Source organism: Chelon labrosus (genome assembly GCF_963514085.1).
Source record: "Chelon labrosus genome assembly, chromosome: 10".
Taxonomy (NCBI): Eukaryota; Metazoa; Chordata; class Actinopteri; order Mugiliformes; family Mugilidae; genus Chelon; species Chelon labrosus.
This window is the reverse complement of record NC_140360.1, coordinates 25,960,480-26,032,568: the sequence shown is the minus strand read 5'-3', so window position 1 is coordinate 26,032,568 and position 72,089 is coordinate 25,960,480. Positions and strand designations below refer to the sequence as shown.

Genomic DNA, 72,089 nt, shown 5'->3' with positions numbered 1-72,089 from the left:
GGTTAATTCTGTCAAAATCAAACAGCAAATGTACTGTTGTACTGTTTCAGTAAAATGCTTTGATTTATAATGGATTGATGGATGATATGCAATCACATGTATTTTCTGTGTGTTCTTCCTGCACAGGTCAAGCAAGTAATTCGTACAAGCTGCCCTACAGTTTCAGTGGAACAGCGCACGTCGTATTTAATAGAGCTTTCTACTTCAACCGTGCCTTTAGCAGAGATGTCATAGATTTGTTACTGCCTGGACTACACTACATGATGCATTGCTGGAGGAGTAAGCTCCCAAGAAACAGACTGAAGTAGGACTTATACTTTGATTTTACTTTGATTTAACTACAAAAACCAGCAGGACAAGAGCTTACAAGAGAAATCTGAAAAAAGAAAAGCAGACAGAAATGTGTTCACGTTTGGAAAAGTCCAGAACCCCATGGGCCATATGAAAGAATGTAGATATACTGTGTCCAGAGGTATTATTTTCTCTGTATTGTTTCAAACATGCCCATAATGAAGTCCAGATGGAGTCACACCGGTTTAGTGAAACAGTTAAAAACATAACTTGCCCAAACTGCCTTGTGAAAGAACATGGACAACTTCAGATCATATGGGCCAATGGCTGATGCACCTAAAAACAATTCATTATGCTACTGTAAGAAATATAATGACAATTGTAGCATCTAATATCAGTATTAATTCCTTTATTTAGAGTTTGTAAAAAAAACATCCATACTTTTTTATGGTCCAAGCCTGTACTGTATACTTTTTACTGCATGTCTGCTAAGTGTAAACCTTTGATACAGGTGGTAAGTTCATTCATTTAGAACACAAGTGCATGTTTCATAGTACCATGCTTATTGTAAAAAAAACAAGACAACGTTTTTTGTTTTTTTTTCTTTTTCTTTTGACACATGGTTGCTAATGGACTGGAGTGGAGAAGTGACTCACACACAAGCACACACACATGCACAAACTTGTAAAGGAAAAATAAGTTAAAAATAACAGTTTCATACAAAATAACAAGTACAAGATGACGACATATTAATTACAAATGTATGAATTACAGAAGTTTTCTAGGTCCCCTGGAGAAAACATCAAAAGTTATATAACCATCACATTTATGTGGTGGCGGTGTGTGTGTGGTAAGTGACCACCCAGTAGGACGCAGAAGAAAGACACCCATTCACTTCCACTGCACACTCAAAAAGACCCACAAAGCAGTGTGTGTGTGGGTGTGTGTGTGCAGGTGTTTTCATTAAGCAATCTTGTTTGGGGCGATGAGATGATATCTACAGGTAAAAGGCAAAACAAGAAGCGTTACATACTGTATGTGCATCTAAGTATTACTTTTAGTTTCCAGTCTCGTGATCAGTGAGTAGGTTTGGTCCTGGTCCCTGGTAGAGGCTGAACCAAGGCTCTGCTAGATGGAGTCTTCTTGTTTGTTGGCTGGGTTCCAGTTCTCATAAGTGTCAGATACCTGAAAATAAGACATGAAAAACATCAATGCTCGAATATAACAGAAACCAGAGTGACACAACAGATATTCTGAAGCAAAGAAATTAGTTTTATCAAATTTATATCAAGGAGGTCTTCTTTGCAGAAAATAGAAAGATAAACACCAGAGGAAGAACAACTGATTGAATTCACAGTTACTCAACAGAGGAGCACATAGTAACGTCAAATTGCAGCTGATGTTACCACTTGAACATTTTGTCTACATGATTTCCCATATTGTGACCATAGCACTTCAAAGATATGCTGCCCTCTTCACAATAAATCAACAGATGCATGTTGCACTGTCAGGAGACAAGGTTAAAGTTGGTATCAGATAGTTGCACATTATTTTAGTGCATTTATTTTAAATAGGTGGCATCAGGGCTCAACCACTGACAGCTAATTCTGATCCACTACAAACTCATGCTATTCACAGAGGTGTACACCATCATCTCTTCACACAGCTAAAAAGATCTCATAGTAATATAAAATAAAAGACACCACGCAGCAATCACTGAAAGCTATGAGTGTGTACACTCACCGTCAAATATACGTTGCCTTGATTGTCCCTGGTGCTCAAACTAGAGTTCCTCCTTCTTTTCCAAATGTAAAGGAGAGGCAAAAAAACAGCAGCCAAGAAGGCAGAAGTCAGACATATAACCACAGGCAGGGTGTAAACAGGATAGTGAAGATCATAACCGAGTGCTGGAAATGAAGAAAAAGTGAGAGAGAGGGTTATAGGATTATTCAAGTGTACGCACACAAAAACCGTTGTGTTTGTTAAAGTGGGTGAAGCTGTGAAAACACATATTGAATCCATACTGAAATGGAGAAAGCTGATGAGAGAAACTCTTTACTGCCAAACATTCATTAAAGTGATAAATTCCCTTTTGTTGACTTTACAAATAAATTATTTTGAGATGTATATAAAGTCATGGTATCCATGAATTTTTGTATATATATTATTCATATCATTCATATTTTGTATATCCTATTAGATGTGAACATTTTTGAAGGCGTCCATAGAGGCTCTCTCACATTCCACAAATCAAAAAACAGCAAAAGAGAAGTTGTTCATAAGGACCTAATAAAAATCACTTCACAGTTCCTTTGTACAACAGAAATATTAAATGTGGACTATTAAATACTGGATATGTGTCTTTGAGTAAATGGTTTGATAACAGATCATCAGATAAATCTATTTTCTTTGACTTAAACGTGGCTGCAGCATGAATATGTCAGTTCAAATGAGTCAGTGCCATTCAGTCATGCTAACTATTACATTCCTAAAAGAACAGTAGATGAAGAGGGGTGGTAGCAATCTTCCATTCTGATTTATTTATTAATCCTAAACCTAAACAAAGCTTTAACTCATTCGAAAGCCTTGCTCTTAGTTTCTCACGTCCACATTGGAAAACACAATTAAGAACATTTGTTTTTGTTAAAGATGAGGCTGAGCAGAAAGATGTTGATTAGCTACAAGACAAACACTACATCAGGACCTGTAACTGAAAGCTGGTCCGTGGTTTTCAGGAAAACTGTGGGTGATGTTGTAAAAGGTTGGTGGGTCCAGCTTGATTCGGAAGTGGTTGAAACTGTGAAAACACATTAATTCCATACTGAAACTGGGAAAGCTGATGAGAGAAATGAGCTTCTGCAGTAGATATCCCAACACATTATTACCAGAAAATAACAAAATACATTTTATGACAGTGTGGAATCTATATAAGCTATTTTATTTATTTACATTTTTATTATACATATTGTATCAAATGTGAAGGTTTTTGGAGGCTTGAACCCCAGACCCCTTTTGTGTTAGTAAACATTATGACATTTTTAGTGGGCGCGGCTTAGCTGGAGGCAAAACAACCAACAGGAATACGCTAGCTAACACTGACTAGCAGCTTCTGCTGGCTTGTTTTTGACAGTGGTGGAAGAAAATGCCAGGTTTTTTTTTATCTGAATATCTATTCATTCGCCAGGATTGAAAGTGTTACTTGAAAAAGTTAACACTAATAGAATGGGCCACTCCTCAGATTCTGGCACCCTGCAAAACGGCATTTTGATAACGATAGCCACTGTGGTTTTTGCCTCCAGCTTAGTACTGTGACTGTGTGTAGTCCGTAAAAGGGTGTACAAGGGCTCTGTCTGCTCCCATATTCTATACATGAAAAAACAACAAACGATTTGTTCATAAGAACCTAATACAAATCAATTCAAATTCCTTAGGAGAGTTAAAGAAAATAAATATTAAATGTGGATTATTAAATATTAGATCTCTCTTGTTTGAATTTCTTTTAATAAATGGATTGATAACTGATCTTCAGATTCATCTATTTTTTTTTTTTGACCTAAACATGGCTGATGATGAATATATCTGTTCAAATAAATCAACACTATTCAGTCATACTCAGATTTCTTGATGTGCAGGCCAAAGAGGAGTGGTAGCAAACTTCCACTGTGTTTAATTTATTAGTCCTAAACCTTAAACTCATTTGAAAGCCTTACTCTTAGTGTCTCCTTTATAAGCTTTTGTTTTACTTAAGGGTAAGGTTAGCGGACAGCAGTACTGGCTTTAGTCGGCCCCCTTAAGTATGTCTCTTGCACACAGATGCATACACACACAGTCTCGACTTGTGACACTCACCATCTATGACGCTGACCTCAAAATCCCGGAAAGAATCTGGAGACAAAGGTGTGCCTAAACCACACCTATACCTTCCTGCGTCGGACTTGGTCAGCTGTGTGATGGTCACAAACAGAGCTGTGGAATTTTGCGCAGATCCTTTTTCATATTCACTGATATATCTGCCGTTCTGAGCTCTGACATCGGTTGTCTCAATGAGAAGGTTTCCTTCTTCACACTTTCTCTTACAGAAGAACTTTGTACTTTTAGACATACTAAAGTGACAAAACACTCTCAGATTTTTTCCTTCAACTCCTCTGTGGATGGCAATTTCTTCATTGACATGGCCAGAGTTTTCATTTTGCAGTGCTGTTGAAAAGATGCACAATTAATAGCAAACAATTTTTGGTCAAGTCAAGAATCGTTCTTCACAGAAATGTATTAATACAAGTCCAAGGAGCCCCCCTGGAAATTGTCAATTTTCAGCATGTTACATTATTATGATATTACAGCGGAGAAAGGATTTAACTTTAATCCTCTGTCAGAGACCTACTTCCCGCACAGTTATATTCCACTATAAGTACCCATAAAAGTCCTGAATTCAGAATCCTACTGCTGTAAATGTCTAGCAGATTGTATTTCTTTTAATGCATCTTCTTGAGCATCTTCTTCTTTATTCAGAGGCTCCTAACTTAGGGGTCAGACTTTCTAAAGGAAAGCGTCAGAGGTGGCATAGAATAATTTATGGGAAATAATATTAACAATGTTCTGTTTTTCAGATTATGAAATTTGATCTGTCTTTTGGGAAACACTGCAATTGCAAGCAAGGCTTCTTCAGTTCTAAACAGACTGGTGGGGGTCTCAGACTTTTTATGTTTTTGTTTGTTTACCCCATTCCTGACAACCCCCATAACTTACACCCAAAACCATCATGTGAAATGTTAGTTTAAATAGGTGTGAATGGGCCTTCAGAGATCTTAAGACTGCGTTGCAAGTGGTTCATAGGATCTGAAAAGTAACCAGTAACAATGGCTTGCAGTTTCCCAAGACCAGTTGTCCTTGTTTCAGCATTTTTTTTGGATAGGTTCCTCTTTCGCCTTTGTTTTGCCTATTCTATTTGTTTTTTTACCATCCTGAAGTGACCCAGCTCAACGGCTTTTGTCGCAGTGGTCTGACTGCACGGATCTCGGGGAATATTGGCTTTTGTATGTAGTGTCTCAGGCCAGCAGATGTTCTCTAATTACTGAAGAATTGCATGCCAACCTACATCTACACAAGAACAAAATGTAGCATATATGTAGAAACACAACTACATTACAGAATATAAACATTTCAAAGATTCAGAACTGGGTGGGACCATGGTTTTGTACCACAGGAAGTGCACAATGAAAATACATATCAATAGACATATATATCAGCTTTTATGAATAAACTCACCATCAGTGACTCTGACATCAAAGTCCACATATGTAGCTGGACTCAAAGGACTGCCCAAACCACACCTGTACCGCCCTGAGTCAGACTTGGTCAGGTGTGTGATGGTCACAGTCAGAAACACCCTTCCTGATGTTCCATGTTTGTATTTGAGGCTGGATCTGTCGCTCACACTGCTGTTCTCATTTGTTTCAATCAGAATGTCTCCTTCTTTACATTCATTCCTACAGAAGAATTTCCTGCTTCCAGAGGGGGACAAGTAGCATATAACTGAAGCAGTTTTTCCTTCAGCCCAAGAAAACATGTTTATGTTTGCACTGACGAGCCAGGTGTCTCCATCCCAGAGTGCTGCTGAAGAGATAAACAGTGACAAATGCTGTTTTGTGGCAAGCCACTAATTAATTAATAAGTGAACCACTCCAGCTCCTCATTTAAATAAGCTAGCGCACAATTGTCCAAGATGATATAGACTTAACTGTAAGTGATCAACCAAGAACTCAAACATATCAGTAAATACACACAGTGGAACTGTGAAAGCAATATGAGCTGCAGGATTAAACAGTCAGGAAATATCCTCACCTGAGAGCAAGCAGAAGAGCAGAACATGGTGGATATTCATTCTGTATTTGATCCAGATGGAGAGTCAATCAACTGTCCGCTTCACTGGTTCTGGTCAGATAGAGAGGGCGTTGTTTCAGTTTAACATTTCCTGCTTCAACCTTCTTATCTTCCCCTTTCTCTAAATGCTGTGTGAATGTGTGCTGCCCAGCTAAAACCACAATATGTTGAAGATCATTTTATTCAGTAAGAAATATAACTGGAAATGATGTCAAATCATTAACAAAAGCAGCAATATATGTTGAAGTGCATTGTCCAGTTTTAATTAATAATTTAATTAAACAGTTGACCAGTCTTTGACCGCTTTCAAATGCTGACATCGAAAACAGAAACATTTGCATGTGACATATGAGAAATATATTCTATATCTGTGTGTTTCTACAAGTATCTGTCCCGTTTCTGTACTTTACCTTAAACTACTCATTTAAGAAACAGTGTTCCACTTACTAAATGAGCATGTTGCACTTAAAAAATAAATAAACAAAGGAACATATGATGGATCCAGTGTCAGTAAACAACACTGTACACTCCTTAACTTAAGACTAAACTCACTTTATTTGCTTTAGGAAATTGTATGTTCAGTCCTCGTGGATAGTTCATTGCAGCATCACTGCTATCTTGCAGTAAAAGTCTGAGTCAGTATGGGAAATATGTTCGAAAGCATCATCTGAATATGGGAAGTGGGGCGTGTTTATGAAGGTAACTGCATACTCGAATTTGAAAAGCCTCAGAGGATGGAGGCAGCAGAGTGTGAGAAGAGGAGGCTGACCACTTAGTTCAACCTGGATTGACACGTAGCGCTGGTAGCAGGGACTGGGACAATAATTCAGGCCGGGAATTTGATACCATCCCAGGCCACCACAACCCGATTAACGCAAAACACCAAGAGTGGTTTAGGTTGGGTGCCTACTGATGTGACAGTGTAAAACAATAAAACAAAGGCTCCACATGCTCCCACACACAGCTTTTTCTGTTTCTTTCCCCTACAAAATAAATATTTCTATTGTGCTGCAATAACCTGTACTCAAATCACATAAACTGAAATTAAAAAAAATAAATGAACATTATTTCTATTCTATTTCATCTATTACTACACTGTTAAATGTGTAGTCTGCACATTTAAAAGTAACTTATAAGAACCAGTAATTGATTCACACCACTCGTACACCAGCAGGTGGCGCATTTCGTCACTGCTCTCTGCCCTCCTATCAGTGATATCCTCTTTGTCCATTTCTATCAGAATCTCTTTCTCTGTTGCCATCAAAAGAAATGCTTCAGGTTCTCTTGACTGAGGGAGGTTCTTAGGCGGTTCTTCACCAACTTCAGGGTGGAAAAGGTCCTCTCACAGGCAACCTGAGTGATTGATAGTGTGAGGAGACACCCACAACTACCAATCAGGTGCAAAGCTAACAAAATAAAGGAGCGATCTGCATTTTTTTTTTCTTTCTAGTTACAAAATATTGTTAAAACTTCATTTATTTACACATTTACCAGATATAGATTTTAACACATGAATTTATAGTCACCAACTATATAAGGGAATATCTAATTGATATTACCCCCTTTTTGTTTTCCACTGGGCTACACAGTCAAATGGATTCTCATGGCTTTCTCTGTCCTTGTCTTTCCCTGTATCTCTCTCTCTCTCCCTCTCTCTCACACACACTCAGTACATCTGGTTCCTCTGCAGAATGAAATTAACACTTTAAATAATCTATACTTGAAGTAAGTGAGGCACAGTTTATGGCCTGCATGTTTGGTTTGTACTTAAATTGTACCTGAAGGTTCCTGCTCTGAATCTTCACTGCTGCTGTCCACCACTGCCATGACAGCAGGAGCTCTTGCAGCACAAGTCCTGCTGACTGTGCTGCCACTGCTCCTTTCTCCCCCTTTGTAAAGAAAATCCAAAAGCCATCCATAACTTCCCAGCTATTCAAATTCAATAATTGACAATTTTTATATGCACTGGCTATTTTCATATAACAACAAATGTTCTTAATCTCAATGGGATTTTACCTGGTTAAATAAAAGTTAAATGAAATAATATAATACAAGGATTTCAATAGTCATATAATTTATTATCTTCTGTCTATGTTAGTTAACCATATTCTAAAATTTGCAATATCCTTTGTTACAACTTACAACATTTGTTTTATGAAGTTAGTTTTAGCCCATCAGCTAACCTCCCCATTAAGATAGTCGTGCTGGATGGTCTGTTGTCACCACTAGTGTTTAATGTCTTACCTGCTCCCTTACTGACAAACATGTCAGTTATTTTACAGCACTTTGCTGCATCAGTGACCAGTGCTTTTATCTTTTTAATTCTCTCCCTCTCTGCTCCACCTTTCTAGCCTGGCGTAGCCATACTCAATTCTAGTCAGAATGTGAGTCTGGTACCGCTCCATAGGGCTGTGATTATGGGTCGTGTTTCAACCGAACCAGGAAAGAAAATGCCTCTGCACTCAATTGGATAGACCTATAACCAATCAGAGCAACGGAGTGTGCGACGCATGTTGTGTCCCATCTTCTTAGCGACCATCGGAGCCAGCTTGTTTGACTGTCCGTTAAATAAAGTTTGAAAAAAAAAAAAAAAAAACATCGGAGCCAGCCGATAAATTAAACTTTTGCCGAATCCCGTACGAAGGACGGCAAAAACATCTTTCCGATTAACAAATGCCTTGATCGCATTTATCTGTTCCTCTTTTAAAATTAATGCGCTGTCGATAGAACAGACTCGATGGCAGAATCTACACATCTCAGTTCTCCAGCGGCAGCCATCTTTGTTGTAAACAAATTCAACCCAAGCGCTCTTTGGTGACGTGGTTACGTTACTGTTGATCATCTGTCCATCATCGTATAAAGCCCACCCTGAGAAACTGATTGGTCCGAACAGTTTCTGTTCGAGCATAGTTGCACCAGAGCCCGTCTACGGAGAGCCTTCCCACTCTCTATTAAGTCCCATTGTAACGAATTTTGGTTGCAGTTCCACCAGATTTCCACTGGGGGCGATCGCCATGAGTGCAACATGAATGGGACTCTATGGAGCTAAACGGCTAAATGTGTCTCTTTCACCGATTGTCGTTGAGAAATCTCAGATTTGATTGTAGGTTTTGCAAGTTCAACATGGGTTATAGGTCAAAAGTTGAATGAACGAGAACTTATGTCCTTTCGTTTTCTTACAGGTTGAGTTGTTGTTGCCCATAACACGCTAGCATTGTGCTAATGAACGCTGATTGGTCAGTGAAGGACTGATTACGACCAGATCCCGCTTGACGGCATCGTGGCATCCGAAGCGGGACCAGAATGTTAAGACGGACTTTTTCGCCCAAGTTTTTTTTTTTCGGCCCGGTCTTTTAAAACAACGAAACAGAAACTCTTCTAGCACGATTATTTACCCATGTCAGCTGTGTTGTTCATGCCTCGAGAGAAAAGAAAGTGCAGAGCGCGAAAGCACCAAAGCAGTGACTGAAGGATTGCCGTAAAGCAGTATCTGGTCGTACGATGTGTATGACGTCATTGACATTTTAAAATACTTTTTAAAGCAAAATAAGTGACTCTAAAAAATCTAACACCCAGCAGTGTGTAATTTCTTTGCATCTCCTTTCAAATTCAATATTCAAATTACTGCACAAAAAATTATATCCTGAGAAAAGTGGATTTTGAGGGGTACTGCTCCATAGACCGCCATTCATTCTGCACTCGTCCTGAGAGCGCCCTCATGTGGAATCAGAGTGGAACTGCAACAGTTCAGAACCCGGAAGTTCAGTGAGAGTGGAACTTCTCCCCATATTAGACGTTCTCTGGTTGCACCTTAACGGAGCAAAACCAGACCGAACTTCCAGACCAAAAAATGTTGTGGGCGGGACTAAGTTCGGACGGCACCCAGGCTACCACCTTTCCTCTTGGCCTGTCGACCTTGCTCCATTTTGCATTTAGACCTAGGCTACAGGTGCGAGCGGGAGGAGGGGGGCGGGGGCGCAACTTGGTGTGTGTATGTCTGCAGTGCTGTGACCTGACGGAGAACCTCACAAAAAGAGAGGAGGGGGTGTGTTTGTGCAGTTTGTGCCCAACGTTGCTGCTCAGTGTGCGTGAGCTTCAGCGGGGCAGATGCCCTAATGAGCCGCGCGACAGATTGTTTATTTAAAAATCAAGCGCAACCTGACCTGATCGTCGGCAGTCGCCGATGGCCAGTCCGCCACTGGCTGGTAGCCAGAGCTTGTGTTGGAGAACATGCTGTCACAGTCTCTGCTGGAAAGAAGACGAGTCTGATGGAGCCACAAAAAAGGTTGTGTAAGATTGACAAATACCTAAAACTGATGTTGCAATCAGAACCAAGTGAATACCTCAGCCTCCCTTTCCAAGCCTATAGGAGGACCTACAGCAGTTGACCCTCCAGCATAAAAACATGAAAAGACCTCTCTGTGTTTGAATTGTCTCTTCTGAGCTACTGACGGAGCAACATGACAGACACTGTGGAACAGGGCCTGCTCACTATGTACACATAAAGGGTTCATTCGAAACTAACATGCTGTAGCCGAACAAGCAGCTTGACAAAATAAAAGTGCTCAGGTTTATACCAGAAAACCTTCTTTATTAGCTGTAAATATTAATACTGCAGGCTATTTATCTCCCTTCTAATGAGCTTCTGCAGAAACAGACAAGTGTTAACTCCTTGAAGCGTTATCTATCATAAAAAGGAATGAGTGTTCAAATGTGTCACTTGATTTTTCACTCCAAGCCAGTCTGTATGTTCCTGTTTTGAGTTGAGATGGTCTAATAAAGCATGTGTTTTTGTTGACAGGAAGTTTAGCTGTGTTAGCAAAAAAAAAGTGCCAAAAGAAGTACCTAAAACAGTTCCTCAAATGTCCAAGTCAAACCTCACAGACCTCTGTGTTAGAAGAATGTCTTTATTTGTCATTGTGGTACAAATAATAATAATAATAATAATAAATTTTATTTATAAAGCACTTTACATCAAATATCTCAAAGAAACTATAATTAGTTATAATTTCTTTATAAAGGTCTAGGTGGCTGGTACATGTCTAAGGAACATCTACATGAATGCCAGGTCCAAAAGCTTCCCAGCAGAACATTGGATTGTCACAAGATGGTCAATGTTATTTATTTCTCCTGTCAGTGGTCATAATGTTGTGGATGATCAGTGTATATGACAAAGGAAACTGTGAGATACTCACAGCTGCGAAACAGAAATCACATAATTTCAGTCACTCCTGCTTCAAGAATTGAATCAGTGCAGTTATAAAAATAGTTTATTGCGTCAGTCATGTGTAAAAAAAAAAAAGGTGTGGTAAAAATATTAATAAATAACTGATGTAAAATATTGTCAGCTAATGGTGAATTATGGTGAATTATAAATGAAGCTGCTGCCTCTGTCTCCTGTTGGACCGTGTAGTAGTAAGTTTGTTGTGAAATGGAGAAAAACGAATGTGGCAGGTTGAGTGCTGCTCCAGTTTTGCCTGGCGTTCACCTGGCGAGGGCTCTGTCCGGCATGCTCCGGTTGTACTGTGACCTGTAAGCGGGGTTGGCCGTGCTGTTTGTGTGCAGCTTTGTGGAGATTTTTAGGAGTGTTGCATCTGCTCTCTGCCCTCACCATGAGATGGTGACTGTTCATGTTTGCAAAAGTCCAGAACCCCATGGGCCGTATGAAAGAATGACATGAGAGATGTACTGTAGGTGCACACGTCTTAATCTGTCTCAACACTATAACCATTTCCTATCATATCGCCAATCATGGGAAGCACTAAAACCATTTTATAAAATCTTCTGCTCTGGAGCACTTTTGTACATCATCCAAATATCTTTATTTTCTTCATGATAACTGTCTTTGATTCAAGAAATTCATGGGATATAAAGAAATAATGTGAAAAATTAGCCTGGAAGCCAGAACAGCTTCCCTACCCATGATTTATTTCATGGCGGAAAGTTGGTCTGGAACCCCTCTGTTGGGAACTGATTATGATTCTGCAAAGATCTCCTGGGGCAGTCAAACCGCTTTGGTGGGCTTTATGTGGTAATGAGCAGAAAAGTAGCAGTGGCATAGTTGTACATGTCATCTGAGTGCCATGGAGTTGAATTTGGGTTCGGGTAAGACTATCCAATTGTGTCCAGAGGTATTATTTTCTCTGTGTTTTTTCAAACATGCCCATAATTACCGTACATCCTCTAATATTGGCCTGTATTCCATTAGCGGCCGGGTCTCCAACATTGGCCGGTCTCGCTGTCAGCGGAGGTAAATAAAGGCCGGTCTCTAATAGTGGCCGGGGCTAGAACCATCTCGGCGGGTCAGGGTTTCGGCGGCACGGTGTGGGAGGATCCCCTCAGCGGGACCTCTCCGCATTTCTTCCGTGGCGGTGCGCCGCGACCGGCTCTGGGTCGGTGGCTCGCCGGCTCCGGCCGCGAGCTTTACAGCGACCCCCCGCATCTCACCTCGCCGCTTCCCTGGGGTCGTGGAATCAGTGCTCACTGCGCCCTCTCTCCCTGCGGGGAGGGACGGCGCGACTGCCGACCGGCGGCGGACTGTCCTCAGTGCGCCCCGACCGCGTCGCGCCGCTCATTTGTTGTTAATGTTCTGTATGCATACCAGGTTATGGTAACTGTACGTTTTCAATAAATGAACCTAGTATGTTATAGGTTCAAATAGACACAAAATCTTGTTTTTATTCACTCTACTGGTAGTTCGTTTTGCTCAAATAGAAATTGAGGCCTGCCTCTAATTCTGGCCTCCTTCCAATAAAGGCCTGGACCGCAATGCGCTTGAGTAAAATAAAGGCCCGGGCCTGTATTAGAGGATTTACGGTAAGTCCAGATGGAGTCACACCGGTTTAGTGAAACAGTTAATAAAATAACTTGTCCAAACTGCCTGGTGAAAGAACATGGACAACTTCAGATCATGTGGGCCAGTGGCTTATGCATCCAAAAAATTCATTACACTGCTGTAAGAAATATAATGACAAGGGAAACCAGACTTGTTTCTGGTATACATTAAGTATACATTGTATTCCTTAAGTGTAGCATCTAATATTGGTATTAATTCCTTTATTTAGATTTTGTAATAAACCATACACTTTTTTATGGTCCAAGTCTGTACTGTACACTTTTCACTATATAATAATAATAATAATAATAATAATAATAATAATGCATTTTATTTAAAGGCGCCTTTCTTGGCACTCAAGGACACCGTACATACATTCATACACCGCACATACATTCATAAAGAAGAAACAGCAGAAGAATAAAATATATATATATATTAAAAAAAAATTAAAAAAAAGTCTGCTATATATATATGTCTGCTAAGTGTACTTTCTATCATAAACCTTTGATACAGGTGGTAAGTTCATTCATTTAGAACTTTCATTTAGTGCATGTTTCATAGTACCATGCTTGTTGTAAAAAAAATCCCAAGACAATGTTTTCTTTGTTTTTTTGACTGCACAAACAAAAGTTAGCTTCTTTTATTTTATTAATTTATAATACAACCTTAATAAAAAGATGAAAGTGAACAATGTTTCAGTCTTTTGTTTTCTCTTTCTTCTTGGTCTATGTATCCATGCCATGTTCCAACCTGTTGTGGACATTATTTATAGGATCTGATTTAGCCTCACATAGATCCAAATAGGGTGATGTGTCATGGATTTTCAAGGTGGGGTTGGACCGAAATGCTGGACAATAGGTGAGGAGGCAGGAGTAGGGAAAAACTGAATTTAATTAAACAAAAAGGAAACACAAAGCACTGCTAAGATGGCAGGAGAACCAAAAACAAAAATCAAAACTTTCAAAAAGACAAAAACGTAACATCACAGGACTAGAGACAGAAAACACTGGGAACACAGAGAAATAGTGGAAAACAGTATGACGCAACAAGAAACCAAGAGGAAGGCAGGGCTATATATATATATATATATATAGCCTATATACAGGGCAGGGGTCGCGTTAACCGAATATTTTCCGTCATTGACCGTTTTTTTTTTTTAAATATGACGGAAAAATCTGAAGGCCGTCCGTCATTTTGACAGATTGCAATTCACACGCCTGACCACTTGGTGGCGAGTGGCCTTATTAATTGTCTCTTGTCTCTCATCGAAGTTTGCGTTCCAAACATCGCGGAACTTTGGTCGGTGCACGATTTCCTGGTACACCGATTACACTGATGCACACGTCAGAGCTCGGCTAACCATAGTGTGGTGCGTGCACCCCTGGAGGTGCGTGAACTGCCTCTAGGGGGTGGGCGAGATGCAAAATGCAATGGCGGAGAAGAAGTTATCTTCTTCTATGCACCGTATATGCGCAACTAACTGAGCCAGCTGCGCTGCACTTGAAAATCGCCAGATGGATCTTTTTTTTTATCTGTTCCTGAGCCTATCGTCTTTGTTATTTATGTTGTGGGTCGTGTGTAACTTTATTACAATTTAATTCAAATTACTGGCGTTCTAATTTTATTTCCATAACAGCTGTGTTATGATGACGCGGTTGTGTTAGCTCCACGGTATCCTGCAATTTTTGTTTAATGCGGCTGAAAATGTTATCCATATTTCCTCATATTTCCTTCCTTCTGCCTCTGAGTCTGAGCCTGTCATCCGTCCCCTTTGCTCTTAAAAGTGGAAGCATGTGCATAACTTTGTTTCATTATAATGAAAATGTTACATGTGTTTCAGTTTAATTCAAACGCGAGAGCGTGTTGTTGTGATCGTGATTATTTTGTTATATGTGTGTTCTGGTAACTTGAGCATGATTAAACATGCTGTCTCTAATATGGATATAAAAAAGCTTGTTGCGTTTTTTTTTTTTTTTTTTTTTTTTAAAGTGAGGGGGATTGGGGGTGCGTCAGCGCGGTGGTGATATAGAAGGAGGCGGCCAAAAAAGTTTGGGAACTGCTGCCATAGACCATATACAATATATATGTACAGTATAGCCTATGTCTATGTCTATGCAGCTAACAGCTACCAAAATGGAATTTGCATACCACCGAAGCACTTCAACCCTACCCGCTACCGTGATCACGCAATGGTCACGCAATGGCCACGCAGTTGCTTGGACGCAGTCGTGAGACCGTGTCGAAATGCAATTCAATGCCACACCGGTAGAGGGCGCTATGATTTTTTGTGACCGACCGACCGAGACTCTTGTGACGTATCTCGCCTCGTATAGTTATTTACCTTCCGGCTTTTGTCGTAGTCACCGCCAGACGCTCTTCCATGTTGTCCATTCTCAAAGACCAACCAAACTGAAGACTTTTTAAAAATGGCGGTGTTTATGAGTGGAAACCGGAAAAGCGGTCTCCAGCGGATGTAGTTAGCGGACCAATCACAGCCAATGCCGCTGCGTTGCTGCTGCGTTGCTGCTGCGTTGCTGTTGCGTTGCTGTTGCGTTGCCTCGACGCGCGTCGAGGATTTTTGGGAGGTGCACGTCTGGCCCTTGCATAGGACGTACGGGGGTCCGCAAGGACGTAATAGGTCCGTACGCCCCCTCGCGCTGTGTCAACGCGGAAGCATAACTTGGGCTTAAGAGCTGTTTACGCTAGCAGTCACGTACGGACAAGACGTGTGGGCAGCCGAAACTTTTTTTTTTTTTTTTTTTTTTTTGGTTACCATTTAAAGTAAATACAGTTCTGAAAAAAGTACTTAAAGTTAATGAAACTTTAATGAAAAGGAAATGCTATTGAATATGTCTTATCATTTTTAAAAATTAAAAATTAAAGTGACGGGTAAAAATAGATTATGACGGAATTTTTATGACCTTGTCAGTCAAAATGACCGACAACGAAAAAGTCTAGCGCAACCTCTGATACAGGGGGAAGAGAGGGGTGACGAGACACAGGTGAAACAAATCAAGACATAACACAAGGAGAAACCAATGACCCAATCAAAAGAAAAAAACAAAGGGATTGACACATAACAAGAAATCAAGAACTTAACAAAATAAAACAGGAAACTGAAAAACATGAAACATGAACAAAACTCAAAACATGAACACAGGAATCAAATTACCCAGAACCATGAGGTGATGGACATGATAACGTCAGTGTGAAATCTAAATGATTTCTAACAACAAACTATTATCAAAGTGAACGAGAACAAAGGCAGTTCATATCTGCTTCGTGGACTACTTTATGCGCTCTTTGCAGCTTGTGACACATGGTTGCTAATGGACTCTCCAGAGAAGTTTCTCACACACAAGCACACACATGCACAAACTTGTAAGGGAAAAATAAGAGCAAAATAACAGTTTAATACAAAATAACAAGTTCAAGGTGAATGAATGATTGTGTGTTTGGTAAGTGACCACCCAGCAGGTTGCAGAAGAAAGACGGCCATTCACTTCTACTGCACACTCAAGAAGACCCACAAAGCAGTATGTGTTTTCGGCTATGAGCAATGAGAAACAATCTTGTTTGGGGCTATGAGATGATATCTACAGGTAAAAGGCAAAATGAGAAGCGTTACATATGTGCAATTAAGTATTACTTTTAGTTTCCTGTCTTTGTGATCAGTGAGTAGATTTGGTCCTAGTCCCTGGTAGAGGCTGAATTGAGGCTCTGGTAGATGGAGTCTTCTTGTTTGTTGGCTGGGTTTAAGGTCTCATAAGTGTCAGATACCTGAAAATAAGACATGAACAATATCAATGCTCGAATACAACAGAAGCAAAAGTGACACAACAGATATTCTCAGAAAAAGAAACACATTTTCTTCAGAAGATAATTTTTTATCAAGGATCTCTTCTTTGCAAAAAATAGGGAGATGCCACAAGATAAACACCAGAGGAAGACCAACTGATTTAATTCACAGTTACTCAACAGAGGAGCACATAGTAATGTCAAATTACAGCTGATGTTACCACTTGAGCATTTTGTCTACATGATTTCCCATGTTGTGACCACAATTCTGGGAGTTCCAGGTGAAGGCAGCATAACTTCAACCACATTTTATTTGCAGTAACAGCCTATTTACAACAGAAGCCAGAATGACACAGGATATTCCAAAATAACACCTTCACAACATATTCTCTTCACAGTAAATCAACAGATGTGCATATTGCACCATCGGGAGACAAGATTAAAGCTGCTATCAGATAGTTGCGCATTATTTTGGTGTTTTGAATTTATTTTAAATAACTCTGATCCAGTACAAACTCATACTGTTCACCCAGGTGTATCCAAATGACATCATTATACACAATTTTGCTATCTGTAACTGTTTCTGTGGCTGAACTGGATCTCAGCCATAGACTGTATAAAGAGTACAGTCAATGATCTCAGCTCAATCCACCCTGTAGTCATTGAGATATATTCTCAGGGACCCAAGTAGTGGACTGACAGACTGACATTGCCATACATAGAGTCACAGACTAAATACTGAACGTAAAGGTTTGGACACCACGCAGCCATCACTGAAAGCTACGAGTGTGGAGACTCACCGTCACACATATGTTGTCTTGATTTACTCTACTGCTCAAACTAGAGTTCCTCCTTCTTTTCCAAATGTAAAGGAGAGGCAAAAAAAACAGCAGCCACCAAGAAGGCAGAAGTCAGACATATAACCACAGGCAGGATGTAAACAGGATGGTGAAGATCATAACTGGGTGCTGGAAATGAAGAAAAAGTGAGAGAGAGGGTTATTCAAGTGTACACACACAGTAGAAACATTGTCAAACATTGGAAAACAAAACATATTCTCAAAATACATTCTGAATTTATTACTCTCCAACTGTATTCATTCAAGTGGAAACAGAACTTTTTTCTTTTTTTTAGGGCTGTGTTGCTATGTGTAATTTTACAGTCCTAAGAACATTACTTTTAGTCTCTTAAATCAAATAGGAAAACACAAAAACCTTTGTTTTTGTTAAAGATGATGCTGAGCAGCTTCTATCTGCCTACGACATACCATTATCCAGTTTAAAGTTACTCATCGTTTACATTGGTCAAAAGCAAAGTTGGCTAGAATTGCACCAGATATTGACCCAGAGTGTGATCGGTGTAATACAGAGCCAGGCACTCTGTCACATATGTTCTGGAGCTGTCCTAAACTGTCTGAGTTTTGGGAGTTGATTTTTGCTTTTCTTTCTAGAGCATTGCATACTCATATTGACCCATCACCGATCATTGCCATTTTTGGAGTAGTACCACAAGAACTTGGCATAGGCAAACGGGATAAAACAGTGATAGCATTTGTAACTCTCTTGGCCAGACGCATTATTTTATTGAAATGGAAGGATAAGTCTCCACCTGTATTTAAACACTGGATTAACGATGTTATGCACTATTTAACACTTGAGCAAATTCGTTATAATTTGCAGGGTAATAACACTAAATTCAGTAATATCTGGCAACCTGTTCTTACATTGATTGAACAAATGGACTCTAATGACATTGTATGATGTGATTGTTGTTTTCCTCCCCCCTTTTTGTTTTTTTTGTTATCTACATAATATGCCAATATGTATGTTGTGACTTGATGCATCTTCTTCCGTATGCTGTGATTTTGATGCATCCCTCCCCCCTTTTTTTTTTTTTTTTTTTTTTTTTTTTCCTTTATACTAGTGGTGCGATGTGGGTGGGTGGGTTCTGGGTTGTTATGCGTTTGTTATTTGTTGTATGTTAAAATACAATAAAAAGACTTTGATAAAAAAAAAAAAAAGATGATGCTGAGCAGAAAGATGTTGATTAGCTGCAAGACAAAAACTACAGCCGGACTTGTAACTGAAAGCTGGTCTGTGGTTTTAAGGAAAACTGATGAGAGAAATGCCAAGCATTCTTCTTTACTGCCAAGCATTCATTAAAATAGTAAGTTCCCTTTTGTTGACTTTACAAATACATTTTTTTAAGATGTATAAAAAGTCATGGTATGCATTGAATTGAAATACTCTATATTATTTTTATCATTCATGTTTTGTATTATGTATATTGTATTGGATGTGAACATTTTTGAAGGTGTCCATAGAGGCTCTCTCACATTTCACAAATCAAAAAACAGCAAAAGAGAAGTTGTTCATAAGAACCTAATACAAATCACGTCACAGTTCCTTTGTACAACAGAAATATTAAATGTGGGGAAGAGGGGAAGGGAGGGAGAATAGGGAGAAAAAGTTTGCTTTGTTGCATGTAATAGCGACCTACTGTTTTATTTGCTGTAATTTGCAAACAAAAAACTAATAAATACATTTGAGAAAAACAAAGAAATATTAAATGTGGACTATTAAATACTGGATACGTGTCTTTGAGTAAATGGTTTGATAACAGATCATCAGATAAATCTATTTTCTTTGACTTAAACGTGGCTGCAGCATGAATATGTCAGTTCAAATGAGTCAGTGCCATTCAGTCATGCTAACTATCACATTCCTAAAAGAACAGTAGATGAAGAGGGGTGGTAGTAATCTTCCATTCTGATTTATTTATTAATCCTAAACCTAAACAAAGCTTTAACTCATTCAAGAGCCTTGCTCTTAGTTTCTCATGTCCACATTGGAAAACACAATTAAGAACATTTGTTTTTGTTAAAGATGAGGCTGAGCAGAAAGATGTTGATGAGCTGCAAGACAAACACTACATCAGGACCTGTACCTGAAAGCTGGTCCGTGGTTTTAAGGAAAACTGTGGGTGATGTTGTAAAAGGTTGGTGGGTCCAGCTTGGTTTGGAAGTGGTCGAAACTGTGAAAACACATTAATTCCATACTGAAATTTGGAAAGCTGATGAGAGAAATGAGCTTCTGCAGTAGATATCCCAACACATTATTACCAGAAAATAACAAAATACATTTTATGACAGTTTATAAAGTCATGACATCCATGGAATTTATATAACTCATTTTATTTATTTATGTTTTTAATATACATATTGTACTGAATGTGAACATTTTTGAAGGCTTGAACCCCATTTTGTGTTAGTAAACATGATGTTTTTTAGCGGCCGGGGCTTAGCTGGAGGCAAAACAACTCACAGGAATACGTTAGGTAACACTGACTAGCAGCTTCTGCTGGCTTGTTTTTGACAGTGGTGCAATAAAACGGGAGTTCTTTAGCTGAATATGTCATTCAGTCCCGAGGACTGAGAGTGTTATTTGACAAAGTTAACATTGACATGGAAGGGGCGAGATTGGCCGACCCGTACGCAATAACACAATGGACGGAGGACCTGACAGGATCACCTTCTGTGCAACGGTCGGACACTTGATAGAGAAACCAAACGTGTAGACTAAAGGAGGATATATAAATCCTTACATGCCTATAATATAATGACCTGAGTGGTCATGAACAAGACTTAACCTATCCCAGCTGTTACCCAGGCTATGAAGTAAATTAAGCTTGTTATCTGCTCCTCAGATTCTGGCACCCTGCAAAACAGCATTTTGACAACGGTAGCCGCTGTGGTTTTTGCCTCCAGCTAAGTACTGTGACTGTGCGTAGTCCGTAAATTGATCTATAAAGGCTCTGTCTGCTCCCATATTCTATACATGAAAAAACAACAAACAAATTGTTCATAAGAACCTAATACAAATCAATTCAAATTTCTTAGGAGAGTTAAAGAAAATAAATATTAAATGTGGATTATTAAATATTAGATCTCTCTCGTTTGAATTTCTTTTAATAAATGGATTGATAACTGATCTTCAGATTCATCTAGTTTTTTTTACCTAAACATGGCTGATGATGAATATGTCTGTTCAAATAAGTCAACACTATTCAGTCATACTTGAAGTGCAGGCCAAAGAGGAGTGGTAGCAACTTCTACTCTGTTTTATTTATTAGTCCTAAACCTTCAACTCATTTTCTTAAGGGTGAGGTTAGCGGAGAGATCTTTATTCCATGCAAGATGAACACTACAGCAGGGCCACTAACTTTTGTGTAATTTGCAGTCGTTCGGGAGGTAATTAGATCAGCGTATATCCATATAGTCGGAGTGACTGGGGCACCGAAACACAGCCTCTAAATAACGCATTATCTGCCGCGTTCATTTCACCAATATTTTGTTATCGTACGCTAGTGCTATTCCCCGTTAAGTCCCGAGTGGTTAACAGTAGTAGTAGAACAGTAGTTCCCCTTTAAGTATGTCTCTTGCACACAGATGCATACACACACAGATGGATGTCTCGACTTGTGACACTTACCATCTATGACGCTGACCTCAAAATCCTGGAAGGAATCTGGAGACGAAGGTGTGCCTAAACCACACCTATACCTTCCTGCGTCGGACTTGGTCAGCTGTGTGATGGTCACAAACAGAGCTGTGGAATCTTGCGCAGATCCTTTTTCATATTCACTGATATATCTCCCGTTCTGAGCTCTGACATCGGTTGTCTCAATGAGAAGGTTTCCTTCTTCACACTTTCTCTTACAGAAGAACTTTGTACTTTTAGACATACTAAAGTGACAAAACACTATCAGATCTTTTCCTTCAGCTCCTCTGTGGATGTGAATTTCTTCATTGACATGGCCAGAGTTTTCATTCTGTAGTGCTGTTGAAATTAATAGCAAACATTTTCAGTCTAGTCAAGAATTATTCTTCATAGAAATGCAAAAAGTCAAAAGTCAGTAGTAATGGCTCCTATGATTAAATTTTTTTTTTAAAGTTTTGCGTGGGACCATGGTTTTGTACCACAGAAAGAGCACAATGAAAATACATTCCAATAGACATATATATCAGCTTTTATGAATAAACTCACCATCAGTGACTCTGACATCAAAGTCCACATATGTAGCTGGACTCAAAGGACTGCCCAAACCACACCTGTACCGCCCTGAGTCAGACTTGGTCAGGTGTGTGATGCTCACAGTCAGAAACACCCTTCCTGATGTTCCTTGTTCATATTTGAGGCTGGATCTGTCGCTCCCACTGCTGTTCTCATTTGTTTCAATCAGAACGTCTCCTTCTTTACATTCATTCCTACAGAAGAATTTCCTGTTTCCAGAGGGGGACATGTAGCATATAACTGAAGCAGTTTTTTCTTCAGCCCAAGAAAACATGTTTATGTTTGCACTGACGAGCCAGGTGTCTCCATCCCAGGGTGCTGCTGAAGAGATAAACAGTGATAAATGCTGTTTTGTGGCAAGCCACAAATTAAGTGAACCACTCCAGCTCCTCATTTGCTAGCGTACAATTGTCCAAGATGATATAGACTTGACTGTAAGTGATCAACCGAGATCTCAAACATATCAGTAAATACACACAGTGGAACTCTGAAAGCAATATGAGCTGCAGGATTAAACAGTCAGGAAATATCCTCACCTGATAGCAAGCAGAAGAGCAGAACATGGTGGATATTCATTCTGTATTTGATCCAGATGGAGAGTCAATCAACTGTCCGCTTCACTGGTTCTGGTCAGATAGAGAGGGTGTTGTTTCAGTTTAACATTTCCTGCTTCAACCTTCTTATCTTCCCCTTTCTCTAAATACTGTGTGAATGTGTGCTGCCCAGCTAAAACCACAATATGTTGATGATAATTTTATTCAGTGAGAAATATATCTGGAAATGATGTCAAATCATTAACAAAAGCAGCAATATATGATGAAGTGCATTGTCCACTTGTAATTCAATTATACAGTTCAACCAGAAAGTTAAAGTGAGACACTGAAAGAGCTCGGTTCGTCTTTGACCACTCTCACATGCTGACATCGAAAACAGAAACATTTGCATGTGACATATGAGAAATATATTCTATATCTGTGTGTTTCTACAAGCATCTGTCCTGTTTCTGTACTTTACCTTAAACTACTCACTTAAGAAACAGTGTTCCACTTACTAAATGAGCATATTGCACTTAAAAAATAAATAAATAAAGGAACATGACGGACCCAGTGTCAGTAAACAACAACACTGTACACTCCTTAACTTAATAATAAACTCACTTTATTTGCTTTAGGAAATTGTGTGTTCAGTCCCTGTGGGTAGTTCATTGCAGCATCACTGCTATCTTGCAGTAAAAGTCTGAGTCAGTATGGGCAATATGTTCGAAAGCATCATCTGAATATGGGAAGTGGGGCGTGTTTATGAAGGTAACTACATACTTGAATTTGAAAAGCCTCAGAGGATGGAGGCAGCAGAGTGTGAGAAGAGGAGGCTGACCACTTAGTTCAACCTGGATTGACACGTAGCACTGGTAGCCAGAGCTTGCGTTTGAGAACATGCTGTCACAGTCTATGCTGGAAAGAAGACGAGTCTGATGGAGCCACAAAAAAAGGTTCAGTGTGTAGGATTGACAAATACCTAAGACTGATGCAATCAGAACCAAGTGAATACCTCAGCCTCTCTTTCCAAGCCTATGGGAGGACCTGCAGCACTTGACCCTCCAGCATAAAAACATGAAACCATCTCTCGATGTTTGAGTTATCTCCTCTGAGCTACTGACGGAGCAACATGACAGACTCTGTGGAACAGGGCCTGCTCACTATGTAAGGGTTCATTCGAAACTAACATGCTGTAGCTGAAGAAGCAGCTTGAAATAATAGCTCTTAGGTTTATACCAGAAAACCTTCTTTATTAGCTGTAAATATTAATACTGCAGGGTATTTATCTCCCTTTTCAAACCTAATGAGCTTCTGCAGCAACAGACAAATGTTAACTCCTTAAGATGTTGACTTTCATAAAAAACAATGAGTGTTCAAATGTGTCACTTTTCACACCACGCCAGTCTGTATGTTCCTGTCGAGATGGTCTAATAAAGTATGTGTTTTTGTTGGTGGGAGGTTTAGCTGTGTTGGCTATTTTAGACCAAGCAGCAACAATGCAGAAGTGCCAAAAACAATTTCTCAAATGTTCAAGTCAAATCTCACAGACCTCTGTGTTATAATTTATTTATAATGGTCTAGGTGGCTGGTACATGTCTAAGTAACATCTACATGAATGCCAGGTCCAAAAGCTTCCCAGCAGAACATTGAATTGTCACAAGATGATCAATGTTATTTCTTTCTCCTGTCAGTGGTCATAATGTTGTGGATGATCGGTGTATGTGACAAAGGAAACTGTCAGATATTCACAGCTGCAAAGCAGAAATCAGATAATTTCACTCGTGCTTCAAGAATTGAATCAATGCAGTTATAAAAATAGTTTATTGCGTCAATCATGTGTAAAAAAAAAAGTTGATGTAAAATATTGTCAGCTAATGGTGAATTATGGTGAATTATAAATGAAGCTGCTGCCTCTGTCTCCTGTTGGACCGTGTAGTAGTAAGTTTGTTGTGAAATGGAGAAAAACGAATGTGGCAGGTTGAGTGCTGCTCCACCTCCACCCTCCATTAGTATCACCTGGGCCTGATAGCTCAGTGGTGCCACCTGCTTAACTGGTCATACTTTCAGTGGTGTGCACACTTTTGCCTGGCGTTCACCTGGCGAGGGCTCTGTCCGACATGCTCCGATTGTACTGTGACCTGTAAGCGGGGTTGGCTGTGCTGTTTGTGTGCAGCTTTGTGGCGATTTTGAGGAGTGTGGCGTCTGCTCTCTGCCCTCACCATGAGACGGTGACTGTTTTGGGCTGTGTGTTGAGCTCTCTTCGCTCGGGTAGGCTTGCTCTTTTATTATTAACTTCTGCTAGATTCATTAGCCTTATGTGTAGCCTGCTGTAGCTGTTGATGCAACAGCTCGTGTCCTTTCTCCTCCTCCTGCGCTCTGTGTGAGGTTTTACTGCGCAGCCCGGTGACGTGTGCCGCCAGCTGGACATTTCTTAAATGTACAACCTATCAGCCTGAGTGTCCCTCCACAAGCAGTATTGTAATTTTGTTTTTTTCTTTTCCAGGACAGGAGCTGGTGCATTGGTGGGATAGACATCCCCGGTGGTGGTTCCCCTCTCACTTCCTTAATTTCTCTTTTCCCTTCCATTTGGCCACACACAGTTGTTTCTAAAAGTCTTTAATTTGACTAAAAGTGGGAACTGAAGTCTACGGAACTATTTCTATTTTTTTAATGTTCTCTAACAGTGAGGTTGAGTGATTTGTAACACGTGTCTTTGTATACGACTGTCCTAATATGTATTGGGCTGAATTTGAATTTAAAGCAGATTCTGCAGATGTGTCACAAAAACAAAACTACACTACCATTCAAATTTTTATAAACAGAAGAAAAGTTGTCACAATGACTCTCTGAGGTCTGCACTTGCTCTATTAATGCCTGACTATCCTTAAAAGGTAATCTCGAACTGTGTATGTGTTGTTTGCAACAATAAAGTTGTTGGGAATGACCTGTGAACTCATTATGAAATGATAAAGCCAAGAAGAGTTTTAGATTTAGCTGATAATTGTTTTCACCACGACTCCTTTCGGATTGTAGCATTGAAGTTCTATAAAAGCAGCATGTCGACTGGAAAAACCACACACACACACTTATGGGTGTGCAGTTTGATTGATTTGAACTGAACGATCCTCAGATACCAGTCTCATCAAACCTTAGCAGGCCTGAACATAATGTCAGTGAATCTGCAAGTTATTTCTTCAACTATTTGACTAACTGTCTTGTCCACGAAATTTCAGAATCTGCAAAAAGTGACCATAATTTTCCCAGACACCAAAGTGAAGTCGTCGTTTCCTTGTTTTATTTGACCAGTTCACTCCTATTCAATATAAACACTGCTTGGCCAAATAAAAAGGTCACACACCCTAATGTTTCACCTTCAACTTTGATTACAGCACGTATTCACCTGGCATCTTGGAATATGCCCGTGCCGTCAGGGAAGAAACACTCCATTGATGGAATAACCTGGTCAGGCTTGTACAGTAGGCACTAGGCATGATGGGTGCATCACTTCATCTGCCTCTCTTCTTACCCTGATGCCCCCATCACTCTGGAACAGGGTAAATCTGGACTCATCAGACCACATGACCTTCTTCCATTGCTCCAGAGTCCAATCTTTATGTTCCCTAGGAAATTGAAGCCTTTATGTCCGGTTAGCCTCACTGATTAATGGTTTTCTTAAGGCTGCACAGCTGTCCAGTCCCAATCCCTTGAGTTTCCTTCACACTGTACATGTGGAAATGCTCTTACTTTCACTAATAAACACAGCCCTGAGTTCTTCTGTTGTTTTTCTTCACTTTGATTTCACCAAATGTTTAAGTGATCGTCGATCAGTATCAATCAGGATTTTTTTCTGACCACATTTCATCCTCAAAGACGATGGTTCCCCACTGTCCTTCCAGTTTTTAATAATACGTTGGACAGTTCTTAACCCTCATTTAGTAGTTTCTTCAATCTCCTTAGATGTTTTCTCTGCTTGATGCATGCCAATGATTTGACCCTTCTCAAGCAGACTAACATCTTTTCCACGACAACAGGATGTGTCTTTAGACATGGTTGTTTAAGAAATGAGAAGCTACTCATTGCATCAGTTGGGGTTAAATAAGTTGTTGTCAGCTGAAAGATAATCACCCATGCAGTAATTATCCAATAGGGGGCTCCTACCTATTTGCTTAGTTAAATCCAGGAGGCGACTTTTTTTTTTTTTTTTGGCCAGGCAGTGTATATGACAAATGAACTGTCAGATATTTACAGCTGAGAAGCAGAAAATAATTTCATATACTCAAATAATTGAAACAGTTCAGTTGTAAAAATAGTTTCTTGCCCTGATCAAACATGCATGGAAGTAACGTGTCTTGGCTCACATACATACTGCACAAGTCTAAGGTATGAACGTTTGGCATGATTTCAGTCAGACTGAGAGCTATGGTGTAAACCTTTGATGACCAATTAAATAGTAAAATATCAGCTCCCGTTATCTCTGCCATTGTCACTAAATGATCCAAAACTTAAACTGAAATACCTAAATACAATTTATCTTCCCATACAGCCTAAAAAGATTGTATTATCACTAAGGAATACTACTTAAATGTCACTCGTCAGACATAAATCGCGACGGGGAGGGAGGGGTGTAGAGATGTGTTGTCATGTTTGGAGGAGGGAGATGTTCAGTTAAAAAAGTGAGGCATCAGAAGTTCCTGCTTTCAGTGAAGAAAGAAGGGAGTAAACCATCAGTGCCTCAACATGAAAGTCCAACACACTTTGATCTGCATCTTCTTCTTTTGTGAGTGCAATCGCTTTTTCTCTAGTTTGAAATGTTCGACCCGATCCTCAGGGTCAGGTATGAGTCACTTTAATATAGATGTTTTCATTTAATAAAGCCTGTATTTAAAAGGAAGCTTCACATTTGCTGAACTTATTGAAATGCTGGACACAGACTGTGGACTTTTTCTAAGACACTGCAATAGCTTTAATTTATGACAGGAGGGATCTTGCCGCCATTAAGAAACGGGGTGATCAGAATCTATTAAAGTGAACAAGACAGTGAAACATGGGCTTCTGTTCTTTCTGCTTCACAAACGTTGAGGAACTTTTGCAGCAGATTTCATAAAAAGAGGTTATATCCTACAAACTAATATAAACCAGCCAGTTAAAGTCAGCATCAGCTTTTTGAAACGTAAACAAATGAGTGAAAAATTGACATGTTGGCTTCTTCACCCTGTTGGAGCTCAAAAGTAGAGAATGATATGGGATGAATTAAAACTGATTACCTTTTAATCAAAGATAACTAACAAATAGCTAACAAATACTACAGAAACCACTGCATGGCATGACTGCTTATTCTGATAAAGGGAAGACGAGAGAAACAGAAGATGATGTTGAAAGTCACCCTGAGCTCATAGCGGCTTGTGTCACAAGTCTGTTTCATTGCAGCATTCTCAGTGACCTTGCTGCTGTCACTATTTTATGGTCAAACTTTCATTTCATATTGTCTTGATGATTTACAGTTTTTCTACCACTGTGGACACAAATATTCTATTTTAAACGTATGTGATGTGTGGAAACGTGAAGCAGACCAAGTTGTGATCAGACTGCAGCATCTTACAGCAAGAACAAACAGTAACTATTGATGGTTCATCTTTTCAACAGCACTGCAGGATGGAAACGCCGATCCTGGCGAGAACATTTTCTATGAAGTAATGGGAGCAAATATCACAATTGAATGCCGGATCCCACGCTCTAACACATGGAAGGTCTTCTGCAGGGACACATGTACCACAGGCACTCTAATTAAAACTGATGACAGAGCTCAGAGTGGCAGATACAGCATTAAATATAATGATGGCTTATTTCCTGTTTTGGATGTGAGCATCACAGAGCTGACCAAGTCTGACACAGGACGATACAGATGTGGTTTGGGCAGACGTTTGTCATCAGTGTCATTTAGAATCATAGTTGCAGATGGTGAGTTTGTATCAAATCTGTGGAAATATGTCTGTGTTTTTATGTCTCAGAAAGAAAAGTTTCAGTATGCACTGCATGAGGCTTTAACAAAGCTTTCACACTCTGATGAATGCTCATTTCATTTGGATACATTGACTTTATTAGTGACACATGTTTGAATATTAGTGGAGCCCACGCATACACTACGTACTTTATGTTACAAGTCATATTTATATGATTAAGAACTGGATTTCAATTTGAAGTTAACGTATTCTCTTAAAGCATTACAGTTTGACCATGTGCTTTTGAAGCAATATAGTGTATATTGTGTTTTTCTTTGTGCTCACCTGTCATCACACTTAATCAAAAACTTTGGTAAAAACTGGTAAAAGCAACATTGTGCCACTGAACCTTTACTTCAGTTTGGATGTGAATACACTCAAATTAAAGCTGGGAATCTTCACTTTAAGACAATATTCATATGTCAAATTCAAATAATAAGAATAAGAAAAATAAATCTCTGTTGAATTATGTCTTCCAGACTTGGATTTGGGCAGCTCCGAGTGTAACTGTGGATCAGAAGTAAAACTGTAATTACTGTGATCAGAACTGCTGATTGTACTATCTTTTCACAGCACTGCTGGATGAAAACTATGATCCTTCTCAGAAACCTTTCTTTACAAAGCCTGGAAGCTCTCTCACGGTTGGGTGCTCCTTTTCTGTGCCTGGAACAAAAAAGTCCTTCTGCAGGGGGGACTGTAAAGAAGGCGAGATTCTTGATGAAACAGACGGTACCAGCGCTGAAAGAGACAGATACAGCATTGGATATGAAGAAGTACCTCCAAGTGGAGGAGTTCTGTATGTGACTCTTAAAGATCTGACCACGTCTGACTCAGGATGGTACAGATGTTATCTGGACAGAGACCTTAGAATCAGTTCATACAGGGAATTTGAGGTGATTGTCTCAGATGGTGAGTTCTTGCTGAAGCTGAACAAGACACCTGCTGTTATTTAATCTAACAATCACGTTGCTTTCATTTATTAGTTGTATTTTTAACTCCAACAGTGAAACACACACCATAGTTAACTTGAACATTAATGTCAAACACAAACATCTTTTCACAATCAAAAAAAGAAATCAGTTTCTATTAGACAGCATATAAGTTAAAGAGTCATTCATTCATTTCTCTCATTGGGAGTTTTCAGTCTGTGTTTGCTGTTCACAGCTTCAGCCACTTCTAAACCAAATGTGACTGAAAACATTGATCAGTCTGAACAATTTCACCCTGGCGGAACAACAAGCAGAGGTATGTTTGTGATAAATGAACACAAAAAAGTATTTATTTCACAGTGGTTATCTTCAGTAATGATGAACAGTGATTAAACCATTGCTTGTGGTGTCTTGTGAAATGATTTGTTTCACACTGCCAGCCAATCAGAAATGAGTGTTTTCCACTGACGTGTTATCAAGCTAATAAAGTAAGTCAAACTCAAACGGAGTCTCCAGTCAGAAAATAAAATTGTACACTGTACAGTTTAATGTATATAAACCGAATGCATACCCTCACATAACAAACAGGACCTTCTTCTCAACCTTCTACAGGTATTATGCTGTACGTGGGTCCGTCTTTGGTTGTCACAGTCATTGTAATGTCAGTGGTTGTGTTCATCATCTACAGGAGGAAATCTTCTAAATCTAAAGGTGAGACAACAGGAAACACACATGTGCCCACACAGCTTCCGTAATGAAGCTTCCCCTTTTTCAGAAAAATGCAACAAAGGTTTGAAATTGAAGTAGTAAGTCTAAGAAGAACAGAGATAAAAAACTAAAAGTAATATTTGGAAAAGTCGGAGTGAAGGTTACACAATTTAGAAGAAATGTAGTGCTGGTCAGTTAAACTGTCCATTTATAACTGGGAGTAAGAGGAGAATCATTCAGTGGGAAAATCATACAGACAAGTGACATCTGTTTGCTGGGGTCTTCAAACTGGACCCCCTCAGGACAAATGGAGACAGCTGCACAGTCAATATCTGGATATTGACTCTGGTTTTCCACAGAGATACATAAATGTCTATTTTTGAACACAATTGAGTTTCACCTATTGAGAGAAAACCAGAGCAATGTAGCTGAGACACTGAACATACTCTGGTCATTAATACATAGTAATAATTTTGGAACTATGATTTCAATGATGGGGCTTTAGGGAACGATTATAACGCTCTGGATTCAGTAAGTTGAACCTTGTTTTCTTTGGCCAACATTTGTTTACATACTGACAAACTAACAGAAAAGTACTAAATTAGGAGCTCCTGTTTGCAGTGCAAGCATAAATGTACGGACAGTGGTCACTGGACTTTTAAAAAATCTGGTTAATGAAATCTGCATCAAAAATGCAAACTGTTCTTCCACCTCACATGTAAAGGCTTAAACGTGTTTTTCAGATCCTCCTGGGGAAAGAGACTATGCTGCTGTCACGGAGGTGAGCCTGAGGAACCTCAGACATATCATATGTGCTGTTGAAACCAACTTATACCAAAACAAAAGAAATCCTTCTTCTTCTTCTCCCGTAGACCAACGCAGTATACGAGGATATTGGCCACAACCAACAGAGCAGAGCACCTGCTGTGGAAATCGATTCACTTTACACTTGTGCCATATTCAACAAAGCAACTGGAGTTGAAACCGATGATGATGACTACAGCTGTTTCACTCAGCACAACGTAAGGAATAACAACTACAGGAATTCAGTTTTGGGGCTCAGAAAAAGCTTTATGCTGCATAGAAACGCTGTTTTTGTTAATGTTTTAATGGCTTTGCTAATCATAAGGGTTCACTCAGCTGATATTAGTCATTAAGTGATGTAGTTCTAGCTATAAAATAAATCAGGCCTGTGTGCTCCTCTTTATACGTTTTAATCCAGACTCTTTATACTCTCTCTTACTCTTTATATACCCTAAACCGTGTGTGTCCATGTTGATGATGTGACACACTAGGGGCCTGTTCAGACCTTGCGTTAAGATCCGATCTGGGCGATCCGATCACGTAAAAGACAGGTGAGAACACCTCCAGGATCTCTGTGTGATCCGATCTCTGACCACATCTGGAGGTGGTCTGGGTTGCATGCGTCCACATGTGTCTGCATACCTGAGTCACATTAAAGATGCCTTTCCAAACCAGCTGGAGATAAGTGGATGTGGGTTATAAAGGCCTCCAACACTGAGTCTGCATTAGCTTAGGACTGTTGGAGATTGTAAATTACATTACCTTCGTCAAACCTTTGCGACATTTTCCTCAGCTGAATTGAAGCGTGAGGTGCTAATGTTTCAAAGACAGAGTTAAACGTAGCCTTCAAACTGCTCTGAATACTGTGTTTTTCAACTTTTCAAATGTGCTGTTTCAGGTACAGCACATCCATTGAGTGCAAGCAGTGCAACTGCTCAGGTGCTTCTTTTCTTTTCTCAGGATGAAAATGACTTCGGGGAAGTTGCCTACTCTGAGGTGAATTTTTCCAACAGGAACATTGGTTTTCCCAACAGAGCTCCCAGCGGTAACTCCAGTGATGTTATCTACTCTGTACCTCGGGTAGATTCAAGCTCTGATGGCAGGTGATCAGCTGTATTATGGCCAGCAGTGCGCCTTTGTAGACCTTTTGACCAATTTCATTATCACTGCAAATCTTTCAGATCCTTCTCATAGACTCTCATGCTGTGGTAGTTCTTTTAACTGCTGACGCTGCAATGCAATGTGACTGGGTTCTTGTCCTAAATTGCCTCTGTCATACGTAGCCTGGGGCATCCATTTAACAAGCGATCAAGAGCTTTCTGTGAAACACATGAGTCAGGAACTTCTAAATATACCAGTCATGCTTTCTGTGCAGAGAGAACACGACAGCAACATGACTTCACAATAAGTATAACTGGTCAGTTTACTGCTTTGAAAGAAAGAGGCACAGCAAAGTTTCATTCTACAGTAAGTTTCAGGCCATTTAACAAGTGAACTGTGTGATTACACTTGAATTCATTGCACATCTTCAATCCCACCTAAAATAAAATGAGTTCAGTTCACCTAAGATGAACTGAATCAGATGACTGAGTGAAGTCAGTTTATTTTAAAGTGTTACTGGTTCCATAGGTATCAGAGCAACATTGCCCTCTCCAACAAAGGACCGGTGTTGCCAGTGTGTGCAGCCAAAGGTGTTGCTGTTCAGCAGCCGTTACCGCCACTTGCTGGACAATGAGAAGGGTTTTGTAATGGTTAAACCGTCTAGCCAGAGGCCTCCATTGGTGTAGATTGCCCATATTCACACACAGAATAATAAACACGATGTAATGTGTTTGTACTGTATTCCAGTTCCTTCCACACAGCTAACAAAAGTGCTCAACTCTTAGGAGCAAGTGTCATGCTTCCAGGTGTTTGCCGTAAATCCCATAACTGTCTGCATAGAGCTATTCCTCAGTACATAATGTAAATTCTAAAGGCTATACCCTCTTGCTGTGCTGTACGTTATCTGAAGTGTATCTTTATATGAACTCATTTTCTTTATTACTCACGCAGGAGTCAACTTTATTTTGTCTGATCGTATTTAAAGACATTAGTATTCATTTAAACATGCGTCCTCCCTTAAAACCTAACGAAACCAGTAAAAGACAACGTGTAAGATGAAGAAGTGTGGACATACAGATTAACTAACATGAATTATTAAACAGTATCAGAGCGGGGATGCAGCTTTTGTTACTGAAAGTGTGTGCTTTATTTGGAGAAGTGGGCAAAAACTGAGTGAAGTGAAGAAAGACTGCCACGCGTTAGTGTCTTCATCTTTCTTGCTGTATTTCTGTCACTTTATGTATGTTGTATATTCGCTTGTGTAACAGTTTCTTAAATTTAGAGGATTCTGTATGCCAGTCCATGTTTGAATCTCTCCATCTGTCTAATATATGGTTTTCTGTGGTTACACGTGTACAGTATGAGTCACTCTGAAACTAACTTTCTATGCAAAAAGGATGAGTTGTGTGTCATCATTATATATCCAATTCATTCAAAGTCTTTGGATATCTATAAAACAGAGTTTAACAAGGTGTATGGGACTACAACAAGTCCAGATTTTATTTCTGGTTACAATGACCTAGATGACTGAGAAAGACAGAAATAGATTAGAAATAGAAACAGATAGAGGTAGTAAGTAACCGATCTCAAACAAATGTCTTTAGGTCTAACTGTGGGCAGTGACAGAAAGGAAAACTGCTTCACAAAAATTTCACAGAAAAAATAAAGATAAAAAATCAATAGAGCCAAGCTTTCAAAAAACGTTGAATGGGTAACAAATCGTTTATATCCCATATTTGTCATGGCATGGACATTAGTATGTTTTCTGTACCCTGTTTGGTTTGTCTTGTGTTTCCTCATTTCCTCATTTTGTAAGCTCCATCGTGGGACTGTTTCTCCTTGTGTGTTCCTCCTTCATAGTTTCACCTGTGTCGTGTTTACCCCTCAGCTCATTGGTGTATATGCAGTCCTGTCTTTCTCTTAGTCCAGTTTCAAGTCAGTTCTTTTGTTTCCGCCATCTGCCTCAGCTTGTGTCCTGTGTGTCCTCACCGCTCAACACAACAATAACAGATCAGCTGGCACACTTTAGGGTCCTCACTCAGCTGATGTGTGAAATGTGGTGGTGATCCTAGGTCGTGGTACTATTTCCGTTTTCAAGTGTTCAACCCAAACAAACTAAACGTAGGCAGTGTGAACTGGAGAAATCTATCATAGGGTATGCAGAAGAATCCGAAGGGCGTTGTAGGGTATAGTTGATACATTATAAGGGTTTAAGGGAATTCATTCCAGTATATGCCAAAAGGTAGCCACATGGGGAGACCCTTTCTCATTTTATTTTTAGACGGCCTCAAAGAGTTTGACAGTCCTGCAGCGTACCTCCGTTCATTGGTTTAATTGAGCCCATGCTTGGGCCACAAGCGTCACCTGGAGGGTCGAATCAGTTTTACACATGTGGGCCATGCGGGACTGCAACTAAAGACACCAGAGATATTATCATTATCCATAAGGCATTCAGTTACAATACAGCTTCCCACCACTTAGTGGCGGCAGTAAGTCAGTCAGCTCCAGTGAGCAGAAGAAGACCATCTATATGTTAATTAGCCTGACTTGAGCCTTTAAATTTTCTTGTAGCAGCTTCATTTGTTCCATGAATTATTAGTCTGTTCGGCATCTTGTAGTACGTGCAGGTTTACATACACATGATAAATAAATGTTTTTGTGATGATCACACTGTATCATGTGATTTATTTGACAAGCTTGTTAAATTGTAAGTGGATTTGATTTAGTTACTGAATACAAAGAGTGAGATCATTAAACCAATACAGTGTTAATATCTGAATGGACGCTGGGCCACTATGTACTAGAAAAGTTGGGCCTCAACATCAAAAATGTTAAGAACCCCTGCATTAACAGACCACTAAATGTCTGAATTAAATATACAATATATAAAATCTGTTCAGATGACAATATCTGATATCTATCTTCTTTTTATTCTTCCTGTGAATGTAATTAAATTTCCCTGTCATGCTCGGTGGTCACGTGTCTGTGTGTGGTGCAAACACTGGTTCGTGAGGTGCGGTCCCATCTGAGGAGATTTCCAAGCAGGCAGGGTGAAGTGCTGTTCAGAGGGAGGCCTGCAGGAGGCGATATTAACACATCTTTTGGTGTGTTTGCTACTCTGTGTTTCAAAACTGATTTTCTGGGGGTCTGCGATTCGTGTGCTAGGTTTCTTCGATAATCAGTTGTCATTTTCTGTCAGTCAGTGTTTAGCTCACATTAGTCCACTAACAAGAGGAGATGACTGTTGCATGCTGAGTTTGTTTGAATTATTTTATGTGATTCCTGACAGTGTTTCCTCCATGTGATCATATTGATATGTCATCAGTGCATACCTCTCCAGTGATCAGGTATTGATAAGTTACTGTTTGAATTGATTAGCTGAAAAAATAAAAAAATAAAATCATCTGTAATTTACATGCGGGGCCACGCATGAGTGTAAAGGTTTTGTGTCTTGATTTCTAGTTTCACCACAACTAGAGAAACTTTAGCATACAACGTTACTGTGACTTTCTATGCTTTGTATTCTGAGGAGAAGGGTGGTGGTGGTTTGTCTGCCGTGGTGGATGTGTTGTTTCCTCCCATGGATCACTACTTGGAGCACAACTTTGTTCCAGACAGAAATGTGACTGATTATATTAATTAATGTCTTCAATTTGCCCTCATCAGCTCGGGGTCTTAACTTGTCAGACTTCAGTTTGCAACCACAAAGTTCCCTCCAGCCTCAGCCGTACTTTGTGTTTTTAAATGTGATAAACATCCCCGCTGAACAGAAGCATTTTTTAAATTTATTTTTCTGAGCATGTTTGCACGCAAAACCTTAGTGTTTAGCTTGAGGTTCCACTTAGCTTAAGTGCAGTCTCACAGAGCTGCTAGCATGGCTAGAGACTAATCTTAATCTTGTTCTGTGCGAGATGTTACTGTAAAGCCATCTACATTCACTGACGCTGTACTCATGTTATTCTATTCTATTCTTATGCTATTCCAGTCTATATACTTGACTGTAGATATCTTTTTCTATGGAGATTCCAGCTGTGTACATCATTACACACTATATACAATACAAATCAGACTCAACATGAGCAGACAAATAATCTGATGAAAACACAATTAAGATCAATAGGAGTAGAACTAAATGTAATAATGCTAAGAGGCTGTTTACAGGCTTAAAAGTACGATGGCTTGTTCGATAAACTACGATTTATGTGGTATTTCACAGCTAAACTGCTTGCTTTTGCTGATTGTTAGGAACTTTTTAATTTTTACATTTATCTGAGCTTTCAGGAAAACTCAGAAGTAGATTTGATATGACTAGAAATCAGCAGAAGACACATGGTGAGACTGAACAGGTCTGAGTTACATTCTTCTTCTTCTTTTTCCTTTGTAATGAGTTTATAAAGTACTTGCATAACAACTGTAGGGTAGTCTACACCTTTAAATTGTCTCGTTAGGGCACCACCTCCTGTTATCGTAGGAAGAACACGGTTTAAATCAGTTTATCAGTCTCAGTTAAATAATTTGCATATCTGAAGGAGTGAATCCTTTACTACAATTTGTACCAGTCATTCTCTGCCGTAAAATAACATCACAAACAACTTCTTAAGTGTGAACAAATATTTATTTAATAAAGTGACAACTATGAATAAATGTGGGACTAATAGAATATAGGAGTGTAATCAAATGAACGAATATAATAAGGTATGAAATAATTTCTGGAGCGATGGTGAGAGATGGAGATGTTTTAAGTCCTAAACTAAAGGGAATGGATTTGATATCTAATCTAATCAATCTTCTCTAAATATGTTAGTAGGGAGTTTCAAAGTAGTGACACCAACTCTTTGTCTTCAGCGGTAGGAACGATTCAAGCCTACTTTTCCGTAGAGTCTTCTCGGCGTCGGTGATGGCGGAGCGTCGGTGTGACGAGATGGTGACGAAGCGGCACAGCTGATGCAGGTCTCTCTTGGACCGGTAGATAGGACTCGTTGCTTGGTCTGCAACTCCAACACCCAGCTTTGCTTGAGAGCGTTAGGTGTTCAGTCAAAGGCAGTAGATGACACTTGGCAATGTCTTTGTGTTTGAAGAAAGAAACTGTATCGTCACGTCTTCTTGATGTCGTTGCTATGGCAACAGCTTTTTGATTTCTTGATCCGTCGAAGAGATTGGGTCTTTCTCTGATATCCCAGCTGACTAAGCTGGCTAACTTATAAACGATGTTGGTTAGTACTTCGGTTCGTAGAGTATAAAATGAATAAAACTAGAAAAATATTGAAGTCACTATAAAAATCGTACGTCGGGAAAAACATCCGACGAGAAACAAACAGAGCTTGAAAAGGACCGTATTGTCAATATTCAAGTTGTTCTTAAAGTTACTTAGTACAAACGTGACTAAGTACGTAAAGAAGAAAACTAAAATAACAGTAAACGTGAATGGAAAGTGGAAAGTGCAAAAGTCCGGAGAAAGAGCGGCGAAAGAGCGGCGGAAAGAGCGGAGAAGAAGGAGCGTCTCCTTGGTTTTATGAGTTAATTATTCAGGGCGTGTTTGGATCGGGTTTCCAGAATCTTCGCGCGGAAAGAGAAGAGAACGCCTTCTCCTTTGTTTCGAGATGTCTTATTGCCTGATCTTCTTAACCTATTTTATATTATTCAATTTAACCATTCCATCACTCATCATGGCTCGTTTGCAATGTTTTTTTGTATGCGACAAAACTCAACATTACAACATGACAAGATGACGTATCAGAATGACTACATCAAAGTAACTCAAAAGCATCAATAAATTAATAAACTCAAGTTCTCTTTACATTGAGATTTTGCTAATAATAAAAGGTTGGGGTTTCTAAAATAACAATTTCAACAGTTATGATTTCAACTAATAGCTACTATTAGTATAAGAACATATCTAAAGTTCTACATTCTTTAACTTCAACAATTGATTAAAAGAGAGAAAGTACTTTTAAAGATAGCCACTTGATGGCAATGTTGATGCATCCTTACTGTGACAAATTATGTGAATTTGGGCTAGCTTTATCGTACAAGGATCAAAATCGTCTCATTGTGATCGTAAGCACTTCCTGAACAATAATATATAACTTACCAGGTTATTACATTTTCAATAGTCATATTATCAAACTTAGGCTCTTTTAGAGAAGAGAAATGCAGATCAGGGTCTGGTTCTGGGGAAAGAAAGTTATTTACGACCTTCTTATCTGTGTTTCACTCTCTTGGTCATTCTCGGAGAGGGGGGGAGCAAAACCTGTTAAAATGGTATGTTTGCATGTATGTCTCTGAAAAAGGAAAATTAGTACATCACAAGTTTAAAACATAATTGAACATCACATTAAGGTTTCTAGACTTTGTCCATAGGAAGTAGAAGTCAATTAATTAATTCTTTGTAGTTCCTGACATCGCGTTGATGTTCTTTCGATTCAGAACTAATTAGTCCAGAAACAAGAGTGGGAAATTCCACAAGAAGTGTAAATCTGTCCTTTTGGCTCAGATGACGTCCTCAGCATTAGGGAGGTCTGATAGCGTGGGTCTGTCCAGCATCTGGACATGGCACATTTATGGCTAAGGTGTAAAAGGTTGATCTGTTAGAAGAGTTCTTCTGCAAAACAACTTCGTAAATTTAAATTCCAGAGAGGGGGAGAATTGAGAGGATGACTGGTTCCCCTACACAACTGCACTTATTGGCTGCTCATTAAAAACATAAAGGCTCCTCAGGTAAAACTGCTGTTTGAGCCAGTAACCATGCCAGAGGACATGGAGTCAAATTCAACATTTACATTAACATGTATTTGCTTGTGTATCTATTATTTATTTCGTTGTTTACACTGTGTCTTTGTCAGTGCAGCACTGTATCTCACGTGTTCTGTTTACCGGTTAATCTGATGGAAAAGTTAAGCTGCTGAATTCAGAATTTTGGAAGTGCCATAGGTAAAAAGTAGTCTGAGGATTAATTGTTTGAGGATACAAGTTAAGAATCAAGAAATGAATGAGGTTGAAAGTTCAACATTGAAAAAGAATAAAAACTGAAGCAGGCATAGCATTCATAAGTCTGATGGGTCTCATTGCCTCACAGGATTTATTGATGTGAAGTAAAATAAACCTGTTAACCTTCTCTCTTTGCTCTTGAGCTCCCTTTCCATTGCAGCCCCTCCCACTTAAGAGAACTGGCCATCGTTAATCTAAAAGTGGTGTGTGTGTGTGTGTGTGTGTGTGTGTGTGTGTGTGTGTGTGTGTGTGTGTGTGTGTGTGTGCTGCAGTTCCTTGGTTGATATTCTGTATTCCAGTCAGGGAGGCTGAGTCACAATTACGGTAAACAGCACCCATATGGAAAGCATGCGTCTGTGTGGCTGTGTGTGTGTGTGTGTGTGTGTGTGTGTGTGTGTGTGTGTGTGGGTGTGTGTGTGTGTGTGTGTGTGTGTTTGTCTTTATCATATTGTGGGGCCACGAACCAGTTAGCACAGTCACAGTGTGGGGTCCAAAATTTTTGTGGGGTCCCAAAACCCGGACCCCACAAAAATAACCTCAGATTCAGTGAAAAAATGGTCAAAACAATGCTCTGTCAAAGTTTCAGGCTTAACCCCATTTTGAACATGTGCCAACTTTTTGTGCTTAGGTGTGTTTAGAAGGTGTAACTCACTACCGGCCACTAGTGGCAAAGCGAGGTACTGCCTCAACACACACTTGGACACACACTGAGGTAAACTGAGCATGTGCGAGCAACTGACTTCCGGGAAGGCTAAGTCTTTGATTAGCTGCTAATGTTACGTTATGTTTAAGGTGACTGAATGGACGAACTCCAAAAGACAGCCTAAACAGTGCCATCACACAATAAATGTAGGTTTACTGACAAGGTAGGAACCATATACTTAATAAATAAAATAAGTAAAAAAAAAAAGTTAATTTGAAATTACCCAGAATCCTCCCATGAGCACCTGCTCATGGGAGGATTCTGGGTAATTCTTCAGTGACCACACGGTAATGAAGATAAATAAATAAATAAATAAAACTAATAAAACTTAATAAACAAATAATTAAAAAACAAAAAATAATAATTTTAAGAGCTGCACTTTTAAATGTTTTACAGTTCTAATAAAAAAATCCAGTTTTCTGTCTTTTTGTGTATGGCAGAGATGCTAAAGCTAAGCTAAAAACGTAGCCATGCCAGAATATATAAGTTGTTTAATCAAGAAAAGCTACTAATTAATAATCAAAATAATATAATAACATACTATGATATAATACTGTAAATCAACCAAGGGGGATCTTTTTAACCTCTATTATTAAAAAAAAATTAATTAAAAAAAGTTAATTTGATATGACTACATTACCCAGAATCCTCCCATGAGCAGGTGCTCATGGGAGGATTCTTCAACGAGCACACGGTGATGAAGATAACGAGGAGAGACGCAGAGACAAGTTGGAGAAAAGTCTGCAAATGGTGTCGTGTTCAGCATAAGGTAAGTAACCCATACGTTAAATTAATTTGTTTTTGTAGCGAAGTTAGCTTATTTGGTGTGATTTACATGCACCATTTGGTCAAAATAAAAAGTAAAAAGAAGCGTTTTTATCTTGTGCAAAACACGTTATACCGTTCTGAACATGAGCCACGTCGGTTAAATTTACATTAAAATAAACATCACAGAGTTTTTGTGCGTTCTTAATTTACAAAGCAACATGTTTTGTGCGTGGTTTATTTTAATCCGTAACGTGAGTGAAGTGATGCTACGTAGGCTAACTGCGGTCGGCCATGTGAAAAAACGTGAACAGTCTAGAACTTTAAACCACGTGATAAACGGGATTTTTATTTTTATTTTAAAGAAACTCGGTTTCAAGTGTAACCTGCCATCTCTCCAAAAGAAATGTTAAATGTCCTACGTGAAGTTCGTGTTAAAAGTTGGATCATGTTAAATATAGTTTGACATAAATTTTGATGACATCTCAAATATGATTATAGGATTACCAATGGCTGCAATGAGACGCAGGAAACCTCCACAACAAGATGCAATAGAACATGCAGCCAAGGCCATCGACAAAATTGCAGAGTTGGAAGTGAAATACATCAACTCTTTCAAAGGTATGGTGTGTGTGTTTTCAGTATTCATTTATTTTGTTGTTTGGTAGCTCTGTCTCTGCTTTTCTTTTACTTGGACATGCTTTTCCTTTTTGTAAAGAAAAAAAGACAGCACATTTTGTTTTTCAGGCCTAAGATAGTAAATTGTTGTTTACATGTGGTCCTATCTCAATAATGGAATCCAGTTTGTGCATTCATTACTAAGGTATGCAACTGTTAGGAATTATATGCTGTCTTGAGGTTATTAGATAGATAGATAGAGAGAGAGAGAGAGAGAGAGAGAAAGAGAGAGAGAGATAGATAGACAACTTTACTGATACCTTTGGGAGGTTCCCGCAGGGAAATTGACATCAGCATGTAACATCAATTTCATATAACATATGAAAGGAATAAGTTCTACTTCTCCAGCTTTCTGTCACATTAAACAGTCTAATGGTATGTTTCTGTGCTCATCAGGTCGTGGAGTGTTTGCCAAGGCCCATTTTCAAAAAGGAGACTTTGTGGTGGAGTACAGAGGGGAATTAATAAATTCTGAAGAATCCCAGAGAAGGAGGAGGACATATCATGCTAGATGTGCTGTCTTCATGTTTGACTTCTACTGGCAAGAAAGAGCATGGTGGTAAGGCTAAACTGTTTTGTTTTAATGTGTTTCGTTTTTCAACTGTAACAATCAGAAGGGTTCCTGTGTGGCATAGATTACCTTGATGAAAGGCCTGAAGTTAGGTTATTTATCTTAAAATCTATCTAATAACAGTAACTTCACAATTGTCATTAAAAAATAAGATCAATCTTACTTGAAGTTTACTTTTTGAGGGCCGATAGTAAGTTTGTGAAGGATACAATTTATGATTTAATATTATGAAAACTAATCAGTGATACGATATTTTTTTGAAGTATTGATGCAGCTCTAGAAGATGGCAGTCTAGGAAGACTAGTCAATGATGACCACAACCATCCAAATTGCAAGATAAAGAAGGTCATCTCCGAAGGCAAGCCACACCTGTTTCTTTTTGCTCTGAGGGACATTAAACCTGGAGAAGAAATAACATATGACTATGGAGGAAGTGACTGGCCTTGGAGGAAAAAGGTATGAAACTTAATGGACGAAGGTCAATGTAAAAGTGTTGTTCAAGAATGATATTCTGTTTGTACTGGTTTAAAGGTGCTTTTAATAGCCTAATAATGTTTTGTTTTGCAGGAGTTTTGAATATCTGCTCAACATTTATTGCTTATCAAATACTCAATAGTACTAACTTGAACCTATAAACTTTGAGTCATATACAGGAAACTTTTCAATATCTGCTTTACACTCATGACTGTTGTCTTGTGTGACTGCTTATGGTTACTGTTAATGGACCGAAATATTGTTACTGCTGATCAACTACTCAATAGTAATGTGAAACACATTTTTCAGGCTGCAGAACAATCAACCCTCACTGAGTGTACTGAAGCTGACATCTCCACAACCATAAGACAGGATGCTCAGAAGTCTGCAGTGTCCCAGAAAGAGGTACTACTTTACATTAATTGTTTTCATTTGTTTATTTGTACTTCTAAAGTATTTCCTGTTTGATTAGATACTGAGGTGAGGTTATTTGAGGTGTATCTCTTAAGTCATAAGAATGCTGTCAATTACAATCTGGGTTTTGTGATTTCATGGGGTCCAGGGGTTGTGTGATTACACCTGGACCCCATGAAATCGCAGTCTGGGTTTTGTGACTTTATGGGGTCCAGGTGGATTGAGAAGAGCAGTGTTCAGTTGTAACCACTCCCACTCTTACACACTCCTGTCAGGTCTATCCTTGTTGTGGGGACGCCGCTAACTGACTGATATTGTCTCAGTTTAAGTACACTTATTGTGTCTTGTCTACCTTTAAACATGAACACACATCATGTATGACAGGTGACACTGAAGTCAAGCACAGTTTGATCTCTACTAGACATACCAGATATTGGCCATAGGTTAAATTCCCTCTGCCAGGCACCACCCTTGCTTGTTCCCAAGTCTAATGGTTCCTGCAGTGCTACAGCAGGCAACATACACTATGACAGAAGTCAGAACTGACTTGAACCTATAAACTTTGAGTCATATACAGGAAACTTTTCAATATCTGCTCTACACTCATGACTGTTGTCTTGTGTGACTGCTTATGGTTACTGTTGTTGGATTGAAATATTGTTACTGCTGATCAACTACTCAATAGTAATGTGAAACACATTTTTCAGGCTGCAGAACAATCAACCCTCACTGAGTGTACTGAAGCTGACATCTCCACAACCATAAGACAGGATGCTCAGAAGTCTGCAGTGTCCCAGAAAGAGGTACTACTTTACATTAATTGTTTTCATTTGTTTATTTGTACTTCTAAAGTATTTCCTGTTTGATTAGATACTGAGGTGAGGTTATTTGAGGTGTATCTCTGAAGTCATAAGAATGCTGTCAATTACAATCTGGTTTTTGTGATTTCATGGGGTCCAGGGGTTGTGTGATTTCACCTGGACCCCATGAAATCGCAGTCTGGGTTTTGTGACTTTATGGGGTCCAGGTGGATTGAGAAGAGCAGTGTTCAGTTGTAACCACTCCCACTCTTATACACTCCTGTCAGGTCTATCCTTGTTGTGGGGACGCCGCTAACTGACTGATATTGTCTCAGTTTAAGTACACTTATTGTGTCTTGTCTAACTTTAAACATGAACACACATCATGTATGACAGGTGACACTGAAGTCAAGCACAGTTTGATCTCTACTAGACATACCAGATATTGGCCATAGGTTAAATTCCCTCTGCCAGGCACCACCCTTGCTTGTTCCCAAGTCTAATGGTTCCTGCAGTCCTACAGCAGGCAACATACACTATGACAGAAGTCAGAACTGACTTGAACCTGTGAACTTTGAGTCATATACAGGAAACTTTTCAATATCTGCTCTACACTCATGACTGTTGTCTTGTGTGACTGAAATATTGTTACTGCTGATCAACTACTCAATAGTAATGTGAAACACATTTTTCAGGCTGCAGAACAATCAACCCTCACTGAGTGTACTGAAGCTGACATCTCCACAACCATAAGACAGGATGCTCAGAAGTCTGCAGTGTCCCAGGAAGAGGTACTACTTTACATTGATTGTTTTCATTGGTGTACTTCTACTTCTAAAGTATTTCCTGTTTGATTAGATACTGAGGTGAGGTTATTTGAGGTTTAACTCTTAGGTCATAAGAATGCCGTCAATTACAATCTGGGTTTTGTGATTTCATGGGGTCCAGGGGTTGTGTGATTTCACCTGGACCCCATGAAATCACAGTCTGGGTTTTGTGACTTTATGGGGTCCAGGTGGATTGAGAAGAGCAGTGTTCAGTTGTAACCACTCCCACTCTTACACACTCCTGTCAGGTCTATCCTTGTTGTGGGGACGCCGCTAACTGACTGATATTGTCTCAGTTTAAGTACACTTATTGTGTCTCGTCTACCTTTAAACATGAACACACATCATGTATGACAGGTGCCACTGAAGTCAAGCACAGTTTGATCTCTACTAGACATGCCAGATATTGGTCATAGGTTAAATTCCCTCTGCCAGGCACCACCCTTGCTTGTTCCCAAGTCTAATGGTTCCTGCAGTCCTACAGCAGGCAACATACACTATGACAGAAGTCAGAACCGACTTGAACCTATAAACTTTGAGTCATATACAGGAAACCTTTCAATATCTGCTCTAAAGTCATTAATGTTGTCTTGTGTGACTGCTTATGGTTACTGTTGTTGGATTGAAATATTGTTACTGCTGATCAACTACTCAATAGTAATGTGAAACACATTTTTCAGGCTGCAGAACAATCAACCCTCACTGAGTGTACTGAAGCTGACATCTCCACAACCATAAGACAGGATGCTCAGAAGTCTGCAGTGTCCCAGGAAGAGGTACTACTTTACATTGATTGTTTTCATTTGTTTATTTGTACTTCTAAAGTATTTCCTGTTTGATTAGATACTGAGGTGAGGTTATTTGAGGTGTATCTCTGAAGTCATAAGAATGCTGTCAATTACAATCTGGGTTTTGTGATTTCATGGGGTCCAGGGGTTGTGTGATTTCACCTGGACCCCATGAAATCACAGTCTGGGTTTTGTGACTTCATGGGGTCCAGGTGGATTGAGAAGAGCAGTGTTCAGTTGTAACCACTCCCACTCTTACACACTCCTGTCAGGTCTATCCTTGTTGTGGGGACGCCGCTAACTGACTGATATTGTCTCAGTTTAAGTACATTTATTGTGTCTTGTCTACCTTTAAACATGAACACACATCATGTATGACAGGTGCCACTGAAGTCAAGCACAGTTTCATCTCTACGAGACATACCAGATATTGGTCATAGGTTAAAATCCCTCTGCCAGGCACCACCCTTGCTTGTTCCCAAGTCTAATGGTTCCTGCAGTCCTACAGCAGGCAACATACACTATGACAGAAGTCAGAACTGACTTGAACCTATGAACTTTGAGTCATATACAGGAAACTTTTCAATATCTGCTCTACACTCATGACTGTTGTCTTGTGTGACTGCTTATGGTTACTGTTGTTGGACTGAAATATTGTTACTGCTGATCAACTACTCAATAGTAATGTGAAACACATTTTTCAGGCTGCAGAACAATCAACCCTCACTGAGTGTACTGAAGCTGACATCTCCACAACCATAAGACAGGATGCTCAGAAGTCTGCAGTGTCCCAGGAAGAGGTACTACTTTACATTGATTGTTTTCATTGGTGTACTTCTACTTCTAAAGTATTTCCTGTTTGATTAGATACTGAGGTGAGGTTATTTGAGGTTTAACTCTTAAGTCATAAGAATGCTGTCAATTACAATCTGGGTTTTGTGATTTCATGGGGTCCAGGGGTTGTGTGATTTCACCTGGACCCCATGAAATCACAGTCTGGGTTTTGTGACTTTATGGAGTCCAGGTGGATTGAGAAGAGCAGTGTTCAGTTGTAACCACTCCCACTCTTACACACTCCTGTCAGGTCTATCCTTGTTGTGGGGACGCCGCTAACTGACTGATATTGTCTCAGTTTAAGTACACTTATTGTGTCTTGTCTACCTTTAAACATGAACACACATCATGTATGACAGGTGCCACTGAAGTCAAGCACAGTTTGATCTCTACTAGACATACCAGATATTGGTCATAGGTTAAATTCCCTCTGCCAGGCACCACCCTTGCTTGTTCCCAAGTCTAATGGTTCCTGCAGTCCTACAGCAGGCAACATACACTATGACAGAAGTCAGAACCGACTTGAACCTATGAACTTTGAGTCATATACAGGAAACTTTTCAATATCTGCTCTAAAGTCATTAATGTTGTCTTGTGTGACTGCTTATGGTTACTGTTGTTGGATTGAAATATTGTTACTGCTGATCAACTACTCAATAGTAATGTGAAACACATTTTTCAGGCTGCAGAACAATCAACCCTCACTGAGTGTACTGAAGCTGACATCTCCACAACCATAAGACAGGATGCTCAGAAGTCTGCAGTGTCCCAGAAAGAGGTACTACTTTACATTAATTGTTTTCATTTGTTTATTTGTACTTCTAAAGTATTTCCTGTTTGATTAGATACTGAGGTGAGGTTATTTGAGGTGTATCTCTGAAGTCATAAGAATGCTGTCAATTACAATCTGGGTTTTGTGATTTCATGGGGTCCAGGGGTTGTGTGATTTCACCTGGACCCCATGAAATCGCAGTCTGGGTTTTGTGACTTTATGGGGTCCAGGTGGATTGAGAAGAGCAGTGTTCAGTTGTAACCACTCCCACTCTTACATACTCCTTTCAGGTCTATCCTTGTTGTGGGGACGCCGCTAACTGACTGATATTGTCTCAGTTTAAGTACATTTATTGTGTCTTGTCTACCTTTAAACATGAACACACATCATGTATGACAGGTGCCACTGAAGTCAAGCACAGTTTGATCTCTACTAGACATACCAGATATTGGTCATAGGTTAAATTCCCTCTGCCAGGCACCACCCTTGCTTGTTCCCAAGTCTAATGGTTCCTGCAGTCCTACAGCAGGCAACATACACTATGACAGAAGTCAGAACTGACTTGAACCTATGAACTTTGAGTCATATACAGGAAACTTTTCAATATCTGCTCTACACTCATGACTGTTGTCTTGTGTGACTGAAATATTGTTACTGCTGATCAACTACTCAATAGTAATGTGAAACACATTTTTCAGGCTGCAGAACAATCAACCCTCACTGAGTGTACTGAAGCTGACATCTCCACAACCATAAGACAGGATGCTCAGAAGTTTGCAGTGTCCCAGGAAGAGGTACTACTTTACATGAATTGTTTTCATTGGTGTACTTCTACTTCTAAAGTATTTCCTGTTTGATTAGATACTGAGGTGAGGTTATTTGAGGTTTAACTCTTAAGTCATAAGAATGCTGTCAATTACAATCTGGGTTTTGTGATTTCATGGGGTCCAGGGGTTGTGTGATTTCACCTGGACCCCATGAAATCACAATCTGGGTTTTGTGACTTCATGGGGTCCAGGTGGATTGAGAAGAGCAGTGTTCAGTTGTAACCACTCCCACTCTTACACACTCCTGTCAGGTCTATCCTTGTTGTGGGGATGCCGCTAACTGACTGATATTGTCTCAGTTTAAGTACATTTGTTGTGTCTTGTCTACCTTTAAACATGAACACACATCATGTTTGACAGGTGCCACAGAAGTCAAGCTTTTTTTTACTAGTGTTTTCGTAGTGCATGTAATATCCTACATTGTTTACATTTTTCTTTATTAAATTTCATCCCGAAATCATGTGAATATTAGCCGTCATTTAAAGTACCATTATGTCATTTTTGGGGATTTTCAGGTTTACTCGACTTTATTTTTGTCACCTTTGTATGTTATAAATGTTTTTAATTCTAAGTGCCCACATTTGTTTTGGACTCTCCAGGCTACGTATGCAAATTCTGACTCTGATTCTAGCCTCTCCAAAGAAGACCAAGATTTGATTCCAAGGCTGAGGAGGACCAAAAGCATACAGGTAAACAACACACATAATGTTGAGATAACACTGATGCATATGGGAAACATTTATTTTCTGGTAGTGTGAGAAATTGTGCAAAGTAAATATTCAATTAATTTGCTCACTTTCATTTACGTTTTCTTTTGTTAAGATACACAACCAGATGGATTTTGATTCAGATGAGCTTTTTGATCCAAGCTCAGATGACAGTGAAGAGGAATATGTTCCTGACACTTGTGGTGATGACTCTGATGGTACAGACACTAGTGATGTAATTGAGCCAGTTCATCAGAATCAGCGCATGCTAGGATGCCTAGAAAGAACAATGGATGACTTCAGAGATAGTTGTCTCTCAACAACAGAACTCAATGATGATTCATCAAAACAGAGGCTTAACAGAGGACGCTCTCCCTTAAGAAAAGGTAGCTCAAGTGTGAGACATAAAAGGCAGTCTTCCAACAGTGTATCCTGGCATACAGACACAGTGGCTCCTGGAACACCTGAAGCCCCAAAACTTTTGGAAAACTCAGAAGCGGTTCTTGTCCAGAATCTTCCTGATAGTACTTCTTCCTCATGTGATGGTTCACTTTCCATAGTTGCTGTATGTAAAAAGGAGGATGGGTCAAGAATGTACAACAAAAAGCAATACTGCTTGTACTGTAAGTTGGGAGTTGGAAAAATGGCAAGGCATCTAGAGCGTGCTCATCACAACAAGCCTGAGGTTGTACAAGCTCTGTCCTTCCCAAAAGGCTCCAAGGAAAGACGAATGCACCTGGAACATTTGAGAAATAGGGGAAACTTTGCTCACAATGTCGAAGTACTAAATGCTGGCATGGGAGATCTTGTTCCCCGCAAGCAGCCCAAAAAGGATTCCCAAGCGCAGAATTTCCTGCATTGTATATACTGTCAAGGCTTTTTTGCGAAGAAACTACTTTGGTGGCACATGATGATCTGCAAGTTTAAGCCTGGTGCTCCAAAAAAACCTGGCAAGACCCGTGTCCAGGCTCTCTGTGCATTTGCGACGCCACCACCACCTGGTGTCAAAGCAGAATTTTGGAAACTGCTAAATAACATGGTTCAAGATGATGTTTATTCGGCAGTCAAATCTGATGTATGTATCTTGGAATATGGTGAGCATCTATATAACAGACTGGGATATGATGTTGGCAAACATGAATACATTCGTCAGAAACTACGAGAGCTGGGAAGACTTTTGATATGCTCAAGGAAGACCACTCCTTTGAAGACCATTCAAGACCACATCCAACCTGCAAATTTCATGCATGTTGTGGAAGCAGTGAAACAAGTGGCAGGCCATAACAGTGAAACCAATACATACACACGTCCAAGTCTTGCTCTCAAACTTGGACATAGTTTGACAAAGATTTCAATGCTTGTGGAGAGCCGTGCAAATGTGCTGAACAACTACAGTGCAGCGAAAGATGCTCGTACATTCCGCAAAGTATATGAAACCAGATGGAATGAAATGGTATCAGCTGCATCACTGAGAACACTTCAGGAATCAAAGTGGAATGCCCCTCTTTTGCTCCCATTCACGAAAGATGTCCAGACTCTTCATTCTTATTTAGATGAGCAGCAACAACATATTCACAGCAAGTTGTCCACAGAGACATCCCCCCAGACATGGGGACAGTTGGCAAAGATCACTTTGACTCAAGTCATTTTGTTTAACCGACGAAGAGCAGGGGAGGTGTCAAAAATGCCCCTTTCTGCATATCTGTCAAAAAATCCATCTGACCCTCTGGAAGATGTGAATTTAGCCCTCTCTGACCTAGAAAAGAAACTCTGTCAACACTTCAGGAGGGTAGAGATAAGAGGAAAAAGGGGAAGAAAAGTTCCTGTGCTTTTGACTCCAGCAATGCAGCAAGCACTGGATCTGCTTGTCAGCAAACGGCAGGAATGTGAGGTTCCTCTGGAGAACATATACTTATTTGCAAGACCATCTGCTCTTACCTGCTACCGTGGGTCTGACTGCCTTCGACACTTTGCCAAGGCCTGTGGTGCAAAAAGTCCAGAAAGTCTCACCTCTACAAAACTGCGCAAACAAACAGGAACTTTGTCTCAAGTACTCAACCTCAGTAATACAGAACTGGATCAGTTAGCGGATTTTCTTGGTCATGATATAAGAGTGCATCGCCAGTTCTACAGACTTCCTGAGGGCACCCTCCAGCTTGCCAAAATTAGCAAAGTCCTCATGTCGCTTGAAAAGGGACGTCTGGCAGAATTCAAGGGAAAGACTCTGGATGACATCAACATTGATCCTGAAGGTATTAATTATTCATCTTCATCACATTTCTGCTTAAAAGAAACAACAAGCAAACTGTGTGTTTCTAAGGCTCTTATATTGTTGATGTATGTAAAAAATGAATGCAATGCATTTAGCCTTCACTAACAGTCATTCTCATTCCTTCTCTCATCAAACATACAGAGAATGTGCACCTGGACAGTGATACTGAGGATGTTTTAGAGTCAGGTTCACAAGGTAAGAGTTTTATATGGTCTTTATTATCACCATGATGGACTGAAGGATATTAATTTCTCTAGGGATGTCCCTATCAAGTATGTTCTGATCTTGATCAGAGTTCTTACTCATTCCTGCTCACAAGAATAGGTTAAATGTTATTAAGATTATTGCAAATAACTATTTTGTTGAGAACAAGCAGCCGATTTACTCTTATATCTGGTTATCTATCAGAAATAGCCGTTATTTATGTTAAATAACAAAATTTACTGCGTATTAAGTTCATCGCCCTTACAAATGGACAAAAAAATAAGTTGATTTATTTTGTCTTGATCAGAACGTTCTTGCATACAGCGGACATAGTATTCAATATACACGAACTCATGAAACCAATTTCTTATTAATGATTAGACTACTATGGATTAGACACATCCATAACTAAAAGCTGAATAAACACAGCTGTGAATAAATACATTTTTGATAGCGATGAAAATCAATAAATAAGTGATGTAATAAAAACCACAATACGAAATAATTCCATCACAATTAATAACTTTGTAATTATTTTTCTTCTTGTTTAAAGAGAGCCAAGCCATATCCAGTCAGAGAGAGCAGAACAAGACCATAAGACCAGATGTGAGCCATAATGAAGCAGCACCACACAAAGACACCATGACACCTCCACCACCCTGTCACCACAAGTCATCAAAAAGTGAAAGAGGTAGTTTTAAGTTCAAGATTTGTTACTGTTTGCCCCTAAATTGTTGATGCAATGTTTTATTGCTGATTTATATACAGCTGCATAGTATCAAATATATACTCACAGCACTGTTAAGCACCTGTGAGGTTACTGGGAAGCACTTCAAATATTTTAAGATGTATTAAGAAGTACTTTTTATTATATCTCAACTGATAACTTTGTAATTACGTTTCTTCTTGTTTAAAGAGAGACAGGCTACATCCAGTCAGAGAGAAGAGAACTACACCACAATACCAGATGTGAGCCATAATGAAGCACCAGAGAAAGACACCATGATACCTCCACCACCCTGTCACCGCAAGTCAACAAAAAGTGAAAGAGGTAAAGTTTTAAGATCAAATTTGTGACAGTTGTCTCTGCCAGTGTTGACACAATGTTTTATTGCCAGTATGTCTAAACAATATGTTCACTCATTTCTCACAGAGAATTATTCTGTTGAAAACAAGACAAATGATTGGTTTGTGAAGGTTCAGTCAGTCATGTTATGGTATATCTAAAAAGGTTAAAGAATGGTAACTGGACTTGTAGTGTCTTCAGTTTTGAAGGACTGGTGGGAAGTTGGGGTTTAAATAGGAACATCTGTGGATGTTACCCATCAGAAACACGCCTGATGTATGTTAATGGCTAGATTCTTACCTGTCATGAGATTGTATTGTGAATTGATGGCAGATTATATCTCAGTCCACCTCCTTTGTTCAGTGTAGGATTTTCCAGTTTGACATAGATGGCTTCCTTTACGCCTCTTTCAAACCATCTCTCTTCTCTGGCTAAAATTTGGACATTGTTGTCTTCAAAAGTCCTTGAGGTATAGGTGGACTGCTGAATTGTTTCCTCACGAGCAAGTTTCTACCTCTGTGTGTTACTGGATTTGAAATTAACAGGAATGCAGTGCTTCCTAAAACAATATCCTCCTGAGTTTCTCCGATACGCCAGCTACATAGGGGATGACAATGTTCCTCCTCTTGTTGTTCTCCTCCTCTCCATTTTCAGATATCTTTTCACGCAGAGTGAGGTTGGTTCTATCGGCCGAGATGTCATCCTTTAGTAGTCTTTCCCTTGCTACTTTTGTGACTTCTGTGGTGGGAATACATGGGAATAGTTAAGTAACATCATAGTGTGGCAACACGAGGGATGGGAGGAGGAATATGTTACCAAGTTGCTGGTAAATAGCAATATTAGTCAACCATAACAAGCCGGACAACGCCACCTTGGGAGTTTCGCCCAAGGAAATAGTTAAATCTACAAAATAACCTAAATAAAGGCACTCAGGTTCGCTCTACAGTGAGGCAGGAGACGTGGTTCCAGATAATGAAAAATCTATACTTTATTACATTATAAAAACAGTAAAACACCGTCACACAGGGGTGTACGGAAAGGGGGAGGGCCCCTTCAGTACTGAGGCTTACCGGCAGGGAATTTGGTCGACGAGGGTGTGAGGGATCCAACGGAAAAATAAGGTCACCCCAGTCACACGTGACAGTCACGCGCACACACACACACTTTAGTGAAGGGAAAAACCAGGACCAGGGGACGCACAGCACACCAAAAAGGGAAGCCACCACCCGCGACACCAGGACCACCACCGTCGGCTCTCAGCAACTGAAGGGGGAAAAGGGAAATAAAATTAATGGGATTGCACTCAAAGATAAATCATTAATGGAATCAAACAACCCAATAAACAAAACAAACTCAAAATTAACAAAACTTCTAAGGTTGGCAGCCAAAAAGGTACAAATTAACCAAGAATCCGAATAAACAAATATAAACTGCCAAAAACAGGTTAACAAAATAAATCAAAATCGTACAAATCAAGTAATGTAAAAGAGCCAAAAGTTCACAGGAATCATTAATGAAATCAAATAAATTAGTTCCTGTGGTTAGTAATTTAACATAACAAAACTTAACCAAAACAAAGCATCACTGTCTTAACATACTCAAAACAAAAGAACAAAACAAAAACAGAATCAAGCAAAATAAAGAGAAGGCGAACCCCCAAAGGTCACATACACACACACACACAAAGACTTAAGACTACGGCAGTTTGTCTATGACGCCAGCCTAAAATAGGGGTCTGCAGTCAGCGTTAGGGCCAGGCACAGCAACCTCTTGAGTGTAGCCAAGCCTGATGACGCGAAGCAGCGTGAAGCAGCAGCTGACGTAGGGCAGAGCAAAGCACGAGTGGAACGAAGCAGAACAAAGCAGCGAAGCAAAACAAAGCAAAGCAGCAGCGGTCCTCAGAGCTGCCTCCGTTATAGAGTACCTGCATCAAATAAACCAGATTAAAATCTCACTAACATCAGAAAATGAGAGCGACCACAATTTCCATCAGGCTAACTTACCACTCTAGTATTATTCAATCACCTGAGCGAGAGTCAGTGCAAGCTCGCGCTGTGCAGCAGCAGGAGGAGGACAGTCAAACAGCTCGGGAGAACGGCATGCAAGGCATTACCTTAGCCCAAAACGGCAATACAGGAAGCTACATCCAAACAAACGATCTAATTAATTTGTGAGTCAAACGGTCAGATTTCCACGCGAGTACAGACAGTGACGGCTACATTACCTGCACAGGTAGCAGCGTGGACAGGAAGCGAGGCGACCAGGAAGTGGGCGGTCTCGGAGCCAAAGAGCGAGAGGGAGTCAAGATGGACACAGCCTCCTCTTATAGAGTGCCCCCATGCGGTGATTGGTTAGAAAGCAGAATTGAGCCAGGCAACACACTCGTACCTTAAAAACGAGGATGAGCATCTCATCCTGCTACAATCTACCCCCCCCAAATGCATCGTCGTCCCGACGATGAATAGTCAAGGCCAAAGGGAACCTATGCTAATTCCAGGGTCTAAAGAGAGCTGAAACCGCATTAGCCACAGGCGCTGGTAGATTGTCCGCTCCACCTACCCTGCTTCTCACAGACCTGGGGAGATTATGCACATTGGCATGCCGACCAGCCGTTGACCGTGTGCTCCGACGTACGGCCACCTCACCAGTGTCAGGGTAAATGGCTGGTGGGACAGCCAGCTGCGCACGTCGTGCATCCTCCACCATGGCCACCGGAGTTACCGAAGGACCTGGCACAGCCGGAACAGGGTCAGGCTGAGGAAGCAGCAACCGAGGGGTGGTCTGGGTCACTGCAGCTGCTTGTGTGGGAGTGGCAAGGGGAGCCTCATGCTGCAAAAACAAGTCATCATCACATGACAGTTCCTCCTCTGAGTGTAACCGATCAACAGAGGGTGAAACAGGGGCAGCAGCATGACCTGGAGAGCCAAGCCCAACCACAGCTTTCAACAATGAACGATGGACATGTTTTACTTTGGTGTGGTCTTCCTCAGGTGCTATGGTATACACCGAACCTCCCTGTTTTGGCGCTCTAAGGATTCTGTACATCACAGAACCCCACCGGTCCTGGATCTTATGGCGGCCTTTCGCACCAAAGTTCCGAACCCACACCAACTGGCCCTCCGTCAACGGAGCATCACAGACATGCTGGTCGTGATTGTTCTTCCTGCGTTCTGCTGCAGCTCTCAAGCGTTCTTGGGCACCTTCAAAGACAATCTGTAAGCGGGTCTGGTGCTCTACAATCCAATCATGGACCGTGCCCCCAACGGGGTCCGTGACCTGGCCCAAAAGAAAATCAACGGGGAGCCTTGGCTCTTGCCCAAACATGAGGAAGAACGGGGACTCACCAGTAGATTGATGGGGGGTCGTGTTGTATGAGTAGAGAAGCTGTGGTAGACAGGAGGTCCAGTCCCTCTTCCGAGAAGCAGGCAGAGTGCGCAGCAGGTTGTGAAGGGTTCGATTGAACCGTTCACACTGTCCGTTACCAGCTGGGTGATATGGCGTGGTGCGAGATTTCTCAATCCCATAAAGGGTGCACAGCTGCTGAATCAGGAAACTCTCAAAGTTTCTTCCCTGGTCCGAGTGTATACGGGCTGGGACACCAAACTTTGAGAACCATTCGGTCACCAAAACCTGAGCCACGGTAGAGGCTCGTTGGTCACGTGTGGGAACAGCCAACGTGTATTTACTGAAAACATCGGTCAAAACAAGGACATTTTCAACCCCATTATGGGAAGGTTCCAACAGTGTGTAATCCATAGCAAGGATCTCGTTCGGCCGGGAAGCCAACAGGTGTCCCATAAAGCTGCGAGCAGCTGGGTGTGTGTCCTTGGCAACCTGGCACCTCTCACAACACTGGCACCAGTGCACTACATCAGAGGACATACCTGGCCAGTAGCACCGTTGTCGTAGCAGCCCCAAGGTTCTCTCCACACCCTGATGTCCATGCCTATCGTGTACCTCAGTCAGCACCTCTTCTTTTAAAGCAGCAGGCAACAGCACCTGGAGAACTGCCTCGGCACCATCAGGACGAAACACCTGGCGGTACATGATCCCAGTTTTCTCCACCAAGCGGTCCCACTGTCGAAGCAATGCCAAACCAGGCTGAGACAGCTGCTTGCGCTCTTCATAGTTGGGACGCCGCTTCTGTTTCCAGAATGGCAAAATCTCCTGAATAACAGGATCGATTTGCTGGAGCCTGCAAATGTCAGAGGGGGTGTGCTGGGGCAAGGCTATGATCGCCGCTTGAGAGGCCTCAGGCTTTTGCACAAGAAGAGCCTGCTGCAAAGGGTCAGGGAGTGAGCTGCCAGGGAGCATGGCTTGTATGTCCAGCGCACCAGGAGGATGCTGGCGGGACAAGGCATCGGCGTTCTTATTGCTCCGGCCAGAGCGGTACTTGATCTCAAAATCAAAAGATGCAAGCTGAGCTGCCCAGCGTTGCTCAGTGGCACCAAGCTTGGCAGATGATAGATGGCTGAGGGGGTTGTTGTCCGTGTAGACAACACACTTATGGCCAAGCAAATACTCCCTGAATTTTTCTGCCATGGCCCACTTGAGCGCCAAAAACTCCAACTTCATAGAACTGTAGTTGGTCATGTTGCGCTCAGTGGGCCTAAGGCCTCTGCTGGCATAAGCAATAGGGCGGACTTTGCCTGCCTGCTCCTGGGAGAGCACGGCCCCCAGCCCCCCATGACTGGCATCCACCTCCAGAATAAAAGGGAGGGAAAAGTCTGCATAAGCAAGGACAGGTGCAGTAGTGAGCTTGCTCTTAAGTGCCTCAAAGCTCCGGTGACACTCCTCCGACCAGTGCCCAGTGAGCCCTCGCCCCGACCTCTTCGCCTTGCCACCTCCCAGCTCTGCAACCAACTTGTGGAGAGGGGCCGCCAACTTGGCAAATCCCTCCACGAACCGACGGTAATAACTGGCGAAGCCAAGGAATGACCGCAGTTCAGAGATGGTCGTGGGAGGCTGCCAACGGGCTACCACCTCCACCTTACTGGGATCTGTGGAGACCCCCTTGTCGGAAATCACATGCCCCAAGTATCGGACCTCCTGCTGGAAGAAAGCACATTTGGAGGGTTTCACCTTGAGGCCTTCGTGTCGCAGCCGCCCCAGCACCACTTCCAACCTCTCCAGGTGTTGCTCAACTGTGGAGGAAAAGACCACAATGTCGTCAAGATACAAAAGCAAGGACTGGCACTGTTGGTCACCGAAGATCCGCTGCATCAGTCTCTGGAAGGTGCTGGGAGCGTTGCAGAGTCCAAAGGGCATGCGATTCCATTCGAAGAGGCCGAAGGGGGTGCAGAAAGCAGTTTTCGATCGATCTGCCTCAGCGACGGGAACCTGGTTGTATCCGCTGGCCAAATCCAACGTCGAAAACCAGCGAGCACCTGTGAGTGCATCGAGGGATTCCTCGATGCGAGGAAGAGGAAACGCATCTTTTCTTGTCTTGCCATTCAAGGGTCTGTAGTCCACGCACATGCGGAGACTGCCATCTTTCTTTTTAACCAGCACAATAGGAGACGCATAGGGGCTGCTACTTTCTCTGATTACCTGAGACTCAAGCAACTTGTTAATATGCTCCTTCACTACCTCGTACTCGGAAGGTGGAATGCGCCGGTAACGTTGGCGGACAGGGACATCATCCAAGACAGGGATCTCATGGGCAATCAGGTCGGTGCAGCCCAGGTCACCATCATGGGTTGAGAACACAGAGGTGTACTTGGCAAGGAGAGACCGCACCTTGCTCTGCTCGTCAAGAGACAAAGAAGACAGATCAGTGACATCAAATTTATCATGTGTGGGCTCAGAAGCTAACTGGGATGACACAGTGGCCATACCAGAGGGCACCTCGGTGACACCGGCAGGCAGACTAACCACATTAACCTCGTCCAAAGTGCCGACCACAGTACGAGGGTAGAGCAACACGTCTGTGGAGCCCACGTTCACAATTGGAACGTAGGCGGTGCCCCCAACTACCCGAACCAAAGCAGGGGAGGCAAGCAGTCCAGCAGGGAGGCCAGAGTCTAGGGGTTCAAACAGTACCGTGGCACCAGTGTACTGCTCTGAGCATGTGGCTGCAACAATCTTCATCACACCCCCAGGGATCCGCCAAGCCTTCCTGCCACGCACTGTAACCTTACCGGAAACCCGTGGGGGGGCCTTTACACTACCCTGATGGCACTTTTGCAATGCTTGCACAATGGAGCCGGAGGCCTCGGAAACAGCAGGCAAGTCAAACAGGGCCAAGCCATGCTCCCCAAAAAGTTCCCGATAACATCTACGAATGATGTTCATCCCCAAGATACCAGGGACCTGAGGAGCACCACCGCCAGGGGGGTCCTTGACCACCAACACCCCACACCGCGACATCAACTTACCACATAGCTCAGTATCTAGCTCCAGGTAGCCAAGGTAGGGAATTGCTAACCCGTTAGCTGCCCTGAGCTGTAGCCAGTGACAAGACTGAAGTTTCTTTTGGCCCCAGGGCTCAAAGTACTGACGGAAAAAGCTCTCAGTGACCGTGGACACCATGGACCCAGTGTCCACCAAGCACGGGACCTTGACCCCACCCATACTCACATCTAAGTGTGGGCAAGATGACATCAGCTTTGAAGCTTCTCCCAAAGCTTCTGGGGCAACTGCTGAGCCAGTGGCTACACCCCCCGAACTGTGGCTCTGAAATTCGGCGGGCGCTAGTTTTCCGACGGTGAAGCGGAATGGTGCTGTCTACTTGACTGCTGAGCAGGCAAAGAGGGTTGAGCGCGAGGGGCAGTACGCACCCCATCACACTCCCTGGCGATATGACCGGGCTGCTGGCATCGCCTACAAATGATGGGGCCACGATGAGGGGGCCGACTGCGCTGATGAGAGCTCTGCAACAAGGAAATACTCCGAGTGAGTTGGTTAAGCTGCTCTTGCTGGAGTTTTAACATCTCCTTCATCTCACCCAGCTCAGAGGCATGGGGAGAGTTAGCCATCACCGGAGGGCCACTCTGGACTCCATACTGTAGGCCAAGAACCGAAGGGACAGAATGACTTCTGCCCCTAGTACCTCCCAAGAAACCCTCACGTTCCCACCTGATCGCCTCAGCCCTAACCTCAAGCAACGTAGCAGTAGGCTGCCTGCGCACAAACTGTTTTAACTCACGGCGGAGAGAACCATCTAAAACATACTCAACAAATTGATCGCGCAGCAAGACCTCTGCATTTGGCATGCCACCAGGTGCACGCTGCTTTACTGATGCCATCAAACTCATTAATGCAAGGGAATACTCTTGCAGGGTCTCGCCTTCCTGTTGCCGCCGGGAAAAGAAAGCCTCCTGCAGGGCTACATAAGAGTCAGGACAACCGTAAAGCTCCTCTAGTACAGCAATGATCTTGGCTGGGTCCTCCCGCTCCGCACTAGAACGAAACTTGATCTCCTCACGCGCCTCTCCCTCAAGATGGTCAAACAAGAAGAACGCCTGATCAGACGTTGACAGATGACGTGCTCTCATGCAAGCCTGTACTTCCTCAAGCCACTCAGGTAACCCTATTCCTGTTCTTCCCCTGAACATAGGACATTTCCTATCTCTGGGCACGAATACTAACCTGTCCGTTAAAGGGGAAATAGCAATGGAAGGGGCTGCAGGGGGCACAGCAGAAGTAGAGGGCTCGGAACTAGGACCAGGCACGGCCGCAGCCTGACCCTGCCGCAGCCTCTCATTTTCTGCCTGCAACTGTGCTATTAACTCTTTTAAATCCTGTAACTCTCCCTCCATAGCTACACCTTAACCAACGAATTGGGGACTTAACACTGGTGCAGGGGGGACAGCCAAGTGTAAGCACAAACCAAAAAAAAAAAAAAAAAAAAAAAACAAACAGATCCTTGGTGACTTCCTCCACAAGGAACCGTCTGCTGCTTTGCTTCTGACCTAATATGGAATAACCACTCATATGCTTAGTACAGCCCTTACCCAGACCACAGTAAAATACAGAGAAAGGAAACAAAAACACAAAACAAAAAAGGGAACACACGTCTCTGCTCTCAAAAAGTAGATCCTGCCGACAACGCCAGATTGTGGCAACACGAGGGATGGGAGGAGGAATATGTTACCAAGTTGCTGGTAAATAGCAATATTAGTCAACCATAACAAGCCGGACAACGCCACCTTGGGAGTTTCGCCCAAGGAAATAGTTAAATCTACAAAATAACCTAAATAAAGGCACTCAGGTTCGCTCTACAGTGAGGCAGGAGACGTGGTTCCAGATAATGAAAAATCTATACTTTATTACATTATAAAAACAGTAAAACACCGTCACACAGGGGTGTACGGAAAGGGGGAGGGCCCCTTCAGTACTGAGGCTTACCGGCAGGGAATTTGGTCGACGAGGGTGTGAGGGATCCAACGGAAAAATAAGGTCACCCCAGTCACACGTGACAGTCACGCGCACACACACACACTTTAGTGAAGGGAAAAACCAGGACCAGGGGACGCACAGCACACCAAAAAGGGAAGCCACCACCCGCGACACCAGGACCACCACCGTCGGCTCTCAGCAACTGAAGGGGGAAAAGGGAAATAAAATTAATGGGATTGCACTCAAAGATAAATCATTAATGGAATCAAACAACCCAATAAACAAAACAAACTCAAAATTAACAAAACTTCTAAGGTTGGCAGCCAAAAAGGTACAAATTAACCAAGAATCCGAATAAACAAATATAAACTGCCAAAAACAGGTTAACAAAATAAATCAAAATCGTACAAATCAAGTAATGTAAAAGAGCCAAAAGTTCACAGGAATCATTAATGAAATCAAATAAATTAGTTCCTGTGGTTAGTAATTTAACATAACAAAACTTAACCAAAACAAAGCATCACTGTCTTAACATACTCAAAACAAAAGAACAAAACAAAAACAGAATCAAGCAAAATAAAGAGAAGGCGAACCCCCAAAGGTCACATACACACACACACACAAAGACTTAAGACTACGGCAGTTTGTCTATGACGCCAGCCTAAAATAGGGGTCTGCAGTCAGCGTTAGGGCCAGGCACAGCAACCTCTTGAGTGTAGCCAAGCCTGATGACGCGAAGCAGCGTGAAGCAGCAGCTGACGTAGGGCAGAGCAAAGCACGAGTGGAACGAAGCAGAACAAAGCAGCGAAGCAAAACAAAGCAAAGCAGCAGCGGTCCTCAGAGCTGCCTCCGTTATAGAGTACCTGCATCAAATAAACCAGATTAAAATCTCACTAACATCAGAAAATGAGAGCGACCACAATTTCCATCAGGCTAACTTACCACTCTAGTATTATTCAATCACCTGAGCGAGAGTCAGTGCAAGCTCGCGCTGTGCAGCAGCAGGAGGAGGACAGTCAAACAGCTCGGGAGAACGGCATGCAAGGCATTACCTTAGCCCAAAACGGCAATACAGGAAGCTACATCCAAACAAACGATCTAATTAATTTGTGAGTCAAACGGTCAGATTTCCACGCGAGTACAGACAGTGACGGCTACATTACCTGCACAGGTAGCAGCGTGGACAGGAAGCGAGGCGACCAGGAAGTGGGCGGTCTCGGAGCCAAAGAGCGAGAGGGAGTCAAGATGGACACAGCCTCCTCTTATAGAGTGCCCCCATGCGGTGATTGGTTAGAAAGCAGAATTGAGCCAGGCAACACACTCGTACCTTAAAAACGAGGATGAGCATCTCATCCTGCTACAATCGGATACGATGGTTTCATCTGGATCCAATTTGTCCCAGTAGTTTTCAGTGTGGGGAGTTTTCAATATCAGTATTTCCCCAGCTCCCCACCTGTCTTGTAGAACTGAATAAGCTACTTGTTTGAGTGGTGAAATGTCTTCAAGAAACTCTACAAGTCCAGTTGCCGTTCTTTAATGTTTTTGGACGAGACTAAGGTTTTGATATAGTGAAGATCTATCTGCACAGCATGGCCCTCTTAAAACTGACAAGTCTTTTAATTTGTGTAGTGTATTGTTACACCTTCTTAATATTTTAATATATAAATATATAATATATAAAAATGTATCCAACTATTTGATGTTGTGCTAAATACACTAATTATGAGAGAGTTTGCTTTATGCAAATATGTTATTATCCCAAGTCCAAAACAATTAATTATTCTCCAGAATTACTTCAAAGGTACTGCATGCTCAGAGGATATGCTGCATCTGTCCAGTGTTTGCTTTGGTAAGGGGGAGTAGAGCTCTCTGCAACTGCTGCATGCAATGGGTGATATTTGGGACTCAATGTACTCTTGTAGCAACTTGATTCTACATTGCAAGCAGGTGGCTTTGGTGTACCTGTGATTATGAGCTTGCCACTCAGAGACCTTTTTATTCCTGTTTGTCCTTACCATGCACAGCACTGCTTCCACATCACTTCTTGATTTTCCTAAACTACAGTTCTAGCAATCACACACACTTTTGTCTTTCCAGTAACATTTTCATTGGACAATACAGAAATATTTGATATTATTTGAGTTTATCTTTTCACAGGTCGCCAACCTTTCAAGCGAAGGATGTGGGAAAAAGAGGAGATTCGTGCTGTTGAGAAGCACATGATGTCCTTCATTACTTCATGTCGTGTTCCAGGAAAAAGCGACTGTGATAAGTGCCTTCAACTCGAAAAAGAAGCACTTCAAAACAGAAATTGGCTGGCCATAAAATTCTACATAAAGAATAGAATCACAGCGCTAAAACATAAAGTTTAAAGAGGACATTTAACATTGTTATGTTAAGCTGTTATACCAGATACATTTCTGTTATGTTAGATTCGTGCTGTTGAGAAGTACATGATGTCCTTCATTACTTCATGTCGTGTTCCAGGAAAAAGCGACAGTTCCTTTAACTCAAAAAGAAGCACTTAAAAACAGAAATTTGTTATATATATATATATATACTGTTATGAGCAAGAACAAACTAAGAACCAACACACAAACTTTAGTTTTTGATTAGTCAATCAATTATTTTGGTATACGAGTTATCCTGGCCATAGAAAATGTGGAGCCAGTGACTTTTCTTTGTTGTAATTTTTATTTTTATTAATTCATTTTATAAATTAATAAACAAAAACAGGTTGGTTTACTGGAAAGTGAAAATAAAGACAAAGAATTTAAACCAAAAGCCTGAGTCTGTTGATGTTGCCTGACATTTTTCATTAATTGTTACCAAACCAAAATTTATGGCTGCACAGCACTCATCTTGGCAGTCAAAGGTGTTAAGTGATTCCCAGTAGTAAGTTTAACCTGAAACTGTTAAATGGTACTCATGATGGAAGAAAAACCAGAAAGTGTGCATATATTGGTCTCACATGTAGCTAAAACCTGACAAGTCCTCAGAAAGCGGTTCCTGGTCTTGTCTGGGAACTCAACTTTGTCTGATTGATCATTTGAGGTGACATGTGTGTTTACGCCCCCTTCAGGATGCTACATGATTTTTTTCAGTGCTATACAACCCTCAGAAAAGGTGGTTCCCACAATGCATCGTCTGGTCAGGTGTCCCTACAATACAACAAAGACAAGGATGTGTGTGTGCGTGGGTGTATGCGTGTGCGTTGATGACATGTCCCAAACAATGCCAGACACGAGACAAGGACATGAGAGTGGAGAGGGAATGATCCTCATCTATCGTATTGATCACTGCATCTTAACCATCGGTCTACGCCCACACACACACACAAACACACATGCACAGGTTAAGTGAATTAGGCCTTAAGTGAGGGAGAACATGAAGATGGAGGGAAGGTATTGGAGGAAAGAAACAACCTGTGGGAGGTGGAGGAGATAATGGAACTGCTGTATTCTTGAGAGGAAACTCAATTTGCTTAATGGGAGATCAGAAGATGAAAACGAAACAGAGGATGAAACAATTAGACATGAGGACATGGAAGTAACCTGTTTTTTTGTCTAGAGGCCACCGTGGTTGGTTTTCACTATCTCACTTTGACTGTTATTCCGCCACCCATCAGATTTAGTGTGTTCAGTCTGTTGAACAAAACCCGGCCTGAAACCCCCAGAGCAAGCCTGAAGGCGACGGAGGCAAAGAGAATTTCCCTTTTAACAGGAAGAAACCTTGAGCAGAACCCAGCTCATATGGAGGGACCCATCTGCCTAAGGCAGGGGTGTCCAAACTTTTTGCAAAGAGGGCCAGATTTGATAAAGTGAAGATGCCCGGGGGCCAGTAGTTCCTTCTGATGTTTTTTTTAACAACAAAAGTCACATGCAAATGTGCACTATTATAAAACAATTTTCATTGTCACAATTCTCTTTATTTTTTAAATGGCAGTGTAACCAAATATAAGCCACTCAGGCAGACGTGAACAACTCTAAAAACACAATTCTGCCTTTAATTCATATCTGGAGAGTCAGATAACATTGAACATTGAACTGTATGGAATACCTTAATTTTCCTTGAGTTTGATAATTATCTTTGCTTCATGAACATTTTAAAGGAGTTATATGTAATGCAAAGTTGTCTGTTATCACTAAAGTTTAAAACAAGTTAATTTTGCTCTTGTCTTTTACAAGATCTTTCAGAGAGTACACATCTACAGGTACACAACATCAACAGTTATAACCAAATCTTATTCAAGATGTTTAATAAAATAAAAAAAGTGCCATAAGTCCAAGTGCATAAGTATGCTTTTGGCTTTTCACTGTTAATAGTGACAGATTTAAAACATTCAATTTCAGATTGATCAAGAAACCAATAACTTGCTGTCACTAATGAGAAGGGTGATACTGAGATCTGGATTTCAGTAAAGAGGCCAGGTCTGGTTTGAGGGAAGTGGTTGAAATGCGTAGAATGTCACGCAAGTGGGGGTCACTTAGTCTTGACCTCAGTCGGTTCTTGTTTAAGTTCATGACAGAGAATGTCTGCTCACACAAATATGTGGAGCCAAATAAGCTCAGCATTTTCTTAGCAAATGTTCGCATTTCTGGAAACCTGCCTTTATCCAGCTGCCTGTAAAAGTCAACAAGAGAAAGCTGCTGGTGTTTACCGCGCTGCTCATCCTCACACTGCAGCTCAATGAGCTCCAGCTGCAGCTGTGGAGGAGCATCGTCAGGGTCCACGGAGAAGGGAGAAGAGAAAAGCAACATGTCCTTTTCAATAACGGCAAAATCCCGAAAGCGTTTGTTAAATTCCATAGAAAGAGATGCGATAGCTGTTGCATAACTCATCATTTGCGCACCGATGTTGTCCTGTGGGAAACTGTCGATGACCTCTTTCAAAGCTGGGAAGTGCGCAGTGCAGGGCTCTGCTTGGGACAATTGTCTTTGGAAAAGTTGCAGCTTGGTTCTAAAGGCCTTGATGTGAACGTACAGCTGGCTCACCACTGCATCTTGTCCTTGCAGATTAACATTCAGCGCATTCAGATGCTTCGTTATGTCAACCAAAAAAGCCAAATCTGCCAGCCATACAGGATCGGACAGTTCTCCCATCGGTTGCCTCTTCTCACATAAAAAACGTCCAATTTCCCCTCTGAGAGAGAAAAATCGCTGCATTGCGGACCCCCGACTTAGCCACCTCACATCGTTGTGATATATTACGTCTCCATATTCGGCCTGAATGTCAAGCAAGAACTGCTGAAACTGTCGGTGGTGTAGAGCTTTAGAGCGAATAGAATTGATTGCCTTTACCACTGGTTTCATAACATGATCAAATTTGAGATGTTTGGCGCAGAGAGCCTGCTGGTGAATTATACAGTGAAGTTTAATAGCGTTACCTCCTTCTTCGCTGACTTTATTGCAGATCAGTGTGGACAATCCACTTCGCTCACCAGCCATGGCAGGCGCACCATCGGTAATGATCCCAGAAACTTTACTCCATGGTAGTTGTATGAGCCATATTCATTTTGTATTATTTCATGTAATTTTGCCCTGTGCCACTAGGGGGCTGTATGTGCTTTGTGGCTCAGCTGACCTGCGGTCAGCCAGGTAGGCCATTTAACATAGAAGAAACCCAGACACAGGTGTTGCTGATTTGGGAAGCAAACAGTTTTCGATTGTGCCTATGTACCTACGTGTTTTGCCTTTGTAGTGAGCAATCCGGTTTGTTATTTTGGTTACATGTATTAGAAGTTAAAGTTATTGCCGCTGTATATGGAGGTAAATAAACCGGGCGAGATAAATTTAACAAGGAACTCTCCGTTTGCTATGTTCGAGCGTACTGGGCGCACGTCTAAAATTAATCCGCCATATTAGCAACCAGTACTAGACTTGGTTTAGGACTTAGTCAGTACATTTAGGTCGAAAACTGCTTCGATTTGGATAACTGTTCATCGAGAGGACGCGGACCTGTTTCATTGTGGATTTAACGGTGTTCGTTTGGAAACCACTGATGTGAGGTGGGCAAATGTTTGGAGTTGCCGATTGCTTATTGGAGCTGCATCGGAGCGAGCTACAAGGCCACCGGAATACCAGCATCAGCACACCGGGACACCATTCATCAAAGCCGGCCAACGCTCGATTGGGGTACGTGGTGATCAGCGCTGATATTGTGAATGGCCATTGTAATTTGTGTGCACACATTCGCGTAAACCCAATGCATTGGTAGCAAACTCGCAACCGTCCAAAATAACTTTGCGCGTTTAGATGAGTTGTTGCGCAACACAAACTGTTTTGCGGGCTTATTGATTAACAAGCCAGTTCACTTTGCGTGGTCATTATGGCCGAAGAGAAAAAAGGCCAACTTGGCCTTCAGACAGAACTTTGTGTGGGTGCAGGGGTAAAATCTGTAACTGAAAAACGTGTGGTTAAACTAACATCCAAAGCTTTGTTGGAAAAAATAAGCTCTTTAGAAAAAGAAAGAAAGTCTAAATTTGCTAAACTGTCTAACGCAAAAGAATCTATTGCTAAATTGATGGGTGATAAAGAGCATGTAAGTGAGGTTGAAAATGAATTTAACATGTTCAATGAGTTGTGTGACAAAATACAGCAGGTGCATACATCTTTATTGGGTTTATTGCCTGCTGATGAAGCAAACAAACATGAAATATGGTACCAAGCTAAAATGTTGAATATCAATGAGTTTATTGTGGGTACAAATCAATGGTTGTATGACACTAAAGCTTGTCCAGCTACCAAAGTGGGTGATGATCATGATAATGATTTGCCGGGTCAAACTGAAACTCAGTCTGAGCAAACTCAAACTGTCCAAACTAAAAATGTAATTGCACCAACAGAAACACACGCGGTTCTTGACAACACTTTAAAGGAACATGAAAGGGATGGTTCTCAAACTGTTGATGTCAATGCTGGAAATGGAAATGAGGTTGATGCCAGCAATAGAAATGGAGCTGCTGGTGGAAAGGATGAGGAAGAGGAGGATCAGATTCGACCTCAAGACACCATTTCAAATGTGCACTCAAGGCACCATGGCTCAAGTAGCGGATCCTCAAGTAGCAGATCCTCCACTTCTTCAGCCAGACGCAGGGCGAAGGCGGAACAGGCTGCGCTTTTGGCTCGAGCTGCGGCTTTAAAGGATAAGCATGCATTGGAGGAGCAGGAGCTCATCTTGAGGAGAAAAAGGGAGCAACTTGAGCTGGACACTGAGATAGCTGCCACTTCTGCTAAGCTAGCAGTGCTACAGGTTGGTAGCAGCGTCCATTCATGGCAATCTGATGGAATGGCTTCCTACATGAGGAAAGGGGCTAGATCTAAGCTCCCGCTCACCTCTCTCAATCCACAGGCCTCAATATTTGTGTCTCTGCCCTCACAGCGACATGTATCTCTACCACTGCAAAGCAATGCATCTCTACCACTGCAAAGCAATGCATCTCTACCACTGCAAAGCAATACTTCACCATTAGCCACGTCAACTATCATGCCAAAGCCAACTGTCATTCAAGGCTCTCAACCCCCTCAGTTACAATCAAAGACTAACTTCAGTCAAAGCTTTCAACCCAATCTAGGCCAACAAGTGTTTCAACCCCTGCAAGGCCAAAATCCGACAGCAGGTCTCTACAATCTGCTGCAACAACAGAATGACATAATAGCTCTCCTTGTTCAAATGCAAACGTCACAACTGCTGCCACGCTGAGAAATTCCAATTTATGATGGAGATCCTCTAAGGTTCAACACATTTATGAAGGCTTTTGAGCACTGCGTGGAAGCAAAGACCAGCTGTAAAGGAGACTGTTTGTACTATCTTGAGCAATTTACTAGGGGGCAGCCAAGGGATATTGTGCGCAGCTGCCTTCATATGACTGCAGAAAAGGGATTTGCTGTTGCCAAAAAATTGCTCAAGGAGCACTTGAGTTTAAGAAATGAGTTTAAGATAACAGCGGCCTACATGGAGAAGGTCACAGGATGGCCAAGTATCAAAGCTGAGGACCCCAAAGCGCTCAAAGCTTATGGACTTTTCCTCCGTGAGTGTTCCAACGCTATGGATGATCTTCAGTACTTGGAGGAACTTAACATGCCAGCAAATATAAAGATTCTGAGTCAGAAGCTTCCGTATAAACTCAGGGACAAGTGGAGAACAAAGGCATGTGAGATACTGGAGAAAACAGGTCGAAGAGCACAATTCTCAGATATTGTGAAGTACATCGAGCACCAGGTCAGAATCATTTCAGATGCAGTCTTTGGTGACATACAGGACACTTCACCTGTTATCAAAGGTGCTACAAAAGCAAGCAAGTCACAGGTGAGACCACAGCTGCGAAGAAACAGCTTTGCAACACAAGTGGCCATTGAGGATGGATGCAAAGCAGACGCTCACAAGAATGAGGATGGATGCAGCAAACCAGATGGTAATAAGAAAGAAAAGGCTCAGAACAAAGTGACATCCTTTACCAAGACTGATTCTATTTCCTGCCTGTATTGTGCTGCTGGTAATCATGTTTTGGAACAGTGTTTTAAACTGGGAAGAAAGACACACAGGGCGAAACTGGACTATCTAAAGGAGAAAGGTCTGTGTTTCAGTTGCTTGTGCACAGGACACTTGAGCAAGAATTGCGACAGGCGCATCATTTGCAACAAGTGCAACCGAACGCACCCCAGTATTTTGCACATAGGAGAGAAGGAAAGGGTTACTCAGAAGGATCAGAAGGATGGTGAGCAGAAGAATACTGAGCAGTCAAATACTTCTGACAGCTGTACAACATACTCTGCTTGCAGTCTTATAGGGGCTGGCCACTGCAATGGAATTCTTCCCATTTTGCCTGTTAAGGTGAAGTGCTCAAAGGGAAACAAAGTTATTGAAACCTATGCTTTTCTGGACCCAGGGAGTACAGGAACTTTCTGCACCAGGAAGCTCATTGACAAGTTGAACATGGAAGGACGCAAATTCAAGATTCATATCCGCACCTTGGGCCATAATAACGCAGTAGAGAGCTCCGTTGTTGACAGTCTGGAGATTTCAGGACTTTCTGGTGAGTGCTTCTATCCACTTCCCAAAGTATGTACACAGAAAGAGATGCCTGTCTCTACAGCCAACATAATCAGCGAAAGGGAGCTGAGAAAATGGCCTTATTTAGAGGATGTAAAGATTCCCCACATAAATGCTGATGTTGACCTGTTAATTGGCACAAACGCCTCCAAGTTGATGGAGCCTTGGGAGGTGATTAACAGTCGTGAAGGTGAAGATGGACCCTACGCGATCAGAACCCTACTGGGGTGGGTAATAAATGGTCCATTACGGGGAGGTAGTGACTGTGGAAATGACCACCCTTCAGTTTATGCCAACAGAATTGCCATTGACAGAATTGAAGAACTGTTAACCAGCCAGTACAACTACGACTTCAATGAGCGAGCTTCTGCAGAACAGGAAGAAATGTCAAGAGAAGAAAAGAAGTTTGTGGAGATAATGGAAAGCTCTGCTCAGCTTCAGGACGGACATTACATGTTTCAAATGCCTTTCAAAGGGAAAGATGTTTCAATGCCGAACAACCTCTGTGTTGCCATGCAACGTGTTCGTGGTCTGAAAAGGAGACTTCAGAAAGACGCAAGCTTTCATGAGGAGTACAGCAACTTTCTTGCTGATGTCATTAGCAATGGCTATGCCCAAATAGTGCCGCAGCATCAGTTGGAAACGCCAATAGGGAAGGTGTGGTATATCCCTCACCACGGTGTGTACCATCCACGAAAAGGAAAGCTACGAGTGGTGTTTGACTGTGGAGCAGAGTACAAAGGGGTCTCACTCAACAGTCAGCTCTTGCAAGGACCGAACCTCACCAGCTCGTTAATTGGAGTTCTTATGAGGTTCAGACAGGAACAAGTGGCCATAATGGCGGACATAAAGGCTATGTTCCACCAGGTTAAGGTAGCAGAGGAACACCGGGACTACTTAAGATTCTTATGGTGGCCTCAAGGTAACCTGGAGCAAGATGTTGTAGAGCATCGCATGACTGTCCATTTATTTGGAGCGGTTTCATCACCCAGTGTCGCCTGCCTCGCTCTTAGAAAGACCGCTGAAGACAATCAGGCTAACTTTCCAACAGAAGTGATTGAAACGGTCAACCGAAACTTCTACATGGATGACCTACTGAAGAGTCTGCCCTCTGAAAAGGATGCAGTCACCATGGTTAAGAACCTCATAACCATTTGCGGCAGGGGAGGGTTTACCCTCACTCAATGGATCAGTAACAGTCGAGAAGTGCTTCAAAGCTTCCCAGAGCACCTCAAGTCCAAGAACCTGCATGAGCTTGATCTGGACAGGGAAAAGCTACCGTTGGACAGAGCTTTGGGTTTGCAGTGGTGTATCGAGACGGACACTTTTAAATTCAAGTTGAAAGTCAAGGAGAAGCCAGCAACCAAGCGAGGCATGCTATCTATCATCAGTTCGGTCTACGATCCATTAGGATTCCTGGCACCTCTAGTACTCCCCGCCAAGCTGCTGTTGCAGGACTTATACAGGACGAAGTGTGATTGGGACGGTCCAATACCTCCAGCTTTCCAGCAGAAGTGGAACAAATGGCTGACAGATCTTGAGAAGGTGGCATATTTCAAGATACACAGATGCATGAAGCCTAAAGGATTTGGGAGGACTGTCAGTGCCCAATTGCATCATTTCGCCGACGCAAGTGAGAACGGCTATGGTACGGCTACTTACCTGAGGATGCAGAACATGGATGAGAGGGTTCATGTTGCTTTCTTATTTGGCAAAGCCCGAGTGGCCCCACTGAAGCCTGTCACCATTCCCTGTTTGGAGCACACTGCTGCTGTTGTTGCAGTACGAGTGGGCAAGATGCTTCAATCAGAGCTCCAGCTTCCACTAAAGAAGACTTGCTTTTGGACTGACAGCACCTCAGTTCTTAAGTACATAAAAAATGAGGACCGAAGATTTCAAACCTTTGTAGCAAACAGGGTAACCACCATCAGGGACAACTTGGAAGTTGAGCAGTGGAGATACGTTCCCACATCCCTGAACCCTGCTGACAATGCTTCACGTGGATTGAAGGCAGAAGATCTTGTAAAGCAAAGATGGATAGAAGGCCCAGAATTCCTACGGGAACCTGAAGAAATGTGGCCAACATTTCCTGTGGATACAAGTGTCACTGCCGACGACCCAGAAGTAAAGAGAACTTTGACGATCAATGCAATACTTGTTGACATCAACGCCACATCGCTGATGACCCATTTCTCTGATTGGCAAAGATTGAAGGTTGCAGTTGCGTGGCTCATTAAGCTGAAAGGAACTCTGCTCAAACTGAGGAAGAAAAGAAAAGAGTTGGATCGTGCAAACACTAGTGCTACTGGAGCAGCAAGGTTGGATGTGCAAAAGGAGATGCAAGCTTTCTCAACATCACTTGGGAATCAGATGGTGACGCTGGAAGATCTTTTGGAGGCTGAGACCTCCATAATCGCTTTTTGCCAACAAGACAGATTCCCCTCTGAATTTGCTGCACTAACCTCTGGCAAGCCACAAGTGCCGAGAAGTAGCAGCATCCTCAAATTGGATCCGGTTCTAGAAGGAGGACTTCTACGAGTTGGGGGACGGCTGAAAAAGGCAGCAATCCCTGAGGACATTAAACACCCTCTCATCTTGTCAAAAGACCAACACATCTCCGACCTTATCCTCCGTCATATCCATTTACAGCTTGGACATGGAGGTAGAAATCATGTTCTTTCCGCTACAAGGAGAAAGTACTGGATCACAAGTGGACCTACTGCAGTGAGGAAAATCATATCAAGATGCCTCATCTGTAAGCTCCATAGTGGAAAAACCGGTGAGCAAAAAATGGCAGACCTGCCAGAAGAGAGAGTGGTTCCTGATCTACCGCCGTTCACTAACGTTGGCGTAGATTACTTTGGGCCAGTTGACGTGAAAAGAGGTCGTAGCATCGTGAAAAGATATGGAGTAGTATTCACTTGCATGACAAGCAGGGCCGTGCACCTGGAAGTGGCCTATTCCCTTGACTCAGACTCGTGCATCAACGCATTGCGAAGGTTTATCTGTCGAAGAGGACAAGTCTCACACTTGAGATCCGACAATGGCACCAA

At 41.5% G+C, this 72,089-nt stretch overlaps 1 protein-coding gene and 1 long non-coding RNA gene across 2 annotated transcripts; both read left to right on the top strand.

Moving 5' to 3' along the window:
- Positions 1-40,085: 40,085 nt before the first annotated feature.
- LOC311494995 lies at positions 40,086-43,471 on the top strand. Its single transcript, XR_014699301.1, has 3 exons — positions 40,086-41,032; positions 41,486-41,648; positions 41,924-43,471. It is a non-coding gene; the product is annotated as an uncharacterized lncRNA (long non-coding RNA).
- A 5,627-nt stretch (positions 43,472-49,098) lies between these two features.
- Positions 49,099-62,534, top strand: LOC311494864 (uncharacterized protein). Its single transcript, XM_084554122.1, has 5 exons — positions 49,099-50,355; positions 50,517-50,570; positions 51,133-51,270; positions 51,496-51,630; positions 62,143-62,534. Exons 1-5 carry the CDS (start codon positions 49,140-49,142, stop codon positions 62,355-62,357), a joined length of 1,758 nt encoding a protein of 585 aa, XP_084410248.1. The 5' UTR covers positions 49,099-49,139; the 3' UTR covers positions 62,358-62,534.
- Positions 62,535-72,089: the final 9,555 nt, after the last annotated feature.

Coding starts and splice junctions, on each gene's coding strand:
- LOC311494864 (XM_084554122.1), top strand. CDS start 49,140: ATGGTTCAAGATGATGTTTATTCGGCAGTCAAATCTGATGTATGTATC. Junction 50,571..51,132: donor TTTAGAGTCAGGTTCACAAG/GTAAGAGTTTTA, acceptor TCTTGTTTAAAG/AGAGCCAAGCCATATCCAGT. Junction 51,631..62,142: donor GTCAACAAAAAGTGAAAGAG/GTAAAGTTTTAA, acceptor ATCTTTTCACAG/GTCGCCAACCTTTCAAGCGA.